Source organism: Zingiber officinale, chromosome 11B, assembly GCF_018446385.1.
Source record: "Zingiber officinale cultivar Zhangliang chromosome 11B, Zo_v1.1, whole genome shotgun sequence".
Taxonomy (NCBI): Eukaryota; Viridiplantae; Streptophyta; class Magnoliopsida; order Zingiberales; family Zingiberaceae; genus Zingiber; species Zingiber officinale.
Window position 1 is genome coordinate 718537 of NC_056007.1, and position 68042 is coordinate 786578.

Sequence of the window (68042 nt, forward strand, 5' to 3'; positions counted from 1 at the left end):
ATCAAGAGGACTCCGAAGTTGAGAGATGCTCAACTTCCGAAGAAGAAGAAATCCAAGAAGCCTCATCTTCAAAGGAATGCAATGAAGAGGGCAAGGAGAGGGCATACTCCTTGTTCCATGTACAAGATGAAGATGCAGAAGCCTCCACCTCTAGGATTGAGGGGGAGCAATTTTCGACGACACCGGATCAAGAAGAAGGAGAAGTCTCCACATCCGGGTCAAGAGAAGAAGAGGATGAAGAATCTTCCACCTCCACAAGTCAAGTCGAATTTATTGGAGGAGCATCATTATCAGATCAAGAGGAAGCCTCTACCTCTGGATCAAAAGGAGAAGATGTCATCCCTACACATGAAGGTATAAATGTTTCAAATAAAAATAAAAATCATATCATATATTTTGAGTATAGGGAACATGGGCATTACAAGAGCAAGTGTCCCAAGTTGGCTAAGAAGAAGGGCCAAGTTGTACTAAAGGGCAAGAAGAAGCCCAAGGAGACCGTCCCCACAACAAAGAAGAGCAAGGAGCACATTGTGTGTTTCTCTTGCAATCAAAAGGGACATTATAGGAGCCAATGTCCCAAGGGAAAGAAAGCGGTAAAGGCTCATGGAGGAAACACAACTCAAGGGGGAGCCTCCAAGGTAAAAAGGAAGGTATCATTTATTGAGCCTATTCCTTTGAATAATGGTAAAAAGCATGCTAGTTCTAATTTATATCATTTCAATGCTATTTACCATAAGAATAGAAAGCATGATAGCTTTAAGGAAAATCATGTAGCTTTACATGCTAAGACCACCACACCTAGGGTTAGGAAGGTAGGTAAAATGGTAGGCAATAACACTAAGGACCATAGTTATAAGCCTAAAAATAAAAATGCTCAAGGAATTAATGAAAAATCAAAAACTAAGGATTTAATGATAGAAAATCAAGTCTTGAGGTCAAGGCTTGATAAAATGGAAAAGACCCTAAAAAGGATGGAAAATATCCTAAAAGGGCAAAATGAGCAAAACCTAGGTCTAGGAGTACAACAAGGGTCATCCAATGGCCATAGAGGTTTGAGATACAAACTCAAGGCCAAGAAGGATGTAATTTCTTACCATAGGGTTCCATATAGCTATGGAACCGAGTCTATGTCTAAGGGTCAAGTCAAAAGTACAAGGGAAGTTATCCCTAGGAGTATTTTTGCAACTAAAGTGACTAAGACTTCTAAGAAGTTTAACAAAGTTACTAAAAAGGTCACAAGGGAAGAAATCCCTAGGGTTGACCTAGAAAAGGTGATCAAGGCTTCTAAGAAGCTTAACAAGGTCACTAGGAAGGTATCTAGGGAAGTTATCCCTAGTGAATACCTAGAGCATCCAAGGAGCACCAATAGGTTTTGGGTTCTTAGGAGCATTTTCTCTACCTCATAAATGGGTTAGAGAGTGTCAACTCCGATTAGAAGGGTAGTTAACCCAACTTTGATGAAGTTGACACTCTGAGAGCATTTTCAAGGTTATTATTAACCTTTGAAAATGATAAGGGGTACATGTTTACTCTTGGGAAGAGTAAAATGTGTCACATTTTGAGAAATTGGATAATATTCTAAGTGACACAAATAGGGAAAATCAAAAGAACTACCAAGTTGGGATTTTGGTATGTTCTTAGGAAATTAAAGGCAATATATGCCTTAACTTAAAGTTATTACTCTTTAAAAGAGAAATTTGTGCCAAAAATTGAGGAATATATTTAATTTAAATTGGTACAAATTGGAAAAAGGGAGAAAAATGTCAAAATTAGATTTTGACATTTCTTGGGACATTTTGGGCAATGTAGGATTTAAACTTTAATTTAGCTAAGGGTTAAGGATAGTTAGATAGATAATCTAGGTATTTCTTTTATGCTAATTTTTCATGCTTTATTTTCCCATCATATGTCATGACATCATATTTACTTTTGCATTCATAATTTATTATGAAAAATACAAAAATACCATGTCATGTCATACATACATCATATAGTTATAGGAAATTTTCTTTTGAAAATTATTTCTTTTTGATGTATGCCATAACATCATCATGCATTATTTTATTTCCTTGTAAATTAAGGACCAATGACATTCATTAACAAGTAACATCCTTGGTGGATGTTCATAACCTCAAAATGTCTAGATAGATATACATGATCCCTAGATTAGGGCAAAACCAAAACTTTACATCTCACACAAACTATAAGGTGACTTGTATATGTTTTTAGTACACATTAAATACAAGTGAGATGTTAGGATGATGAACAAAACTCAAGATGTTGATTTAGTGCATTCTTTTGAGTTTTAGGTTCATCAAAACACATAGTTATGTGTTTTCCAATCATTGGGAAAGCTAGTGTACAATTCATGTGCATCGAGCCCAAAGAACATGGTTGAAAATTGGTTTTGAAAATGATTTCAAATATGTTTTGGAAAACCTTGGTGAAGTCTATCTTTTGATAGTACTCATCATTGAAAAGTTAGACACAAACTAGAAGAAAACACTAAAGTTTTTACAAGTTTTCTAGTTTGTGTCAATCTTGGAAAATATGAAGTATTTTCTTAGAAAACTATTTTTTCATGATATTATATGTCCTAAATAATGTCTACAACGATTTTTATGATTTTTGGAATTTTGTAGATTTTTCTAGGGGTTTCTGAAATTGACTGAAATGGAATTTCAGCTTTTTCAGAGCTTCAATCGATCACCCGATCAATTGAAGGGTCTCAATCGATCGAGCGATCGATTGAGAGCACGCTTCTCGCAAACATAAGCTTCCTGGATCGATCCACCGATTGATCTAGCCCTCCTGAATCGATCAGTGGATCGATTCAAGAAGGTTCAATCGATTGGGACCCAACTCCAATCGATTGAGAATGCTGATTTTGGCTAGTAAAGCCTGATTTCAGCATTTTGGACCATCTTTAGTCTAGGTAACCATTCCTTATCCCTCAAAACATATTTTTATACATCTAGGGGGAGTTTTCATTATAGAAAACTAGGATGGATTGGTTAAGGAAGACTAAGTAGAGGTTTAGGTTAAGGTTTGGTTTCATTATCAAATTTATGAACTTCAAAACTTCTAAATTTGGGTTTCCTAAAGGTTTAGGGATTCCAAATCATTGTTGGTGCAATGACAGAAGTTACGTGCATGTCTTTAGGGGGAGTTACTATTTAAGGACATGAAAATTTAATTTTCATACACCTTGGAAGGTGGTTAACCTTCTTTCGTGAAAATACTCAAGGTTGGGCATTTGACTTCAATGGAGAGTGAATATCTTCATTGTTTAAGTGGTGCATGCTCATGGATGAGTATCTGAGAATAATGAAGGGTATGAGACCTTCATTATTGTGTTGTGAGCAACGAGTGAAGTTGTAAACAACGAAGGGTAACTCTTCAGGAGGAGAGTTTATTTTTTTTATGAGTGCCTAAAGATTGGGAATAAATTTGATGTGTGCCAATAGGGGGAGAATGAAGGGTTTAAGTTAGGTCTTCATTATCTAAGAGGGAGTTTGCCCTCTTAGGGAGAGAATGTAGGGTTTAACTTACGTCTTCATTACCTAGTGGCATGAAGAAGGTTGAGGCTATGAGATTAGCCTAACTTAAAGTAGGTATTATCAAACATCAAAAGGGAGGAGATTGTTGGTGCAATATTCCCCAGGCCAAGGTTGACCGTGTTGACTGAGCTTGAATTGAGTCAAGCTCGAGGTTTGATGTTGTGGTTTCGATGTTTGACAATACATGTAGTCAATACATGAAGATTGCAGGTGCAATTGTTCATGTGTGAAGGAGAGTCAAGTAGGTCAAGGTTGATTGGATACTTGACGGGAAAATCCTGGTGAGTGAAGCCAGGTGAAAGTCCTAGTGAGTGAAGCTAGGCAGAAGAGAAATCCTGGTGAGTGAAGCCAAGTGAAAGTCCTAGTGAGTGAAGCTAGGCAGAAGAGAAATCCTAGTGAGTGAAGCTAGGCAGAAGAGAAATCCTGGTGAGTGAAGCCAGGTGAAAGACCTAGTGAGTGAAGCTAGGCAGAAGAGAAATCCTGGTGAGTGAAGCCAGGTGAAAGACTTAGTGAGTGAAGCTAGACAGAAGGGAAGTCCTGGTGAGTGAAGCCAAGCAAGGAAAATCCAGATGGATCAAGGATGATCGGACATCTGGTGTTAGGAAGTCCAAGTAGGTCAAAGGGATTGACCGGATACTTGGCACAAGGAAAATCCAAATGGATCAAGGATGATCGAACATTTGGTGTTGGGAAGTCCAAGTAGGTCAAAGGGATTGACCGGATATTTGGCAAGGGGAAAATCCAGGTGGATCAAGGTTGATCGGACACCTGGTGAAGATAAGTCCAAGTGGGTCAAGGTTAACCGGACACTTGGTGAGCGAGTTCTAGCAGGTCAAGGGTGACCGGATGCTAGGCATGATGAACCAACAGGTCATAGATGACCGGATGTTGGTTTAGGGGGCTTTGGACTTGTTTTTGGGCAAAAACAAGAAGCTGGATCGATCAGCCGATCGATTGGCACATGCCCAATCGATCAACCGATCGATTGGGTGAGTCCCCGCGACAAGATTCCTCCCAATCGATCAGTGGATCGATTGGGGAGAAGTGTCGCGCGAACAGAACAGCTCTGGATCAATCGGCCGATCGATCCAGATCCCCCAATCGATCAGTGGATCGATTGGGAGGTGCGATTTCGCACGATAAAGGCTGGATCGATCAGCCGATCGATCCAGACAATTCCCAAGAGCACAGAGGCGCTCTGGATCAATCAACTGATCGATCCAAAGTCTCCCCGATAGATTGGGAGCAATCCAATCGATCGGGATTCGACCGTTGGCGTCGTATTTAGCTGCTGGCGAGCTGTTCTCTCGGTAGAACTTCCACGGCTTCGATTCTTCTCTTCACAGATCTTCACGGGTTTCTCCACAGAGTTCTCACCGCCAGTTCTTAAAGTTCTTGGAGGTTCTTCCAAGTCAAGAGGCGGATCTACAGCAAGAAGAAGAAATCTAGGGTTAGGGTTTTCTTGTGTAAAATTGTAAGCTTTTGCTTGTATTTTGTTCCCTTTCCCTTTCTTCTTGTAGTGTGAACTTGTAGGGCTTCTCCGCCTTTGGTAGTTACTATAAAGGAGTGTTTTATTAGTGGAGGGTGCGTGTGTGTGTGGATCCTTGGACTAGTCACCTCTTGTGAGGTGGATACCAAGTAAATCCTCGAGTTAACGTTGTTGTATTTGTGTTCTTGTATTTTCCGCTGCACATTATCGCAAGAAACAAGTAACGACGAGCACGAGATCGCGCCGAGCTATTCACCCCCCCTCTAGCTACATAATCGGTCCCAACATAGTCGACTGGTCCTAAGTGGAATTCGACCTTTATAAGTCAACGGCTTGATACCAGTCGACTGATGAAAATACCAGTCGACTAATCCACATTGGTTAAGCGAATAGAGACATTATGTTCGCTACCAGTCAACTGATGAAAATACCAGACGACTGCTATAGTAACTGCTATCGTAAAACCCTAAATCTAGGATTTTACCTTGAGTACAATCTCTCATGTACTCATCCTTGCCCGCATAACCTAGACTTAGCATTCTAGACTCCTCTATTAGCCTTGCGTCCCTCGGATGCCTCCCATCCTTTACGCCTTGCCTTCTGGGGCTTCCATCGACCTTGTCATTATTGTCGGGTCTTCCTTTGCCAAGAGGCCGTGCCTCCGGGACTTCATCCATTGCCAAGTTACACTTGGACTTATGTTGCCAAGACTATATGCTTGGATTTATACCACCAAGACTCACCCTTGGACTTTCCTTCTTTGCCAAGATCATACTTGAACTTTCTTCATTGTACCTGTATCTTGCACACTCATAATGCATATCAAATATAATAATAAACTTAACTTAAACTTTTACCCAAACATCAAAACTTAGGGCACCTAGATTGCTCTAACATTCGCCACTTTATTCTTACGCCATTTTTTCATCTCTAAGAGGTATGTTCCTACTCCCCTCAGTTTATTTAACCTCAAACAAAAGCCTCAAAAGACTCCGAGACAATATGTCCAATGATATACTCGTATGGGTCGGGAGATTCCTTTAGCAATTCCTGAAATATTAATGGGAGCTTTCGCACAAGGGCTTCAAGAGGGAGATGTCTTTCTTTCTCTCTTGAAAAAGCCTCCTTCTGATTATGATGCACTCTTGGTCTAGGCAGAAAAATATATAAATATAGAAGAAGCGTAACGTGCTAAACAAGAACAGAGGGAGGCTTGCCTTGAGATTGTTAATGAGCGACCACCGGAGCATCAAACTCATCTTATGGCGACGTTTATAGGATCCTCCCAGCTATCATCCTTATGCTTTACCTCTACGTCATTCTAAAAAAAGAGCTATGCAATTTTACGATGAGCACCAAGTTTTGAGGTGACCTATAAGGATGCAACGAGGGGCCCAAAGACAACCCTCCAACATCTTCTGTCACTTCCATCAAGAATACGAGCATACCACTCACAATTTCCGAGGACTAGAGCAAGAGCTGGAGAGTATCATTGAAGCCTACCCTTGTATAAGGAATATCTAACCTTTCTTGCTCCCCACTAACACATGTCACCTCCTCCTCCACCTGCAAGGCGGAACCATCCTATTACTCAACCTCTTGCCCCTATCTTGCCAAATCCTATATAAACCCCACCTCCCCGAGGAGCGACTACTACTCCAGAACCATATCCTGTTCATGGACAAATTAATATGATCTCCGAAGGAACTATCGATGGAGATACTAACCGATCACGCAAAAGACATAGCAAGGAGAAATGTCTAGCAATTTAAACTCTTGAAACAGAAACATGACCATGCATCCTGTCAATAGAAAACCAAACAAAGAGCATATTTCTGACAAAGAAAATAATTATGTTGAAAACATGATAAAGAGAGATGAAAATGCATAGAATATATGTAAAGAAAGCAAGTGAAGATGAGTTAAGCATGCATAAAAATATATATAATCTATGCACATCACACCCCCAGACTTGAACCTTTACTTATCCTAAAGTAAAATGCCGCAATCAAGATTCATGTGCTCATACAATGTATCATAGTCTCTAGTGCATCAATCCAACTCTATCAACTAGTTTCATTGGTGAGCATAATCATAGAGTAACTTAAACGTGGCCTAAACATAAATTCTCTTGCACAGTACAATAAGTGACCAAACTTTTCAAGTTTTAATCGTTAATCATAGTCAAGTCGTCATCTAAATGAATTCCTTGTGTTCCCAGTGATAGACCTGCCACACACTTTGTTCATATTTCTTAGTCTATCCAAGGTCTCAAAGGTGTGCTCGATATCAAGAGAAACATAGCATTTATTTCCCCAGCAGCCTAACTTGGTCTCAAAGGGGTAATTTGCTAGTTTTCACTTGTGAAATTATTTTTTATATCCCTTATTTCTATATATTTTTTTAAAGTAACTGCATTGTGCAACACTTGAATTTATCATTTTTTTGTGCTTTAGATGTAGCACTAACAAACGTAAGGATATTTTGATTTTTCCAAACAAAGTTACATAATATGAGCATAATCTAGTAACCAAGATATGGTCTAAGAAATCACCATGAAAATCCAAGTGCTAAATAAATTGGATGAATCATGACTATTTCAGAGTTATCTACCATTCAAGCTTAAGCAAAGTGAAAATAAGATCCTTAAGATCAGACCAACACTCAAATTTATCTCATTATATAAGTGATTGGATCATGGTACAAGGATAGTTCATCCCAAAGAGCTTTCATCTTGATATAGTAGATTGACACAGATTGGTGTCCTTATTGAAGTTCTGCAATTTCTTGATGGATTTCAAAAATTCGAGTATCGTTCCCTTGTGAGAATCTATCTTGTAAATCATTCTATATATCAATTATGGATTCTATATAGATAACACTACTTGTAATGTTAGAATCAACAGAGTTAAGAATCCATGAAAGTATTACGTGATTGTAGCGCTCCTATGTTTGAAATGTGTTATGGTCTTCTTTCGACCTCTTGATTGTCTTGTTGATGAAATCAATTTTGTTCTTCACGTTTAGAGTTATGCGCATCGCATGACTCCATTGCTCATAATTATTTTCTTCTAGTAGTTCGGAGACGAGAACCAGATCAGGGTGATCGGAATGATGCAAAGCGAGAGAATTCAATTGGTTGACTCCCTTCTCCTTCTTAGAGCTTTCTTTTCCCATTGTTGCAGTGGAAGTGTATTGTCTCCCGAACATTTATTGCTCTAATACCATGAAAAATATGTGGGAGGAAAACTTTGTTAATTCTGTATATCTTCATCAATAGTCAATTATAAGAATATATATAATCTTCTCAACTATGAAATTTACTTAAAATCTTTACAATTGATTACATAAAATAAGGAAAAGAAGGCCTAATTTGATATAAGTTAATTATATAAAAAACATATTTAATTAAATTGGTTGTGTCAATCAATTAATTTTTTTTTTAATATATCAATCAATTAGAATTCTTTGTGTGATAGTGCCCAAACGAACAGAGCATCATCAACGGCTCCTGTTTCGGCATCGGTTGCTGCTAGACTTCCATGCATATCCGAGAATCTCAAATACTATAGTGTCGAGTTTGATAGCCGTTTGAAAATTCAACTACGCCAGTACCTTGTTGGAGGACGAGTGGCTTGATGCAAATTACAGTGATGGGAACGTGCGCTGTAGCAAGGCACACTCTGAGCTCTTACGCAGGTATCATGGTGACGAAAGATGAATACATTTGCCCTCAGTGCCTCCGTCAATTCGTCCCAGGACTAATACAGAAGAGGTAAATCACGGACGACTACTAACCTTTGGAATAATGACTAGCACATAAGGGAGACATTTATCTCAGTTTTACCAAAATTCGAACCTCAAATTTTATGATGATAATATCTTATGCACTAATCACTAGACCGTCCAAAGGACGCTTATGCCTACATCAGCAATAACAGTGCGTGCATCGACTTTTCCAATGGCCCAGACCATCTTTTCAACTGTCCAAATGGATACCAACCCCATCCTTATACGTCTCCAACGGATGCCAAGGCCTATCTCTTCAAGAAAATTTATGGAAAACAATTGTCTATTTTTTTTTTTTTTCATTGCATCCAAATTAACCACGGTTGGAATTGATCATATACTACTTTTCTACTAGGAGTGGTTAAAAATCAATTCTTAGAGAGAGACAGTTCTATAACTTCTATCATAGAATTAGTCCATTGACATAATCAAAGCAAGCAAATTAAAAATGCAACAAGGTAGTTGTCAAGGAAAACGTGTTGAAAAATATTTGTTTTTTTCTTTGCTTCCAGATTAATCGTGCTCTGAAATAATCATACGAAACTATTCTACTTGGAGTAGTTGTCAAAGGCCAATTCTTATAGAGTTCTATAACTTCCATTATAAGATTAGTCCATTGACATAATCAAGCTAATAATGTACTAAGTTTTGCTAATAGAAAACATCAAAAGAAATCAGGTATTATATAAATGGAGTATTATATATATCACAGCCCCTTCTCCAACTCAACCAATCAATTAAATCAAAATGTATTCAAAACCTCTTCTTCCTTCCTTTCTCTGTTTCATCCTCGCTCTCAGCTCCTTTCAACATATCCAAGGCCAACCTTCAAGCAAGGTAACCATTTAATTATTTTAATCACATTTTAATGCTCCTTGTTAGCCCATAAACTCGATCATAAATATAAATTTTTATTTATATTTTGTTAAGCTTTATATTGTGTATCTTGGAGAGAGGAAACATGATGATCCAAATCATGTGACCGCATCCCACCATGACATGTTATCTTCCATTCTGGGCAGGTACATGCAATATATTTCATTTTTTAATTCTTCATGATCAATTTTTTAGTTAATGTAAGTTAACTGACTTAAATTTCAGCAAGGAAGAAGCTCTGAGTTCGATTGTTTATAGCTATAAACATGGCTTCTCAGGGTTTGCAGCCATGCTTACCGAATACCAAGCTGATCAAATCAGAGGTAATTACCTAATAAAGAAGGCTAACATCACTTGTGTTGTATATACTAAAAGATTGTTAAAAATATATGATCTGAAGCGATATATATATCTTTGCAATTTAGTGATAATTTTCATTATTTATGCCAAAATTTCTATCAGTTGAAGCTCCAATTTTTAGGTGTTTGTTAAGTTCTAGTATAATCTTTTTATAACATGATTAAATACTAGAAATGATTTCTTAGACTAACGCAATTGTTGATATTTGATATAGAATTGCCGGAAGTGATAAGTATAAAACCAAGCGGTAGTACGCCATTACTCACCACACGGAGTTGGGACTACCTTGGGGTTGGTTTAGGCAATGAACCCTTGGGACTTCTTCAAAGAGCCAACTTTGGTGAAGATGTCATAATTGGAGTAGTTGACTCAGGCAAATTATTATATGAACTCTAATAAAGTTTTTATATCTTTGTCATTAATTAATCTTGTGGTTATTTGATCTCACTACTTGATTTATGTGTATGTATGTATAGGCATTTGGCCTGAATCTAGGAGTTTTGATGATGGTGGTTATGGACCGATACCGTCTCGATGGAACGGGACATGTCAAGAAGGCCAAAACTTCACTATCAGCCATTGCAATCGCAAGATCATTGGCGCAAGATGGTACACTGGAGGAGTCGAAGATGTTGATCTCAGTGTAGACTACCAATCACCACGAGACTACCAAGGTCATGGCACACACACGGCTTCCACTGCGGCAGGCTCACTTGTGAGAAATGTGAGCTTTCATGGCCTTGGCAATGGCACAGTGCGAGGTGGGGCTCCTCGTGCTCGTTTGGCCATTTACAAGGCGTGCTGGGGAGACAGTATTAGTTGTCCTGAAGCCACTGTGCTTAAGGCGATAGATGATGCCATACACGATGGGGTGGATGTACTGTCACTTTCTATTGTTGGTCGATTTTTCTTGCCCTTTGCCACACTACATGCAGTGGCAAGGGGGATTACAGTGGTCTTCTCGACGGGCAATGATGGGCCTCTTCCTCAATCACTTAGCAATGATCTTCCATGGCTGATCTCAGTCGCAGCTAGCACGATTGACCGTTCCTTTCCTACTGAAGTTACTCTAGGAAACAATCAAACAATAGTGGTAAGATTTCATACTTTAACATTAATTAAACTATATATGATGTATGTTTGGTTGTTTGAGTTTTGTGTACACACAAATGTCTCTTGAATATTAATGCAGGGTCAGTCCTTGTACTATGGATTAGAAGATGAAGGATTCAAAGAGTTATTCTTTATTCCAAGGTAATCTCTTGGCTAGCGCATTCTGATTAAATTAGTTTTTTCATTGTGACAAACAATAGGACTTGTTCAGCTTTTATTTTAAGTACACTGACATGATCTGAGAATGTAATATGATGCAGTTGCTTTACAGACAGTCTAAATTCCACAAATATGGAAGGGAAAATAGTGGTATGTTTTGATTCAATAAATGCTCCTGGAGCTATTGCTTCTAGTGCTGTTGTTGCAATTCAAAACTTTCTCCAAGTAGTGGATAGCTTACGACAAGCAAATGCAAAGGGGGTTATATTTGCTCGATCCCCACTGGGCCTTTTACAATATTTTCGGAACTTCCTCTGCATCTTGGTAGACAATGATGTTCTTTGGCAAATAAACGCCTATGCCACGAGGTATGTATACTTTTCTTCATTCATAAAAAAAACACACAACGGTAAATTAGAGAAAATTCCCTAATCACAATTTTAACTTTGCATGCAGCCTTATGTCTAAAAAACTTTGTTCTCACTCCCTGTATATAAAGTTTCATTTGCTTCAACTCCCTCATGCAAATATATTACCTAATTGCCCTTCAAATTTTTTAGATACAAAAAGTCCAAAAATGAATATAATTGCTGTTAAATTCAGCACTTTAAACTAGAATCCAGTATATTTCTATCAAAATTCAATACTTTCAATAAGAATCCAGTATATTTCTATCAAAATTGACCTCTCATATTTTTTAGATATAAAAAATCTAAAAATAAGTATAATTCCTCTTAAATTCGGCACTTTAAACTAGATTTCAGTATATTTTCTATTAAATTGAAGATGACTTTTTTCCTACTTAATATAATTCCTTCTAAATTCAGCACAATTAAAAATAAATCTAGTATATTTTCTATTTAATTGATTATTATTTAAAAAAATCTAGTATATTTTTCATCTAATTAAAGTGAAAAAAGAGTCATGCTCAATTTGATAGAAAATATACTGAATTCTAATTTAATGTGCTGAATTTAAGAAAAATTATACTCATTTTTAGACTTCTTATACCTAAAAATATCAGAGGCAATTAGGTAAATTAGTGTCTATTATTTTTGACTAGGGAGTGGAAACAAAGATTTTGGTCAATGGGGATTGCATGCAAAGTTGAGCTTAAATTTGCATGCAGTCCCTAATCATAAATTCAATTTTACATGCAGTGCCTATTGATCAAAATCTTTGTTTCCACTCCCTAGTCAAAAATAATAGACACTAATTTACCTAATTGTCTTTGATATTTTCAGGTATAAGAAGTCTAAAAATGAGTATAATTTTTCTTAAATTCAGCACATTAAACTAGAATTCAGTATATTTTCTATCAAATTGATCATGACTCTTTTTTCACTTTAATTAGATGAAAAATATACTAGATTTTTTTAAAATAATAATCAATTAAATAGAAAATATACTAGATTTATTTTGAATTGTGCTGAATTTAGAAGGAATTATATTAAGTAGGAAAAAAGTCATCTTCAGTTTAATAGAAAATATACTGAAATATAGTTTAAAGTGCCAAATTTAAGTGGAATTATCTATTTAATTGATTATTATTTAAAAAAAATCTAGTATATTTTTCATCTAATTAAAGTGAAAAAAGAGTCATGCTCAATTTGATAGAAAATATACTGAATTCTAATTTAATGTGCTGAATTTAAGAAAAATTATACTTATTTTTAGACTTCTTATACCTAAAAATATCAGAGGCAATTCGGTAAATTAGTGTCTATTATTTTTGACTAGGGAGTGGAAACAAAGATTTGGGTCAATGGGGATTGCATGCAAAATTGAGCTTATGATTAGGGACTGCATGCAAATTTACTCACACAACTAATAGTGAGGTCATCCCAACTACTCTCGCCTTCAATAATTAACTATAAACACCTCCAACGTTGGTTACAATACAATGAAAGTTTCTATATTTATTTCTAACAATAAGTTAGGATTTGACAGTGATGCATCTCCGGTTGCCAAGGTGAGCCCGGCATACAATATTGTTGGTAGTAGAGTGATGTCAACTAGGGTTGCAGCTTTCTCCTCAAGAGGACCAAGTATACTATTCCCGGATCTGATAAAGGTATGTTCTTGAGTTCAAGATGAATAATTCTACCTAAATCTACTCATGACCATTGTTTTCGAAACTCATGTTGGTTAGTTTATCATTTATGCAGCCGGATATCACAGCCCCAGGAGTGAATATCTTAGCTGCTATGTTCGATAGCTACGCTTTTGATTCTGGAACTTCCATGTCTTGTCCTCATGTTTCTGGAATTGTTGCTCTTCTCAAAAACATCCATCCAAAATGGTCACCTGCTGCCATTAAGTCTGCTCTTGTAACAACTGGTAAATTAAGTAAATTTACCTTCATTCATCAAACTTAATTGTTGACACTAATAAACATATAATTTTGCAATGTTTGAAGCTTACACTACGGATGCATATGGCTTTCCTATTGAAGCTGACGGAATTCCTCGAAAACTTGCTGATCCTTTCGACTACGGTGGCGGTCATGTTGATCCCAACAAAGCTGTCGATCCTGGACTAGTTTACGATGTTGATCCAAATGATTACTTCAAGTTCTTCAACTGCACTAATGATGTATCGAGTTGTGACCTAGTGGATAATCGTCTGTACCACTTGAATCTACCGTCGGTCTCCATTTCTGATCTCAAAACTTCCGTGACAGTAAATAGGACTGTCACCAATGTGGGCGATACGAATTCTGTCTATCGAGCAATAGTGCAGTCTCCCCCAGGCGTTGATGTGATTGTGGAACCTTCCATGTTGGAGTTCAATGCCTCTAAGAATACACAAACCTTTGTGTTAACATTCAAGGCTCTTCGAGCAGTGCAAGGAGACTTCACTTTTGGAAGCTTAACATGGACGGACGGTGGGAATCACACAGTCCGAATCCCTATTGCAGTTCGAGTTATCATCCAAGACTACTTCTCCATCACCTCCTAATATGCAAGTATGATAAAAGATGTATACTCATTATACACCAGATTGAAAGTGCTTCAGTTCCCTATTCTCGGATTTATAAGAGATTCAGCAATAATTTGTATGTGTTTTTAGATGAATAAAATTGCTTTCTCGTTTATTGTTTTTCTTTCAATATACAATGTTGTGTTTCCATAGGAAAAAAAAGAGAGACGGTAATAGGGTTTAAACTTGTTGGTTAGCCATCTCTCATTGCACTAGTTCAGAATATCAAGATGAACTCTTACGATAAGGACGTTCCACCCAAATTATTTTACTATAATAAACTCAAATCTATTGTTAGATCTTTATCTATCCGTCTAAAAAATTTAGATTTGTCATTCAATTAGTCCAATGCAAGTATCCACACATACTCATATAATATTAGTTATAATTTTTATAAGAATATAAAAAAGTTATATAAAAATATAATTAAAAACAATAATAATAAGTAAAGTGATATAAATTTTATCATTAAGAAAAATACTAAGTGAATTATAATTTAAAAATTATTCAAAATATTACAAACTTTTTAAAACATATATACAATTTTTAAAATATCAAAAATAATTATTGATACAGAGGTAAAGGTTGACCCCCAAAATTGAGTCAAAGCAATGATGATCGCTGATGTTGTGGTTAAAGTCAAACACTCACACAACAAGAAAATTATCATTTAGCGATGGACTTAGAGACAGAAGTATATTTCCGTCTCTAATTAGAGACGGAAGTATATTTCCGTCTCTAATTAGAGACGGAAATATACTTCCGTCTCTAATTTCGTCGTTTTAAAATTTTAAATGAGTGAATCCGTAAAAATTAGCGACAGGAATAAATTATTCGACTCTAAATAGAGACGGATATTTTGATTCCGTCTCTAATTAGGGATGAAATATTTATTCCTTCGCTATTCAAACAGGGAATTAAGCCCCACCTAGGCGAATTAGAGACGGAACTATTAATTCCGTCTCTAACTAGCGACGGAACTATTAATTCCGTCGCTATGGTTGGGATTTAGGGCACGGGTTCTTCACTTCGGCCTCTCCATCTCCTGCATTTCCTCTCCTCCGGCGCTCGAATAGTTGTCGGCGCTGGACTCCGACTCGAGCTCCGTCTCCTGCATTTCTCTCCGTCTCCTCCGGTGTCCTCTCCTCCGGCGTCCTCTCCTCCGACGCTCGAACAGTTGTCGCTGCCAGACTCCGACTCGGCTCAACGCAGTCTTTTCGTCATCCTCGCCAACGAGCTTCTTCCTTGCATAGTGTGCTCCGTCGCTGGTGATTTCTCTTTTCTCCTCAATCTCTATTCCTTTCTTGACTTCCCCGTCCGGTCATCGAATCTCTGGCTGCTGTTCCAGTAGGAATAGTGGAAGCGCCACGACTTCCCCGTCCGGTCATCGAAGCTCAGCAGCATATCCCTTTCACAAAGCAGCATCACGTCGCTGGTGATTTCTTTTTTCTCCTCAATCTCTCTTTTCCTTTCTTGTTTATCCTCAAAACATAAAGGGGCTGGATCCCTTGTAAATCTTGAGTTAATAATATTATTTGCTTCCCCATTTGAGGCAATTTTATTACGATGAGTTTTTGGTAAGTCATTTTAATTATCATGATTTTATTATGTTTTTTATAATAATTTGTGAACATATTATTGCAGAAAAGATATACTTGGGAGACAGAGCACGAGGCAGAATTTTATGCTACCTGGAACGCAGCTTGTGCCAAACTATACAAAGACATGTTATACAAAGCAAGACAAAAGGGAATAAAACCATCCTATGTACCTGAGAACATTTGGGATGCATGGAGAGCCATCTGGGCTGCAGACAAATGGCAGGAAAATGCAATGATAGCTCGAGCCAATAGAAGGAGTGAGTTGGCTGGCCCTAGTACCGGAGCGACAAAACATACCGCTGGATCCCGATCGATCGTCGAGCATGCCTTAGACTTGGTGAGTTAGTAATTTTAAAATTCTATAAGAGTTTTGTACCTAGAACATACCACTAGAAATATTTACATCTTTTAATATTCAGGAACATGATCTACAGCGACCTCCTACTTGTTGGGAGATATTTACGAAGACACACAAGTCAAAAGATGGCAACTTTATAGATCGTCGATCGTCGGCATTAGATGTAAAAATCTACACTTGAATATATTTAACTATTAACAATGATTATCTATCATTTCAGTAAATATCTGATAATATTTTTTTATGCAAATAGGAAGAAATTGCGGCTAGGGTGGCACAGGCGTCTCAGCCTAGTTTAGAGGGAGGTGAGGAGCAGATTTTATCTACTGACCAGATAAATGAAATTTATTATGATGTGGTTGGTGGAAGGAAAAAGACCTCCACCCTCTATGGTCTTGGGGCCCAGGCGAGAGTTGTATATGATCAGGCGATGGCTCCTAGGGCCAGGGGTCGTCCCAGCACATCATCGAGTGCATCCGAATCATCTGCTAGAGTAGACGTCTTAGAGCAAGAAAACGCAGATTTGAAGACTCGTCTCTCAAACTTGGAGGCAGATTTTCGAGCAGAGCGACAATCCCGATTGGATCTTGAGAAAATTGGGCGGGATATGCAAGCCTTCTTGGATCAAATGAGTGCAACGCCACATCGTTTTGCCTCTCAGGAGACTCAAGACCCTAATAATCCCCTGATCCGTAGATTGCCATAGGTATCTTGATGTTTAACTTTTTAATTTTTTTTTGTTCACAAATGAAACTATGTCTAACATTGTATTATATCTTTTCAGGAACATTGATATCTATATGACACCATCATCATATATCCAAACTAGCACCCAAGTATGTAAAATAAATTCATAATATTAAATTTAATATGTTACACATAATTGTGTATTAGTTTATTCTTTGTTTTATTATTAATCTATCGTATTAACATTTTTGCAGGATTGATTACTACTCGCTAGCTTAGGATTGGATTTTCTTTGCTAGAAGGTGTTGTATTATGTTTTTTAATTTCAGATGTTGTAGTACTATACAATCAGGTGTTTATGGTTAGAGATGTTTGGATAATTATCTTTGTTTTTTAATTGGATATTTAGTTTTAGTTTTGTGCTTGGATTATTATTATTGGAGATGTTGTAAGAATGTAGTGTGCTTGGATTGGATACTTGGTTTGATATTTGCATTCATATATTATTTTGTATTATCATTGTCTAATTGTGTATGTATTGTGTTATTTGGAAACCATCGTATGTGATGGTCTAGATTGATATGAAATGTAAACAATGATAATTGTAGAAATCAAATTGTGCTGCTGGAATTTCCAGGTATTAGAGACGGAATATTAAAATTCCGTCTCTAATTAGAGACGGAAATTTAATATTCCGTCTCTAATTTCACTTTGGAATTTACTGTTATAACGATACCTTACGACGGAATTATAATTTTCCGTCGCTGAGTGACTTGAATTTGTCTGAAATGACGATAACTTGCGACGGAACATAACAAATCCGTCTCTAATTAGAGACGGAGCATAAAAAATCCGTCTCTAATTAGAGACGGAATATTAAACATCCGTCTCTAATTAGAGACGGAATTTTAATATTCCGTCTCTAATTAGAGACGGACCATTAAACTTCCGTCTCTAATTAGAGACTGAATTTTAATATTTCGTCTCTAATTAGAGACAAAAACTAGAGATCAGATTCTATGGTTAGCGACTGATGATTAAATTCTCGTCGCTATATTTTAGAGACAGAATATATATTCCGTCTCTAATTAGCGACGGAATTTAAAAATCCGTCTCTAAATACGGTCAGCGACAAAACTCGTGTCGACGCAGTTATTCAGTCGCTAATCTAGTTTAGCGACGGAAAATTCCGTCTCTAATGCTGATTTTTTTTGTAGTGTCAAGATCGTTGGGTCGGGTGGGCTACGAAATCGCGGGTCGTGTATAGCCGAGTTGGCCTCTAGGGTTGGCCGGACGTGAAAGGGCGACCGGATCATCCGAACAATCGCCCTTCGCAACTTGCAACTGAGGACCACAGTCAAATACTAAGCTACCCTGCCCACCACCTAACCGATCGGGCCTTAGATCCGATCAGCCATAATGTAATGTGCCTCTTCAACAATAGTAAGGTTGAGCGAAAAACAATCCAACAGCTCCATTCGATAGAGCCGAGCTGGTAGCCTCCCGGCCAAGCGGTTCCCGATCGACCTACTACAGGACCCACATACCTGTTTCACCATACTCTTCTAGAAGTTTGTGCCACCAACAGTAGAGAATGTCCAGCAAGTAAATCGTACTTTAGAAGCTTCTCACCCGTCACGTCAAAATTTACGTGCTCGCTTAAGAAAAGGTGTTAGGGACACTTTTTGACTTATCTTTTCGTAGGACGCTTTAGAAAATGTGCATATGCCTTGGGATGCATGCACAGACGCTACAGTGATATTATAAAAAGGGGTCTCCATCCACAGGCGGAGATATGTCATGCTTCATTATTCTACATGCCCTTCATTATTGTTCACTGCTACTCTTTTTCTCTGCCGAACCGGATACTGACTTGAGAGTCGGAAAGCTAACACCGAAAATCCCTTCCCTGGCCCGGCACTAATGCTCTTGGTTTTGCAGGACCACGCGAAGTCTTCTTCCGGTCAAACTAGAGCAATGTTCCCCACAAACTATCTTTTTCGCTTTCAGAAAGGATCATATTTGACGTCGTTTGTGGGAACCACTCCTGCATTTAAGATGTAAAGATGGAAGACATGAGACGACTCACTACTATAATGTTAACCCAAGAAGAGCTAGAGATGTTAATAAATGCTCGAGCAGAAAAATGGCGCATCAGCAGCAGGAGCAAGTAGCCGACTGCCGAGCACCAAACGACCCAGCTGCATCGCTCGGCCACAGGCCAGCTAGTTGATCAAAGAACTAGAGCGGATGACCCTGCTGGCTGCAAGCCGAACCAACAACCGACCGTCACCTTCCAGCAAGCATCGAACGTGCCAATCCGGTATCACAGGGCATTGTTCTGCATGCCCTCAGAGGAGTATGGCTGAGCCGAAAGAGCACAGGGATCATCTTCTGAGGACGCACCCGTTCGGGATGGGCGAAAAGGCAAGGCACCCTAATTGGACAACTCTCCCGAGCAAATCAACTGGCAATTCTCCCAAGAAATTCTTGGCGATCAGTTGTCACCATACTTCAGACCTCAAATGATCGAAGAGTATACAAGGGCGACTGACCCCAAGGACAACATAGTCATGCTCTACCAATACACTGATGGAGTCAAATGCAGAGTGTTCCTCATCATGCTCTCTGATTGGCACAGAGGTGGTTTAAGCGCTTGCCGATTGGCTCGATCCATAGTTTCAAAGACTTCCGAGTGGCTTTTGTCCAACTCTTTGCTAGCAGTAGCCGCTGCCAAAAGACAAACGTGAACTTGTTCGTGATCAAACAAGGACCTAAGGAAGCATTATGGGTATATATCAAGAGATTTAATCAAGTGGCCATGGACGTCTCATCAGCCACTTAGGAAATCTTGATAAGTGCCTTCTCACAGGGTCTTACAGATAATGACTTCTTTTGCTCACTTATCAAGAAGCCTCCGAGAGACTTTGATCATTTGCTCAAACGAGTTGTAAAATACCGAAAGAAGGGCGAATAACCATAAGGGAATTTTTTCAAAATTTTTAAAAATTTTCTAGGAATTTTTCGGAGGTCATATGGTGTAGGTTACAGGGATAAATATTGGGTCACGTAAAGCCTGTTTAGGCTACCCCATTTAAACGAGGAAAAGATTAAATTTTCTTTTTTTTTTCTTATTTCTTTTTATTTCCTAGGTCCGTTTCCTCTACCGTGCCCAATCCTCTTCTTCCCCTAAGCCCGACGCCGACCGACTGCCCCCTCCGCTTCCCCAACCGACGTGCCGCCCTTCCTCGTGTCGTTTCTTCTTCCTCCCCTGTGAACAAAAGTCATGACCAAGGGGAAGTCGGGCACTTCTTCTCCTGACCTCCACTGTTCTCCTCGCCTCTGCCCCGATTTTCCACTCTTCTGATCTCTACGTGCCGACGCCGACCCTCGACCGTCGTGCCCTAATTCCCTGTCGCCTTCTCCACCCGACGGCGCCGACACCTGCAAACACGTCGATCCCTCTGCCCTTGCGTCGGCAGCCGGCCGCCTCCCTTGTGCCCTAGTTTTGATTCAGAGCCATCGGATCGAGGCGGTGCCACCCGATCGTCGGAGTGGAGGGCGTTCAAGACTCCGGGGGAAAACTAGCCACGACCGAAACCCTCTTCTCTCAAATCTTCCCGACTCTGTGCCCTAGTGCTGTCGGTTCTTCTCTCTCTCTCTCTGGTTGACGGCGATAGGATCTGGGAGGTAAGTGTTCTACACCTAATTGATGAGCGGGTATCCATCTCGCTGTATAGTTTTAATTTGGATGTTGTGGATTCAGGTCATCTCTGGCGTTGACAGGGGATAACTGCTTTTGCCATATCCGTTATCAGCACCGGTGATTTAAGAGAAGAGGTAACAGAAGCTATTTGTTGATAGATTGTAACAGTGAATAGATTTCTAGGTTGATTACCTTATCTCCTTTTTACTCTGGGTAGTGGGGAGGTGTCCAACAAGAGCTGTAGTTTTTCCTGGTATGTCCAGCAGCTCACCTTGTTTCTAGCACAAACACGCTCCTTGGCGATGGATCAACAACGGCTATGAAGTGAGGTAAGGGTAGCTAGCTAATTGATCTATGTTGTCGATCGTGGTTTAAATTGGAAGTTGTAATTAGTTGATCATGTGTAAATTGATTAGATTTAGAATTAATCTAATGGAATGATTAGGGTTAAGGCAATTAACCCTAGTTAACCATTGGATTTATTTTCGGTAGGTAAATGGTTATGTTGATTAGGGTTTTCCCTAAATTAGTTTTGGAAATTTTATTTATCTATTTAATTCTTATGAATTTTAGCTAAATAAAAGTATATATTGATCGATGCAGGACTCTAATTCGAGACGAGCGTCTCGACGTTGGATTTGGCTTGATTGGATCTTCTATTTGAGGCGGGTACCTTGACTTATCTCTTTTGATATGTCATGTTGATATGCGTAGTAGGTTATAGCCTTTAGTAATAATTATATTTATTTTTTGTTTTCGTATGTCACTACAGGATACCTGTTGCAAGCTTTTATCTGTTCTGCATTTATGTTTTATACCATCTTGTTTATTGCCATGACTATTTATGCTCATAGAGGTAGTGACATACCATGCCTTATGATACATTAGACTAGTCATTTACCATATCTGATATATGTACCTAGTTCTGATTATTTCATGTTCAGTGTCCTGCACCATCTCGCATGATTGCATGCTGAGCGATCGGCAGCTCCATTATTGTTGAGCACATCGCCAGTTACATGGATATGCACACACAACCACTCACGGGTTAGTGATATTTCAGGCAGGGTGTGTGGCAGTTTAGCTCTATTAGGCTACGTTGGTCTACTCTTGGGTAGTGTGACGTAGCGTAGTACCCGGCAGGGATCCCTCCTCTGGACTGTCTCAAGTAGATGAGAGCATTGAGCTCCCCCACTTATGATTTGGGGTAGGAGGATAGGTGTACTTCGACAGCATCCTGTCTACTCGGTCACTCATCAAGAGCAGTGACGGCAGAGTGCACAGTTGTCATAGTCCTACCCACTCGGTCTCAACATCGTGTGTGAGATGGCTGACTGGCGTCAGGAGTGACCATGTCATTTGCATCATATGCATGATTGCATTTATTGTTTATGTTTGCTGTACTTTATTTGTTGATATTGAATGGATACATATAATTGACATGCATATAGGGACATGTTATTTTTGGTCTGACGGCCTTATTATCCTGATAGGAGGTCCTGGTGAATATAGCTTCTCCCTTTACTTTCAATTTTGCATTGTTCATTATTTCAGGAGATTGTACACATATTTATTACTGTTAGTTAGAGTTTACTATGCATGTCAACTTGGTATCCGTTGAGTGTTGGACTCACCCCGTTGATATTATCTATTTTAGGTTGAGGTCGTCGGGAGGTTCCAGTCGCTAGTCCCCACTTCGCGTCGCGTCGATTTTTCTAATCTTTAGTCTTTTGGTTCCTTGTTGCATTTCATATATATGTGTGATGTATGACTTGTACTCGAGGTTTTTATCGAGTTTTGGTCTACTACTTATATTTTCGCTGCGATGGTTTCTCATTTTCGCTGCGATGGTTTCTCTGTTGTTTTTGGTGTTTTCCGTTGTAGTAGTGGAGTAGGTTGTTTTGATATAAACTGCGTGATTGTGTCAGCCAGAGGCTAAGATTATATAAACTGCGTGGGTGTTTGTTAGTATTGTTATATTTATTGTTCCGGCCGTGTTGGTCGTATATGAGTTGGTTGTAGTATAGTTTCATATTGTTACTCGTACAGGGGGGATGCTGTCAAAATTTCTTCTGGCAAGGACTACTTGGGGCGTGACATGAGTGACTAGGGATGTAAACGAGCCGAACCAAGATGAACAGTATTAGGCTCGAGCTCGGCTTGTTTAGTTAGATTCGAGCTCGGCTCGAGCTCGGCTTGTTTTGGAATTATCAAGCTCGCGAACAATTCGAGTTCGACTCGTTATTAGCTCAATTATCATAGTTAACGAGCCTAATTTGTTAAGTGAGCTCGGGCTCATTTTAGAGCTCATTTTTTTTGGCTCGTTTTAAAGCTCGTTTTAAGGTTTGTTTTAGAACTCATTTTTTGACTCGTTTTAGACCTCGTTTTTTGGCTCAATTGAAGGCTCGTTTTTTGGCTCGTGAGTCTACAAATGAACATGTTCGCGAGCTCACGAGCCGAATATCCTTAAGCTCGAGCTCGGCTCGATAAAACTGTCAAGCTCGAAATTGAGCTCGAGCTCGGCTCGATAAGATAAACGAATGAACTCGAACGAGCTTTTTATCGAACCGAACTCCGAATAACTCGTGAACCGTTTGACTCATTTACATCCCTACGAGTGACAAAGTATATTAACATCAAAGATGAGGCCCAATCAACCCAGAAAAAGGAAGTGATTCACGAGCTGACGTCCGTCCAAGAGCACCGAACAACCCACAACTAGGAGCCACCAAAATGGTACTGAGCGGGTGCAACATAGTAACAACAAGAACCCGAACTCATGCAGTCCAGCATGTGAAGGCCGAGCGGGCAAAATTCATCGAGCCCTAACCATGGATCCCGCTCTTCTACTCTTATCACCGCTCGACAACCCACAATACAAAGGATTGTTATTATCTCAACCCAAAGCTATGCTGTCATCGATTGCCCTCTCCCGATCACCACCATTTCCTCTGATCAAACAACAGCATGATCAAAGACACGCACCTACCAAGCAGCACAAACCGCAACCCTAGTAAAGAGACAATCAGAGGTTAGCCCCAGTGTTCGCCGAGCGGCCACACCTATTAGCTCGAGAGGAAGAAAATCATGGCAATGCTGCTCGGGGTGACATTGGCATGATTACAAGAGGCCCGACCGACGGTGATTCTGATCGGGCTTGGAAGTCGCATGTCAGGTGGTTAGAGATCCACGCGGTCGGATGCAGTAAAGAAAAAGTACAGGGAACATAAATCAATTTTAGTCCTCGAGATTTGGAGGGAGTAGAAGCCCGTCACGATGATGCCTTGATCATCAAGGCAATAATTGCTAACTACAACATTTACCGCACTTTCGTCGATATAGGCAGCTCGGTGAATATTATATTAAAAAATACGTTTGACCAACTACAGATCGATCAACACGAGCTTCAGCCAATGACAACTTCGATATATGGCTTCACTGGTAATGAGGTGTTGTCGATCAGCCAGGCTCGGTTGGTCATACCACTCAAAGAAGAGTCACTCATGAGGATGAGGATGACAAACTTCATTGTAGTGGATGCTCCGTTCTCTTATAATGTATATTGGACCAACCGATGCTTAACAAGTTTTGAGCGGTCATCTCCATGTTTTGTCAAAAGATCAAGTTTCCTGTGGACAACTCGGTCGACGAAGTTAAAGGCGACCAACTCGCGGCCTGCGGATGCTACGTGTAGATAGTGAAGACTGAGTCACGAACCGCTCGGAAACCCCAGCGTCTAAAAGTCAATACAATTTGTAAGGCTCCCCCGACTTTGGTCTATGAAGAAAAAGAAGACGTGAAAATACATCCTAGCCGATCGAAGGCTACTACCTTTATTGCGGCCGATCTGAGCATAGAAAAGAAGGCCGAACTAGTTGCCTATATAAGGCAAAAGTTTGATGTGTTCGTATAGGCAACTCATGAGCTCCTGGGTATCACGCCAATAATAGCACGACATGAGTTACACGTCCGACCGAACACTAGGCTAGTGAAGTAGAAGAAAAGAGATTTCAGCTCGGAATAAAATTAGATTATCCGAGCGGAAGTAGTGAAGCTGTTGGAGGTAGGGCATATCAGGGAGGTACAAATTCCGAGTTGGCTTGCCAACGTTGTGTTGGTATCCAAGCCAGGGAACAAGTGGCGAGTCTGCGTCAACTTTAGGGGTTTAAATGAGGTATGCCCAAAAGACTACTACCCTTTGTCGCGCATTGATCAAATGGTTGACTCCATGGTGAGCTGCGAGTTGATATGCATGCTTGATACATATCAGGGCTTCCATCAAGTTCCACTTGCCAAAGAAGATCAAGAAAAGGTCAGCTTTATCAAGGTAGACGAAACCTTATGCTACAACATCATGTCATTCAGGCTGAAGAATGTTAGGGTCACCTACCAAAGATTGATAAACAAGGTATTCTAATAGCAAATCGGTAGAAATATGGAGGTATACATCGACAACATATCAATAAAATCTCTCTGAGCTGTTGACCTATGTACAGATATAGAAGAGACGTGTCGGACCCTAAGGAACTAGGAAATCAAGCTCAACCCTAGCAAGTGCTTATTCGGAGCCAGGAGTGGACGCTTTTTCGGTTACATCGTAACCGAGCAGGGGATTGAAACTAATCTGGGCAAAGTGAAAGCACTACAAGATATGCCCTCCTCAAAACTTGAAGGAAGCTCAGTGGTTGACCGGACATATTACAGCCTTGTCAAGATTTATCTCCAAGTCGTTCGATCAGTGTAAAATACCGAAAAAAGGGCGAGTAATGATAAGGAAATTTTTCAGAATTTTTAAAAAAATTTCAAGAATTTTTTGGAGCTCGTATGACGAGTTTACGAGGATAAATATTGGGCTCCGAGAAAGTCTGTTTAAGCTACCCCTTTAAGCGAGGAAATGTTTGATTTTTCTCTTTATTTTCCTTTTCTTTTTCTTTCTCCCCGACGTCGTTCCTCATACCGAGCCTCCTCTCACACTGATCCTTGCCGTAACCGCACTGACGATTTCTTCTTCCCGCGTACCAAAGCCTCGACAGAAGGGAAGCCAAGCATCTCTTCCTCTTCTCTACCAATCTCTGCCCTAGCTGTCTCCATCGCCGCACACCGCCACCCCTCTTCGATCTCTTCTGTGCTACCACTGACCACCCCAGCCGCCGATTTCTTCCTCTTCGTTTCTTCGATCTCTGCCCTAGCCGTCTCCAGCTATAGCCACCGGCCGACCCAGAGCCTTAGTCGGTCGCATAGTGCCATTGCCACTGTTGGTGCCCGTATCGCCAAATCTAACCATCCAGCATCGCTGCCACGTTCGCGACACATGTTCAGTCCTCGATCCGCACTGGCATACACTTCCGACGCCTATCCAATATTCAATCTATGTCGGTGTACGATTTCGACACTGATCCGGTGCTCGAGCCACCGCTGATTTGGCCTTTGGGCCACTGCTATTGCACTCTGCCTCCATGATCTGTGTTCTGCCCTATGTGCTGTGTTCCGGCCATCGAGCTGCTGTGTTTCGCTCTTCGCACCACTATTATGATTGTGAGCTGTTGATATTATAAAACAGTCTGTGAGCTGTTATTATGATCCAACCTTTGTGCCACTAATGTATTATGGCTACGTGTCACCATCCAGATTCATGTCGCATTCAACTCCGTGACGTCACCATCGGACCCAGCTCCTCATTCTGCTCACATTTATCCACTCTTTCGGGTCACGACGACTCGATCAGCATTACGACTAGCTCATTGGTCTACTAGAGGGCATCCTCCTGGGTCAGGGTACGTCATCATACTTACTGTCTATTCATTTTATTATATAACTATTATCATGCTCTTTACATATTCATGGGATCCGTCTCGAGTATCGGAGTGTCAGGGATTGGGGAAACCCGAGCCCTGTTTATAGGTAGCATTGACCGGAGCCTTTATGACGACTCGGTCAACATAAGAGACACCTCAGCATATCCTCCTCCTCCGGGACATGAAGATGTGGTCAAGATTCCAGCCACATCACAGGCAATTTCGTCTTCTCAGATTCCCGACAGGATCAATTTACGTAATTACTTTAGCAAAATCTTAGATTTTTGCGATGACTTTCAAATTCATTGCATATTTTACAACGAAAATTTATGTTGGTCACAAATTTGTCAACGATTTTAGAATTCATCGCATTTGCAACGAATTCCAAATTCGTTGTGAAATTTGCAATGAATTTATAATTGGTTGCAAATTTTGCGACGAATTTAGATTTCGTAGTAAATATGCAACGAATTTAGATTTTGTCTCAAATATGCGATAAAATTTTATTTCGTTACTAATTGACAATGAATTTTGCGACCAAAGTGTTTTTATTGCTAACATGCGACGAAAATTGTTTGTTGCTAATTTCGTTGTTGTTGCATATTGGCAACAAAAATTATTCGTTGCAAAGATTCATCACTAAATCAATATTTTTTTTTAGTGAATTAGAATTCCTCCACCATCTGAGAATAATTTGAGAGAATCCTTATCAAGAGCTATAGCAGATGTGAAATTAAGGTTATTGATCTGGGAAGCATTTGCTTTGAGTCAGACAACTTACCTGTATATGTGTAGTCTGGTTCTTATAGAGCCCTTGAAGTTATCGTAGGTCTCCCTTTTGGTTAAGTTGCAATGCGATATCGTCAGTCTTGTTAGTAGCTGTAAACGCAAAGAGTAACATGAGGGGTTGCAGTCATATGGACCAGAAGCAATGCGGTAAGATTAGCTAGACCAATTCAAGACGACGACAACAACAATGAGCAGTCAACAAAGTTGATTGGGTCCACAGTAATGCGACTAATCATTAGGACATTCATAAGGATATTAAAATTTTAAATAAGTAAATATTTATGAAAGGACATATACAAGATTTAATCGATGGCCATTTGTACATTTATGAAATATTAAATGTTTACTTCGTGAATTGATTTAAATATTTATAAGTACTTGTGAATTTTTAATGTTCCAACTTTTGAAAGATTGTTGGTGTAATTATTTCTAGGTTAAGGTTGATCAGTTGACTAAACTTGAGCATATTCAAACTTGAATTTTGATGTTTGAACAATATATTATGAATAATATGTTTGGACAAGATGCTGTGGGATATATGTGAGAGAAGTCAAGTAGGTCATGAAGGACTGGTAGTTGATTGATATAGGGTTAAGTAATGGTAAAGTCCTAACTAGAGTTAGGTAAGGGTAAAGTTCTAACTCGAGTGTTAGGAAAAAGAAAGTCAAAGTGGATCAAGGAGGACTGCACGTTAACAAAGGAAAGTCCAAGTAGGTCAAGGAGGATCGCACGTTGACAAGGAAAGTCCAAATAGATCAAGGAGGATAGCACGTTGGTAAGGAAAGTCCTAACAGCGGTTAGACAAGCAAGTCGAAGTAGATCAAGGAGGACTGCACTTAGTGATCAGAAGTCCAACGGGAAGTTAACAAAGTCCAAGTGAGTCAAAAGGTTACCGGACAATTGGTAGAGAAGGCCCAGAAGGTCATGGTTGATCGAAGATTGGACAAGGGAACCCTAGACTTGGGTTAAGCAAATTAATATTGGGCAATCGATTAAGTGATCGATTGAGAGCTACGTTAGTTGATTGATTGAGCTCATTTCTGTGCAACACACTCATGGTGAATTGAGCAAGTAATTGATTGACCCTAAAGTCAATCGATTAGAAGCATTTCTTGGCAACAAATAGTGGTTTTCCCAATCAAAGCTTGCGATGCACAGTGAGCTTTTAAATCGATTAGGTGATCAATTGAGCTGCGCCAATCAATCAGGTGATTGATTGGGCATGTTTTTGTCGCGACAAACATAGGACTTCTAAATCGATTGGCTAATCAATTAAAGCCCCATAATCGATTAGCTAATCGATTGGGAGAAGACCGTTGCCAGGTTTGACGGCTGGATTTGCTCAGCTCTGATGTGACAATCGATTGGGGATAAGATCAATCGATTGGAAACCCTAGACCGCAAGGCATAAAGGCATTTGTGAAGATTCAAACGTAAGACTTCTTCTCTACACTCTCCACCAGTTCTTGGAAGATTCAAGGCGAAGTGCTACTGCATTTCCGAGTCTACAAGAGACAATTCCAAGCAACAAGAAAGCGCACAAAGCAAGATTCAAGTAACGTTGTGTATTCATTGTATTAACTTTCATTTCTAGTTGTATTTGTGTGTTCTTGTGAGAACAAGTGTACGAGACTTCTCCACTTCCGAATTGTTTCTAAAAAGGAGTGACTTCATAGTAGATGAGATCACGAGGAGAGTGAATCTTAAATTAGTCATCTTAAAAAGATGAATATCAAGTAAATTTAAGACTATTAGCATTATGAAATCTTCGCTTCAATTATCCACTACAAATCATTATAAAAAAAAATAATTGACGTTAATCACCCCTCTAACTCGTTGGAGTGTCTAACACACCAGATTTAAATGGATCGGATATCCACAAATGCTCAATTATTGAGCACCAACTATTGATGATTAATATTTAACGTATATATCCACATGAAACGTATATATTAAAAGGATGAGTTGAGATTTTTTTTGTTGTTGTTGTATTTTATATATTCGGTGTAGGACGCTACGTTGACTTGGGGTCTACGTATCACATTGGTGAGACGATTTATTGGGTGGCATCCATACTCATGTGATCCTATCCGCAACCTGAATGAGTCAGATAGAGAAATCGAAATGATATAACTAGAATGTTAATCGAATTGCTATGGGCCGAAAGAGAGGAAATATGATAAGCTATGTGTTATATTAATTAAGTCATCGAAAAAGTCTCTGGTCAACGTTAATTATAGTTAGCGACTGGATTGCTCCGGTCCTTAATATCCCAATGTTCGAGGTAAGTCTCAATGATGGCAAAAGGTGAATACGCTCACCCCCAGCGCCCCCGTCAATCCGTCTCAGGGCTAATACGGAGAAGGTAAATCACGAGCGACTACTAGCCTTTGGAATAGTGATCGAAGCAAGTCTCAAAAAATATATAAGCAGCTGAGTAAATAGTAAAATAATGAAGTGCTTGGAGAATAAGTATGGAAAACGTACCCTAGCCCAGGGGTGCCTTCTGGTAGATGGTGAGCTAGTCATGACGCTGATCGAGTTGTCATGACTCGGAAGAATAGATGAATGTGAGTCGGATAAGAAGCTGTATATGATGGCATGAAACCGGACCCAGTATGGATCCGAAAGGCGACACACAGGCCAAAATATGATAGCGGTAAGCAGACCAAAATATGACAACAACATGTAGGTCGGAATATGATAGTGGCACGTAGGCCGGAATGTGACAACAGCACGCATGATGGAATGTGACATTAGCATACAGGTCGGGACCAGCTATGGCTCAATGACCAGACCACGGCTCACAGGCGAAAACAAGACAATGACGCGAAGGTCGAAACAGATACACAACATGGAGCCAGAACAAGTGACACAGTCGAAACGGAACAGGTGGTATAGAGCCTGAACAGAATAGGGACGACGGGCTGGTCTAAGAACCAAGCGGCGGCTACTCGGAAGACAACAGCTATCGAGGCGGCAATGGCAACCACTGGAGGCAGCTCGGAGGATGACGACGGTGGCCATGAGGATTGCGACGGTCGATTGAGGAGGCACTCGGCGGCGACAAAAGCACTGGAGAAGGCCTAGGGTGGCCAGCGAAAGCCACTGGAGGTAACACTGAAGGCGGCGGCGACAGTGCTGGAAGGGTTGTGAGGTTGGCGATGGCATGCATGAGAGGCTGCCTGCGATGGCCGGTGCTGGAGGTTATGTAAGCGAAGATGGCATCAGAGGCAGCGTGGGGAGATAGGAGAGGCGGCGGTCAATTGAGGAGGCTGTGCTCGTTGGTGTAGGGGTGAAGCAAGAGAAAGGAGGCATGGCTGCTATCGCTGGTGTCGGGGCGTCGTGTGGAGAGAAGTTGACATCAGAGGGAAAGAGAGGTGGCCATCCTGAGAGGGGACGCCAGAGGCGGTGGCGTGCGTGTTTGGCGATTAAGGCGATGCTGACATGTGAGATGGCGTCCACTACAAGAAAACAGGGCTTTAGAGATGAAAAAAATTTATCTCTGAAAATCATTTTTCCGTCTCTAAAGAAAGTTTGAGACGGAATATTCCATCTCAAAAATCCGTTAGTGAAAGCCCCCGTAGCTAATTTTGAAACGGAAATATTTCGTTTCTAATTTTAGAAACGGATGAAAAAACTGTTTATAAATCTATTTTCAAATTAACAAAATAAAATTAATTTCAAATGTAAATTCTGTCTCTAATTTTGTTTTAAATTTGTTATTAATCTTGTTTATAACTCAGTTTACAATTCTATTTATAAATCCGTATATAATTTTATTTTAAATTTATCATTAAATATTATTATATTATATTTTTATTTTTTTCATCAATATATTTAATAATTCTTCATTTCAAATAAATTAAAAATTATTAAAAAGAAATAACTTCTAATTCCAAATGTATTATACAATTAACATTAAAATAAATAAATAGTTACATTATCCAAACAAATTTGACCAATAATCAAACTATAAAGACTAAATTTTCCTAGATATAAATGATTTGTACATTCCATTTCTTGAATCATTTCTGAATCATCTCCTTGAGATTTTCTTCCCTCTGCCTGTAATAACAAGTTTTTTTTTTTCTTTTCAATATTTTGTTCCTCCATCCTCGAGCTAATAGCATCCATGCATTCAATTTCTTCTTTTTGCTCTCCCTGTCTTCGAATTTCATGAGATAAATTGCTTCTCTTGTACAGATTAATGAACCAACCAATTTTGTTAAGAAAATCTAACAAATCAAAATATGAAACGAGTAAGTCTTACAATATCAGAATTTTTAATACAAAATAAATTAAAATTGTACAAAAGTCATAATCAGTATCAATGATCACCCACTAATTAGTCCATAGTTGTCAATGCTAAAGAATTAACAAGGGAGTTTGGATTTTGGATTCTAAGACTAAGATTTGAAATAGCAAAACAAGTATAAAATCAAACCTAATGAATAAAATACAATGTAAGAATTGAGAGCTAAGTCTAACCTAACTACAATTGTAGAAAATAAAAGTCAACATGAAGTAATTAACGAAACTAAGCATGGAATAAAACCTAGAGCATTAAAGAAACCTAATCTAACTTAACCTAATTGAATTTAAATGAAGACATAAAACTTAACAATTGAAAGAGCAATACAAAGCAAGACTTAAGTAAACTAAGATGTATCAGATTGAACCTAACTATTGAAAGAGACATTTCACCGAACACACGACATGCAGGAATTAGAACCTAACTACGGAACATTTTATCAAACAAGTTGGGTGCATGAAACAATTAAAGTCAAGTGCGTGCAATCTAATTAAGGGAGATCAAGTTTGATATAAGCATTCAATGAGAAACATAACACACATCCAACATGATAAAAGAAACAACCCAATAAATCTGATCAGGTTCAGATTATTACCCTTATCAGCAGGTTGTGGCTCTTCCGACGATGGTAAATCTGTCCAACAACCCTCACCGCCTCAGAACTCACTGATACACAACATTGGCACAAATCCAAGCACAAATGGGGTCACCGCAGCAATGGATCTGCAATCCAGAAGATGTCAATCTGTTGATAAGTTGTGACGGCTGTCAAACAGGGAATAGGAATAGAGATGACAACATCTCATACCTCCTTGTGGCTGACCAGATGGCCACGGCACAATTGAAGGGGGCAACGCGTGGTAACCCCTTGCAACTGCTGATACGCGGAAGAACAACCCTACTCTCCTGTGTACTCAGCTCTCCGACGGTGGCAGATGGAAGAGGAAGGAGTGGCAGCCGGTGAAAGAGATGGCGGCGACGCTAGCCACCCAAATTGCAGGTATTGTGGTATGATGCGATGACGCCAGCTGCATCTAGGGCAGAGATGCAAGGGGAAAATGTAGAAGAGGATCGGTCCGCCTGATAGCCCAGAGAGCTTGGTGTTGGTGAGGCTCGCGGACAGAAGGACTGCTGCCGGCGGTGCTCTCATGACAATCGGCGCGGTGAGGACCTCCGCGACGAGGAGAGGATGGCAGAGGAGGGAAGATGACGCGGAAGAAGAGAAAGGGGTGCCGGTTGGAGAAGATGAGGAGAAGAAGAAGAGCAGAGAGTAAACGGCGCGAGAGAGGAGGAATAATCGGGGCAGCGACGAGATAAGGTGAGGAAGGGTTCGGCGATTAGGGAGGAGTAGGGCACGGTGAGGAGTTATAACCAAAATTGATTAATTAAATTAGAAAATTAGGTTTATTTTAATTAAAGCCTAAGTAATTTCTTTTATCAACTCTTACTAAATTGGATATTCCAAATATGTATTTCTCAAGCCCACAAATACATTCCCTCTAATTACGCCTTACGAGTTCCTAAAAAAAAATCTTAAAAATTTTAAAAAATTCTGTTAAGATTATTCTCCAATTAAATCTTATTATTTAATTATTATTATTATTATTTTATTACCGTAATTTACAATAAAAGTGCACAATTATTAATAAAAATCAATAAAAATAACAAGAATTCAGGGACTATAGGATGGACGACCTCACGGTCGCATGAGGGGGCTAATTGAAAAGGTCACGAATCTTGTGACCTTGAGAAGCAACTGTAGACAACCTCAAGTGGTTGCGACCGACCTCACAACTACGGCCGACCAGGGGCGGATCTAGGCGAGGGCTGGAGGGGGTTGAAGCCCTCGCCAAGATTTGCCGGAGAAAGAGCTAAAGAGGAGTCACGAGAAGTTCTGCGTCCGGCCGTGGCGTGAGAAGCCGACAACCACTGGACAAAAAAATGAAGCAGCGACGTTTTCATGTTGTTTTTCTTTTTTTTTTTAATAAAATTTAAAGGCCTTTGCAGCCCAAGCCCAAATGCCCAATAGGTCATGTGCTTTTTTGCCATCAGTTGACTCAGTTCGTCAATTGCACTTTCTCCCTCTTCGCGATCGCGAATCTCAACTCCACCTAAGCAGTCGGCGACTCGACGCTTCGTTCCACCGTCCGTGGTCTGCCGTTAGCATTCTGTCGTCCTATGTCAGCGGTCCACCGCCCACCAGTCCGACACCCGCTGGTCTGCCGCCCGCTGCTCCGCCTAGCGGCGTCCGCTGACTGCAACAGCCAGCAGCTGCCCTACCGCCCACTAGGTTCACGGTCTGCCGCCTCCCTCTATGGTTTTTCTCTACTTTTATCTTGTTTTCTTGTGTAGTGTTGAATGTTGATTCCGCCGTCTGCCGGTCCGCCGCGGCACCGTCGACCAGTCTGCCGCCCACGACCCCAGCACGCCTGTCTGCCGCGGCGTCGCCCATCCACTGCAGCAGGCCAACAGCTGCAAGCCGTTGTTGATTTGATTAATGTTTTTTAACTTCCTGAAATCCAAAAAATAATACCCTGTTGTATGTTGAAAGTGAGAACTATTGTGATTTGATCCTAACAATTATTTAGATTAAGATTAAACCTTGTTAATTTCATTGCAGGACTCTATGCATTTTGTCCGGGATCATAAGGTTGTTATTTGGCTCTTCCAGCAAGTACAAGTAAAGGATATGTCTAACTCTTGATTTACAACACAGTTGGGCTCAAGTCATTCACATAATTCAAGGTTAATTTTTTTTACCTTTCTTATTTTTTTTTACTTTTTTATTTCAATTTAAATTAAGGATTTTAGGGTTTAAATTAATTGTGATTTGTGAATATTAATTTAGTTACATCATATACATGACTTTATTTTTAATTATTTATTTATGTAGATTATGGAGAGGTTTTTTAAACCTAAACGTTTTCGTGAGGGTTCTTCCAATGATCCTAATATTAATGAAGTTGTGGAAATTCAATCTCATGTGGAATTAGATTTAAATGATATTGTTAGTGGTCCTGGATTACGAAAATCAATTGAAGAGTTTGATATTTCTATTCGAGATCAAGTCCGAAGAGAGTACTTGACTAGGGGGCCCTGCCAACCAATTGGGCATATGTATCCAAAAAGATCTTTTGGTAATCAAGAAAGGAGTTTCCAAGATAGTTGGTATAAAATATATACATGGTTAGAATATAGCATATCAAAAGATGCGGCGTTTTGCTTATGGTGTTATCTTTTTAAACCATCAAATAAAGGAGGTCGATATAAAGAGGATGCCTTTGTAAAAACATGATTTATTAATTGGAAAAATGCTTTAGAAAGATTTAATTTGCATAATGGTGCCGTAGATAGTTGTCACAATCATGCTAGAGTACAAGTTGAATCTTTTCAAGATCAAAGACATAGTGTTTCAAATATATTACGAGCACATGAGCGAGATATAGAGGTTTCTTATCGCACCCGTTAACAGCAATGTTGGATGTTACGCGATTTCTTTTGAAGCAAGGACTGTCTTTCCGTGGACATGATGAGTCAAGTAATTCTTTAAATAGAGGAAACTTTCTTGAATTGCTTCAATGGTACAGTCAACGGAATGAGGAAGTTTCAAAGGTTGTTAATCAAAATGCTCCCGGAAACAATCAAATGATTTCTCCAGCAATTCAAAAGGACCTTACGCGTGCTTGTGCCTCTGAGATCACACTTTCCATAATCGAAGATATTGGAAACAATGTTTTCTCCTTAATGGTTGATGAATCTCGAGATATTTCAGTGAAGGAGCAAATGGGAGTTGTTTTGAGATATGTGAACAAAAGAGGACAGGAGATTGAACGATTCCTTGCAATTGTACATGTATCCGACACTAGCTCTCGTTCTTTGAAGGATGTTATCGATGCTTTATTTGCGAAACATGGATTATCATTATCTAGACTGAGAGGTCAAGGATATGATGGAGCTTCAAATATGCGGGGTTAATTCAATGGGTTGAAATCTCTCATTTTGCAAGAATATCCATATGCAAGTTATATTCATTGTTTTTCTCACCAATTACAGTTAGTTATTATTGCTGTTGCCAAGAGTAATCTCAATGCGAGTGATTTTTTTAACTATGTCACTATGATTGTTAACACAACGGGAGCATTATGTAAAAGGAGAGATCAACTTAGGCAAATTGAACATGATAGGATTGTTGCAATGTTGGAGGGTGGAGACATTAGTACAGGCAGTGGCAAAAATCAAGAAACTAATTTAGTAAGGCCAGGAGACACTCGTTGGGGATCACACTACTTGACATTGGGTCGTCTATTATCTATGTGGCCTTCAGTGATTCAAGTGTTGGAGAATATTTGTGATGATTCTAGTTCTTTTGATAGTAGAGGGGTTGCCAAAAGTTTGATTCAGAAAATGAAGAATTATGAGTTTGTTTTCATGTTGCACTTGATGAAGATGATATTGGGAATGACAAATGAGTTGTCACTTGTGTTACAACAAAAGGATAAAAATATTGTCCAAGCCATAAGTTTGATTGAGAGTGTGAAAGATCAATTTCAAATATTTAGGGAAGACGGATGGCATACAATTATAGATAAAGTCAACATCTTTTGTGAGTTGAATGAGATCCAGTGTCAGTGTCGGAGATGAAAGACAATTGTATGATTGGTGGTCGTAGTAGACGTAGAAGGCAAGTCATCACCAATTTGCATTATTATCGTGTGGAGATTTTCTATCACGTATTATTTATAAAAAAAAATTATTATTATTATATTCATCAATCATAGTTTTTTTACTTATTAATTATTTTGTTTTTGAATTACAATGTTAGGTTGTTGATTCAGTTATACAAGAGATGAATACTCGTTTTTAGAAGTTGGCACAAATTGCTTAGTTGTATAGCATGTCTTCATCCAAAGAATTCTTTTTCTGAATTCAATGTTCAGAAACTCTTTCGACTTTGTGATTTATATCTTGAGGACTTCTCAACAAATGATTGTATAGTTATTGAACAACAACTTCAGAATTTCATTCATAATATACGACAGGATCCAAATTTTTTTGGAATTGAAGATTTGGGAAGTTTTGCTCAGAAAATTATTGAAACTCAAAAAAATCAAGCTTATCCATTGGTTTATCGTCTGATTGAGATGACATTAGTTTTATCAGTTGCGACCGCTTCTGTTGAAAGAGTATTTTCTGCGATGAAGACGATAAAGACTGATTTACGTAACAGAATGGGAGACGAGTGGATGAATGACAGTCTATTCGTATACATTGAGAAAGATATCTTTCCAAAAATTGAAAATGAGCAAATATTGCAGCGTTTTCAAAAGATGAAAAGCCGCAGGATGCAGTTACCTCCTCTTTCTTATTCAACGACCACCTAATATGTCACCAAATGTTAACCAATACTTCAATAAGCAATAGTCTAATTGCAATTTATTAATTTAGTATTTTATCTTTTTGTGATGTCAAATTGAACTTTTTGTTATTAAATATATTTTTCATGTTACAAAAGATATTCTGTTAGCCCTCGTTAAAATTTCTCTCTGGATCCGCCCCTGCGGCCGACCTCGCAGCTGTGAACGACCTTGCAGCCGTATGAGATGGCCACCAAGCACGAGAAAAAAAAAATCAAAGGAGGGGGAAAAAGAATTCGTACCTGATAAAGCCAAAGCCAAAGCCAAATTAGGACGAGGAGAAAGGGTTAGAAAATCTAATTCATATCTATTTTTGTTTATAAAAAGTTATAAGTAATTCCATATTAAATTTGGTTTAAATTCTTTCTTAAAGTTTTTTCATATATTATATTTTGTCAAAGCGAACATATTTACAATTTCATGTCTCTGATTTATATAAATATAAAAACAGAATTTATTTTCGTTTAAAATTTTCATTAAATATTTAAACGATCACAAATTCCGTTTATAATCCATATTTATTTTTTAAATAAAATTTATACATAGCTTCGTATCAAAATTTGTTTTAAATTTCTTTTCAAATATTATATTTCATTAAAGTTAAACAAATTAATTATTATATAATAAATCTCTATCTGATTTATATAAATCTGAAACAGATTTTATTTTCGTTTTAAAAATTCGTTTCTGAAGCCCTGTTTTTTTATAGTGGTCACCTTGCGTGAGGTGACGATGGCGGCGGAGAAAACACGAAGAAGCCCCTCTTTGGATAGTGTCTCCTCTCCCCTCTTAAACCCTAAATAATGATTTGATCAAAATGCCCCTCCTCTTCTTCTTAATTCTTCTAGAGTCCTTAAGATACATCCCCATTATCATGGAACCTCCCCATGAACTCTTTTGTTGTCACATCCATACCACGTACCTTAAAAGTAAAAAAAAATCTCATACATCTCTCTACCATAAAAAAAAAACCTCTAAACAACTCCTTTATATAGATTCCAAAATTTTTATTATATACCTCATCTCTTCTTCATATTTTAGATTATATATATAATTAAATACAAATTTTTTATAATATTCTCTCCATCATATTTCTCATCATTTTTGTTTTTAATATTTTAATTTCTTTAAACCTAACTCCCTGTGTTTTTAATATTTTAATTTCTTTAAACATAACTCCCTGTTCACATAGCCTGAAATCGAAGGAACTCCCTCCTACAGTTGTGGCATTCAGTTTACTGTGAGAGCTCCTATTAAAGCTGTCATTACTTAAAAAGCGATCTACAATTCTAGCCTGGGCAAAGGCGACACATAAGAGGGGAAGAGGGGACTAGCTTGGGAGCTCAAGCTAACCCCCTTCTTATAAAGATATAGAGAAATGATATGCAGCTCGAAACTGCATCTCGAATTTGCGCCGCGAACGATGTGGCATCCTGCGTGGACAGTGACGGGTCAAAGTCAACATTTGGTTTTTTTTTTCTCTCCGCGCTCGTTCTTTGGTTTTTTTTTCACGCCCCGCTCGTTTCTTTTCTCGCCCGGCTCGCGCTTTCTCTCCCCCTCCTGCCCTAATTGGTTTTCTCCTCTCCCCGCTCCCTGCCGTCGCTCTTTCCCTCCGCTCGCTGCTCTCGGCCCTCCTGCCCTAGCATTTTCTCTCCGCCTCCTTGCCGTCGCTCTTTCCCTCTGCTCTCTGCTCTCGACGCTCCGCCTCTTGCCGTCGCATTTTCTCTCCGGCTCCGTGCCCTAAATCTCTCGCCGCTCGGCGGAAAACTCGACCCCGCCCTAAATCTGCCCTGAATCAGGTATGAGGTGTTTTCCTTAGCTGATTTTTGTCCAAATCGACTCGATTTTCTGCTATTCCGACCTTCCTGTTGTTTAGCTGCTCGGCTCTCCTTGTGTGTTTTTTGTTGTTGTTGTTGTATGTCATTGCAGAGCTATGCTGACATTAGGGATTGTTCTATACATTCAAAATTCATTGTGATGAAGATTCTTGCTTTGTACGTTAATTTGTTTGCCTGTGTATCATGGAGATAACCAGCCATTAGTTTTTCCTTGTGTGACAATAACATTAGTGCTTCCTAAGCTCATAAGCTATCTGCCATGATATGACTATTACAATGGATCCGGTTGATATTTGCTATTTGGATTTTGTTTTTTGTTTTAGAGTTTTGTGTGTTTGGTTTATTAATTTTTTAAAATAAAACATGATATCAGCACAGCTCTGTACGCTGACAAACATCTCTTATAACTTTTGTGTTTGGATGTATATTTTCTTTCTTTTATGGAATTCCTTACTTTTCATTTGGATACTTAACTTTTTGGATCTGTTTTCTATTTTTTAAACAAATAAATGTAGTTGAATACTTACCTGCCTTCCATTTTTGAATAAATGTAGGCGAAAAATAATCATGGATCAAGGAAAAAGTGATTCAAATGAGGTAAACGATAACAACGACCATGTGAGCACAGATCTATCTCCATCTAGTTTAAATGAAGTCATGATTCCTAAGATTGGCATGACTTTTATATCTGAAGATGAAGTTCGTAATTTTTATAAATTATATGCTCAGAATGTTGGTTTTGGTATTTCCAAATTAGGTGGTAAAAAGGGAGATGATGGAAAGCAAAAATATTTTTGTTTTGGATGTGCCAAAAGTGGTAAAACAGTATCTCAAGCCAAAAAAGCTTTGTACCCTAGACCTTCTATTAAGACAAATTGCAAAGCTAAGATTAATGTTGTTATTCGGAATGATGATAACTTTGTGATAAATAGTGTATCTCTTGAACATAATCACGTCTTGAGCCCAGGAAAGTCACGGCATTTTAGATGTAATAAATTATTGGATTCAACTACAAAGAGGAAACTTGAATTAAATGATCAAGCAGGAATTACTTTAAGTAAAAGTTTTCATTCATTGGTAGTTGAGGCTGGAGGCTATGAGAATTTGACATTTGATGAGAGAAAGTGTAGGAATTATATTTCAGAAGCTAGAAGGTTGAGGTTAGGGGATGGAGATGCTGAAGTCTTGAGTAATTATTTTTGTCGCATGCAAAGTCGGAACTCTAACTTCTTTTATGTGCTTGATTTAGATGAAGAGTCTCGAATAAGAAATGTTTTTTGGGCAGATGCAAGATGTAGGGCTGCATATCATTATTTTTCTGATGTTGTGACTTTTGATACAACTTATTTGACTAATAGTTATGATATGCCATTTGCTCCTTTTGTTGGGGTGAATCATCATGGTCAATCCATTTTGCTTGGATGTGGATTATTATCAAGTGAAGATTCAGAAACATTCATATGGTTGTTCAAATCTTGGCTGACATGTATGCTTGGGCGTGCTCCAAAGGCCATAATCACAGACCAGTGTCGTTCCATGGCAATTGCTATTGAAAAGATATTTCCGGATTCTCATCATCGTTTGTGTCTTTGGCATATAATGAAAAAATTACCAGCAAAATTTGGTGGGCATGCTCAATATAAGCTGATAAAGAAACAATTGAAGAATATTGTTTACAACTCACTTAGTATTGATGAATGTGATGAGAATTGGATGAAAATGATTGAGATTTTTAATTTAGAGAACAATGACTGGTTGAAATCTTTGTATGAACAGCGGAATAGATGGATACCTGTGTATGTCAAAGATAAGTTTTGGGCAGGTATGTCTACATCCCAAAGGAGTGAAAGTATGAATGCTTTTTTTGATGAATATGTTCATTCGAAAACTTCTTTGAAGCAATTTGTTGAACAGTTTGATAATGCTCTGAAGAAGAAGATTGAAAAAGAAAAAAATTTGGATTTTGGTTCTTTTAATTCTATGATACCAGTAATTTCTGGTTATCCTATTGAAAGACAATTTCAAAGTTTCTACACTAACAACTTATTTAAGTTGTTCCAAGATGAGATAAGAGGGTTGATGTTTTGCAATACCTCACTAGTGAGGCAAGAAGGGGTTGCTTTTATATTTGAAGTGGTAGAAACATTGTTGGGAAAAAATGGAGACCCTATAAGAGATGCTTCCTTCAGGGTAGATTATACTGAGTTAGATTGTCAAGTTAAGTGTCTATGCCATCTTTTTGAGTTTCGGGGAATTTTATGTAGGCATGTGATCTCTGTGTTGATACGAATGAAGGTGATTGAGGTTCCTATGAATTATATTATGGATCGATGGCGCAAAGATATTAAGCGTGGTTATCAAAGTGTCACTAACATTTATGATGAATATGTTTGTGATGGAGAAAGACATCGGTATAATATTCTCACTCCATTGATACAAGAGGTTCAACATCTTGGGGCAAATAATGACGACGGTTGTTCTGTTTTGGTGGAAATCTTGAAAGATGCGAAGGAAAAATTGATTGCTATTCAAATAGATCATTCAAGAGTGGACCATTTGAAAGAAGCATCTACATCGAGTTCAAAAACAATACACTCTCCATTAAAAGTAAGATCTCGAGGTCGTCCACCCACAAAGAGGAAACAATCTAAGATTGAACAAATTATGAAGAAATCAGTTGCAAAGGCCAGAAAAAAGGTATGATTTATTATGTTTTAAGCGATAGAGGATTATTGTTTGATACCTATGAGATAACTTTTGCTTTATATAGATATTTATAGCCAAATATCTCTATTTATTATTTATAGGGCTCTTTGTTGAATACAATGTTAGGTCATTCATTCTGTGACAACCAGCCAATCAACAACATAATGATGACGACAACAACCAGCCATTCAATTCTTTCTGTTCTCAAAAACCAGGAGCTAGTGACCAGAGAGGTACATCTGGCCAAACATCAGTGTCAAAACACATTATTTAATGTCAGTTTCAATAACTAATCAGCATTCTAATTGTCATCATGCAGATTGATATTCTGTGATGCAACACAGAACACAAGATTCTTGCATGTTCAGGCTTTTGGCGTGGTTTGTCAGGGGCTAAGAAGGCAGTCTATATGATGCTTGTTTCTTGTGTTTCTAAGCTTGTTGAATTCTGTGTGATGGTTAATTGTAGCTATGCATGTCATTTTGTAGTTGAACTGATGACAAATCTGTATCTGTGTTTTCAAAGAAGTGTCATGAAACTCGTATAGGAAATGCACCTTATGAACAAGCTAGTCCTCAAGGGGGACTAAGCTAAGCATCTGTTCTCTTTTTTTTTTACTTCCTGTGCAAATCTCATCAACTTATCTAAATATTTCCAGACTGATTCTATACTTAAGTGCCTGATTGTGGTAGTTTAGACAAGTTTTCATGTCCATAGTATTTAATATGCTCAATTTCTTTTCAGGATCCCATAGCACAGGATGCTTGGAAAAGGAAGTTTTCATCAAACGCATTTATATGGCAGGTATGTGTGTTATATTCTAATTTTTTTATGGCGATTTCTCAAGTTTAGCTGGTTTAGCTCTCTAATCTAAATATTTTTTGTATCAAACATGGGTTTGGCTTGATTTGAATTCTCAAGTTTAGCTAGTTTTTTATCGCACCCATATTTTATGTTCGAATCCTTTTCCAAGCATGCAAAAATTAAGATAGCAGTTTGATATGACAGCATTTGGTAGTGTACCTGCAAAAATCTGCAGTTATTGCTATTGTATTCTGATGCCTTAGCATCTTTAGGGTTTTTACTATACCAATTTGTATTTCTACTTGATAGTATATCTTACATTAGCCTCTGTAAAATTATCATCTTTTGGACCTGTTTTGTAGATTGTCATAATTTGAGAGGTGTAAAACAAATAGGACAGGGTTATTTTCATCTTATCATTCTTCCTTCGCCTTAGAAATTGCTTCCAAATAAGTTGGGGGTCTACTACGTTCACTCTCCCTCCTATTCGTTGACCTTTAGATTGTATTTAGTATTTTTTTGCTTTATCATTGATTATGCTTTTGTTGGTTTCGTAAGAATTGATCTACCAACAGATTTCTGTGCTTATAAGTCATTCATGTTCTGCAGCTTCTTACATCCTCAATTCGGGCAAAACCTTTGCAAATTAACTATGATAAACGAGACCCCAAATCAGTCTTCAGCTGGTTAGATAGATGGACCACTATCAGTTTCTCAGTGCCTACAGCCAAATCGAAACGGAGAATTAATTTGAAAGGCCAAAACAAACGAGCTGTGGAAATTGAATCAGGAAAATCAAGGCGCGTGCAAAATAATTCTGCTTCAAATACTGCAACTGGTCAATCAACAAATACCAACAATGAACCTGAAAAGGCAAAGAGGAATCTGAAAAAGGCAAACAGTTCCCCAGTGCGCAATAAAACTAAAGAAGATATGAATGTGAAATATTAAATCAATTCTGAATTCTGATGGTATTGTAGCTTTCAAGTATGTTTCTCAAAAATAAATGTCATCAGTCATCACTGAAGACAATTCTGAAAACTATCGAAATATATCATTCAGTGGTTGTGTAGCTTTCAAGTATGTTGAAGTGGGTGCTGGTACCATCATCACGTTTCCTTTACAACATTTGCAAGCATCTAACTGTCAGTCCAACCCATTTGGTTACATCCAAATTGTACGTATATGTAACGACCCGCCTCCTATTAAACAAGGTGTTTACAACTGATAACCTCCTATTAAACAAGGTGTTTACAACTGATAATAAACAAGGTGTTTACAACTGATAATAAACTTCGGATCGATCCACAGACCGAACCGATCTACTGATACTGGCACGGTAGGAACCTCCGGATCATTCAACCGACCGATCCATAAACTACACCCGCAATCCTGTACGCTGCTGGATCGGTCTACCGACCGATCCAGCTGGTCCCTGATCGGTCAGTGAGACCGATCAGTGGCTTACTGATCGGTCTGTTGACCGATCAGTGAGCGTGTGTGCTCTCTGTTCGCACCATTGTTTCTGTATGGGGCTTGATCGGTCTACCGACCGATCCAGGAGTACACTGATCGGTCGGTAGACCGATCCAGTGACTCACTGATCGGTCGGCAGACCGATCAGTAAGCTTCGTATTCCTCTGTTCGCATCTGGATCGGTCGGCTGACCGATCCATAACAGACGCGAACTCTCTGTTCGCGCATGGATCGGTCAGCTGACCGATCCAGGCGTACAACCCACACCCTGATCGGTCTGTAGACCGATCTGGGTTCTGATTTCACCCTGAAACTCTGATTTCAGCACTCTGGCGTGCCAAAACTTCACACAACAATTCTAATATCAAAATCAGAAATTAGAGGCTGTTCCGGTTCATCGCTGGAAAGTAATTTTATAGAATTATGCAAAAACCCAGTAATACGGGATGCTTGTCTACTAATCCGTGAAATTTGTTGAAGTTAATTAGAATTTGAAGTTAATTTAAATTTAATCAGAAAGCAACCAATTTAAAAAGGTTAAAACGGATTCTCTCTTTTTGGCCCTGTAGTAAGTTTTCTTCCTTGGCAACAAACAAGAAGCCCAATTTAAACTTTCCATTCAAATATCTGCATAGTGGTATGTCTCACTTTTGCTTGAATACCAGATTGAATTCTACATAGAGATCATTAAAGATGTTTTTTTCCCTTTGTTTTATAATGGGAAAATGCTGGGAGAACAGAGTTTGAGCACTCTAGCGAAAAGATTGATCGCTTTGGTTAGTATAAACGCAACTAAATCTGAACATATTATGTTGTGAAAAGAAAAAGTGCCTTAGCTTTCATAAAGTAACAACCAAGTTGATTTGTTGTATGTTATATTCAACTAAATAAGTCCGGAAAGAAGAACAAAGCAGAATACATCATTACAAATTATCAAACCATTATATAACATGTTCTGCATTATCCATCTTAACTAAAAACAAATTATCCTATCACATTACATCACCAACATTACTCCACTAATTAACAAGACCGAACTAACAAAGTAATAAGGTATACAGCCAAAAGAGTTAAATTCACTATAACTAATATCCAGACCACTGATGGTACATTCCAATTTCCTAAATTATGCCCACGAGAAGCAATGTATTCACTTCCTAACCTTGACTCTATTCTTCCTAACCTTCCATGACATATGTCACTTCTGTCTTCATTAGACAAAGTATCGCCTACCACCCACTTTTGCCAGCCATGTTGCGCACATCCATAATACCTCCTTCCGGGATTTTTGCTCGATCTAGAAACACATACCAATGTTCTTCGTCCGCAATCTCTACATGGTACATGTTCAAATTTTGCGTCGTCAATGGAGCTGTAACTTGATGATGCCATCTTTTAACAACCTATTATGCAAACAAGAATTATTTAGATTCATTTATTTTGTAATGCTCATAGATTGTATGCTAAATCAATGGAAAAAATAGGAAATAATCTATTTTATGTTATTGTATAAATCAACAATAAGTACTACATAAATTATCTCATTTTGATAATAACCACTAAGTAAAACAAAACCTTATTGCCTCCATCAGGTTTTCCTTGTGATGGAGAATCTTGCTCTGTACATTCATTAGCATGCAGTCTCAGAACCTAATTTACAAGATACGAAAATATTGACTGAATTAACTATGAAGGAAAATACTTATTTGACTAAATGTTGTAGGGCCATATGATTTCAACTCTCATTTGCTATAGCTCTCAAGGCCTATGCATAAGCCTCTGGCATTACATATTGGATGGCATGCCAATTCACAGGCTATCATTGGTGTCTATCTACAAAACTCCCCTAGTCTCGGATCAAGACATCCAATCCCTCTATCTCAGACAGAAGCATCCTGCAAGAAACTCCCTATCTTGGACAAGGGTTCATCAACAAAATTTCCTTGGTCTCGAATCAAGGTGTCTAATTCCTCGGTCTCAAACAAAGGTGTCCTTCAAGCAAATCCCTATCTCAGGCAGACATCCATCAACAAACTTCTTTTGGTCTCGGACCAAGGCGTCCAATCCCTCTGTCTCGGACAAGTATGTCCTTCAAGAAAATCCCTATCTTGGATAGGTGTCCATTGGCATATCTCTCCCAACTAAGACTTAATCGAAGATTTAGGGATCGTCGTCACCGCCGAGCAAGAATCTACAGCAGGAAGGTCCGAATAGCAGAAAATCGAGTCGATTTGGACAAAAATAAGCTAAGGAAAACACCTCATACCTGATTCAGGGCAGATTTAGGGCGGGGTCGAGTTTTCCGCCGAGCGGCGAGAGATTTAGGGTACGGAGCCGGAGAGAAAATGCGACGGCAAGAGGCGGAGCGTCGAGAGCAGAGAGCAGAGGGAAAGAGCGACGGCAAGGAGGCGGAGAGAAAATGCTAGGGCAGGAGGGCCGAGAGCAGCGAGCGGAGGGAAAGAGCGACGGCAGGGAGCGGGGAGAGGAGAAAACCAATTAGGGCAGGAGGGGGAGAGAAAGCGCGAGCCGGGCGAGAAAAGAAACGAGCGGGGCGTGAAAAAAAAACCAAAGAACGAGCGCGGAGAGAAAAAAAAAACCAAATGTTGACTTTGACCCGTCACTGTCCACGCAGGATGCCACATCGTTCGCGGCGCAAATTCGAGATGCAGTTTCGAGCTGCATATCATTTCTCAAAGATATATTACCTAATCCAAATATCTAAAGTCTATTATGAATTTTCTAACTATTCCAATACGTTCTCTTCTCTATATTCAAGACTTCAAATTTAGTCCAAATTTTAAAAGTTCAAATATTTTCTAACTAATCCAAATGTTAAATTCATAATAGATAAGTTTGGTGAGAAATCTCGTAGAGTAAAATATAATATTAGTGAATTTAATTTATTATATCTCACGTGCCTTATATAATTATTCTCTTTATACTCTTTTTAATCCGTTTTTATTTTTTAAATTATTTACTCATATTTTATTACTACTATTTTAGAAGGGTCAACTAGTTGAATTATTATAATCTTGTTGTAGTGTACGAGTGGGTTTGAAATAAGAGAGTATGAATAAGCAATGAGATGCAATTGATTGTGATTGTAACAGAATTGATTGTGATTGTAACAGTGAAGTCATCGATGGCACGTAGAGAGAATTCCACGAGATATAAATTGGAGAACCAAAATGCTGGCACTGCTTGTCCAACTCTGATTGTAATGGCACCAATAAGTATCTATCTATGCATGAATAATGAGGATGGTAAAATATAAAGGTGGTCATGGATGGAATTGATTTGATTATTAGAGTAAAAAAATTATCCGATCTTACTAAATCAGATAATATAATATCATGATCTATATCTGACTCTATATCCGACAATTTTTATGTATCAAATATCCGATGAGTTGTTAGTTGTTTAGATATCCGACCCTATATCTAATGAAATATAAAATATAAATATAAATACAATAAAAAAATTAAAATATTTTAAAATGATAATAGATATTACTCATTACACGTTGTAGCTGTTATCCAACCCTATATCTACGTTGACTTGGACTTATCTACGTATCATATCGGTGAGTCAATTTATTGGGCCCCTAATTGAAGCCGTCGCGATCTACAGTTGTAACCTATGGCAAAGAAGAAGTGCAGTCTCCATGAGACAATTAAATTGCGAGATTAAGAAATGAGGGTGATTAGTTGATTGATCAATTGAGATGCTCGGTCAGGAATAGAGATTGATGAATATATATTACTTAATAATTTACATTGCACTTTTCTTCACATCATAATTAATCAATTTTAATTAATTATAAATTGAGTATTATATATATCACTGTCCCTTCTCCTCCAACTTAACCAATTAATTAAATCAAAATGTATTCACAACCTCTTCTCCCTTCCTTTCTCTGTTTCCTCCTCGCTCTCAGCTCCTTTCAACATATCCAAGGCCAACCTTCAAGCAAGGTAACCATTTAATTATTTTAATTCTCCTTGTTAATTAGCCCATAAACTCATTAATATAAAATTTTATTTTTAATTTATTTTTTTAAGCTTTATATTGTGTATCTTGGAGAGAGGAAACATGATGATCCAAATCATGTGACTGCATCCCACCATGACATGTTATCTTCCATTCTCGGCAGGTACATGCAAAATATTTTAATTTTTTAAATTCTTCATGATCAATTTTTTAGTTAATTGACTTAAATTTCAGCAAGGAAGAAGCTCTGAGTTCGATTGTTTATAGCTACAAACATGGCTTCTCAGGGTTTGCAGCCATGCTTACTGAATACCAAGCTGCACGAATCAGAGGTAATTACCTAATTATAAAGGCTAATATCGAATAGATGATGACTTCTTATTCGTTTGAGGCTGTTCTAACATCACTTGTGTTGTATTGCGACTACTAAAAGATTGCTATAAATATATGCTTAATTGGATCTGTTGGTCAAGATCATTGCATCTAGGAAGCGATCGATATCTAATCTCTCGTGTACCTTCATATATATGGTGGATCTTCATGTATTATGATAGAAGCAATATAATTATATATTTGTAGTTTAGTGATAATTTTCATTATCTTTTCTAAAAATTGATGAAGCTCCAATTTTTTGTTAAGTTCTAGTATAAACTTTTTATAACATGATTAAATACTAGAAATGATTTATAAGACTAACGCAAGTTAATATTTCATATAGAATTGCCGGAAGTGAGGAGTATACAGCCAAGTGGTACTGCGTCATTGCTCACCACACGGAGTTGGGACTACCTTGGGGTTGGTTTAGGCAATGACCCCTTGGGACTTCTTCAAAGAGCCAACTTTGGTGAAGATGTCATAATTGGAGTAGTTGACACAGGCAAATTATTATATGAATTCTAATTAAGTTTTTATATCTTTGTCATTAATTAATCTTGTGGTTATTTGATCTTACTACTTGATTTATGTGTATGTATGTATAGGCATTTGGCCTGAATCTAGGAGTTTTGATGATGTTGGTTATGGACCGATACCGTCTCGATGGAATGGGACATGTCAAGAAGGCCAAAGCTTCAATATCAGCCATTGCAATCTCAAGATCATTGGTGCAAGATGGTATAATGAAAGCATCACAGCTCTTAATCTCAGTGTAGATGACTACCAATCACCACGAGACTATCAAGGTCATGGCACACACACGGCTTCCACTGCGGCAGGCTCAGTTGTGAGAAATGTGAGCTTTCATGGCCTTGGCGAAGGCACAGTGCGAGGTGGGGCTCCTCGTGCTCGTTTGGCCATTTACAAGGCATGTTGGGAAGGCAACGGTTGTCCTGATGCCGATGTGCTCAAGGCTGTAGATGATGCCGTATACGATGGGGTGGATGTTTTGTCACTGTCTATTGGTGGTCGATTTTACTTGAACTTTGCCACACTACATGCGGTGGCAAGGGGGATCACAGTGGTCTTCTCGACGGGCAATGATGGGCCTCTTCCTCAATCACTTAGCAATGATCTTCCATGGCTGATCACAGTCGCAGCTAGCGCGATTGACCGTTCCTTTCCTACTCAAGTTACTCTAGGAAACAATCAAACAATAGTGGTAAGATTTCATACTTCAACATTAATTAAACTATATATGATGTATGTTTGGTTGTTTGAGTTTTGTGTACACACAAATGTCTCTTGAATATTAATGCAGGGTCAGTCCTTGTACTATGGATTAGAAGATGAAGGATTCAAAGAGTTATTCTTTATTCCAAGGTAATCTCTTGGCTAGCGCATTCTGATTAAATTAGTTTTTTCATTGTGACAAACAATAGGACTTGTTCAGCTTTTATTTTAAGTACACTGACATGATCTGAGAATGTAATATGATGCAGTTGCTTTACAGACAGTCTAAATTCCACAAATATGGAAGGGAAAATAGTGGTATGTTTTGATTCAATAAATGCTCCTGGAGCTATTGCTTCTAGTGCTGGTCTTGCAATTCGAAACTTTCGCCAAATAGTGTATCGCTTGCAACAAGCAAATGCAAAGGGGGTTATATTTGCTCGATCCCCATTGGGCCTTTTACAAGATTTTCGGAACTTCCTCTGCATCTTGGTAGACAATGATGTTCTTTGGCAAATAAACACCTATGCCACGAGGTTTGTATACTTTTCTTCATTCATAAAAAAACACACAACGGTAAATTAGAGAAAAATCCTTAATCACAACTTTAACTTTGCATGCAGTCCCTATGTCTAAAAAACTTTGTTCTCACTCTCTGTATGTAAAGTTTCATTTGCTTCAACTCCCTCATGTAACTATCATTACCTAATTGCCCTTCAGATGTTTTAGATACAAAAAGTCCAAAAATGAGTATAATTGCTCTTAAATTCAATACTTTAAATTAGAATCTAATATATTTCTATCAAAATTGAACATTTTAAATAAGAATCCAGTATATTTCTATCAAAATTGACCCCTCATATTTTTTAGGTATAAAAATCTAAAAATAAATATAATTCCTCTTAAATTTGACACTTTAAACTAGAATTTAGTATATTTTCTATTAAATTGAATATGACTTTTTTCCTACTTAATATAATTCCTTCTAAATTCAACACAATTCAAAATAAATCAAGTATATTTTCTATTTAATTGATTATTATTTTAAAAAAATTTAGTATATTTTTCATCTAATTAAAGTGAAAAAAGAGTCATGATCAATTTGATAGAAAATATACTGAATTCTAATTTAATGTGCTGAATTTAAAAAAAATTATACTCATTTTTAAACTTCTTATACCTAGAAATATCAGAGGTAATTAGGTAAATTAGTGTCTATTATTTTTGACTAGGGAGTGGAAACAAAGATTTTGGTGGATTACATGCAAAGTTGAGTTTATGATTAGGAACTACATGCAAATTTACCCACACAACTAATAGTGAGGTCATCCCAACTACTCCCGCCTTCAATAATTAACTATAAACACCTCCAACGTTGGTTACAATACAATGAAAGTTTCTATATGCATTTCTAACAATAAGTTAGGATTTGACAGTGATGCATCTCCGGTTGCCAAGGTGAGGCCGGCATACAATATTGTTGGTAGTAGAGTGATGTCAACTAGGATTGCAGCTTTCTCCTCAAGAGGACCAAGTTTACGATTCCCAGATCTGATAAAGGTATGTTCTTGAGTTCAACATGAATAATTCTACCTATATCTACTCATGACCATTGTTTTCGAAACTCAGATATGGTCATGAATGATTTACGATATATTATTATGATTATGGTTAAACACCTAAACTCTATCATTTCTGCAGCCGGATATCACAGCCCCAGGAGTGAATATCTTAGCCGCTATGTTCGACAGCTACGCTTTCGATTCTGGGACTTCCATGTCTTGTCCTCATGTTTCTGGAATTGTTGCTCTTCTCAAAAACATCCATCCAAAATGGTCACCTGCTGCCATTAAGTCTGCTCTTGTAACAACTGGTAAATTAAGTTAATTTATGATCAAACTTAATTGTTGACACTAATAAACATATAATTTTGCAATGTTTGAAGCTTACACTACGGATGCATATGGCTTTCCTATTGAAGCTGACGGAATTCCTCGAAAACTTGCTGATCCTTTCGACTACGGTGGCGGTCATGTTGATCCCAACAAAGCTGTTGATCCTGGACTAGTTTATGATGTTGATCCAAATGATTACTTCAAGTTCTTCAACTGTACTAATGATGTATCGAGTTGTGGCCTAGTGGATAGTCGTCTGTACCACTTGAATCTACCGTCGGTCTCCATTTCCGATCTCAAAACTTCCGTGACAGTAAATAGGACTGTCACCAATGTGGGCGATACGAATTCTGTCTATCGAGCAGTAGTGCAGTCTCCCCCGGGCGTTGATATGATTGTGGAACCTTCCATGTTGGAGTTCAATGGCTCTAAGAATACACAAACCTTTGTGTTAACATTCAAGGCTCTTCGAGCAGTGCAAGGAGACTTCACTTTTGGAAGCTTAACATGGACGGACGGTGGGAATCACACAGTCCGAATCCCTATTGCAGTTCGAGTTATCATCCAAGACTACTTCTCCATCACCTCCTAATATGCAAGTATGATAAAAGATATATATACACCAGATTGAAAGTGCTTCAGTTCCCTATTCTCGGATTTATAATTTTTAGATGATAAAATTGCTTTCTCATTTATTGTTTTTCTTTCAATATACAATGTTGTGTTTCCATAGGAAAAAACAAAAAGAGACGGTAATAGGATTTGAACTTGTTGGTTAGCCATCTCTCATTGCACTACTTCAGAATATCAAGATGAACTCTTACTATAAGGACGTTCCACCCAAATTATTTTACTATAATAAACTCAAATCTATTGTTAGATCTTTATCTATCCGTCTAACAAATTTAGATTTGTCATTCAATCATGCCAATGCAAGTATCTACACATACTCATATAATATTAGTTATAATTTTTATAAGAATATAAAAAAGTTATAAAAAAATATAATTAAAAACAATAATAATAAGTAAAGTGATATAAATTTTATCATTAAGAAAAATATATACTAATTGAATTATAATTTTAAAATTATTCAAAATATTATAAGCTTTTTAAAACATATATACAATTTAAAAAAATATCAAAAATAATTATTGATACAGAGGTAAAGGTTGACCCCCAAAACTGAGTCAAAGCAATGAAGACAGTTGATATAGTGGTTAAAGTCAAACACTCAAGATTGTTAGGTCGGGTGGACGATGAAACCATGGGTCATGTACAACTAAGTTGGCCTCCAGGGTCGGTCGGACGTGAAAGGTCGACCGGATCATCCGAACAGTCGCCCTTCGCAACTTGCAACCGAGGACCACAGTCAAATACTAAGCTACCCTGCCCACCACCTGACTGATCGGGCCTTAGATTCGATCAGACATAATGTGCCTCTTCAACAATAGTAAGGCTGAGCGAAGAACAATCCGACAGCTCCATTCGGTACAACCGAGCTGGTGGCCTCCCGGCCAAGCGGTTCTCGATCGGCATACTGCAGGACCCACATATCCGTTTCACCGTACTCTTTTAGAACTTTGTGCCGCCAATAGTAGAGAATGTTCATCAAGTAAATCGTACTTCAGAAGCTTCTCACCTGTCATGTCAGAGATTTGTGTGATCGTTTAAGAAAAGGTGTCAGAGACACTTTTTGACTTGTCTTTTCCTAGGACGCTTTAGAAAACATTCATATGCCTTGTGATGCATGCACAGGCACTATAGTGACATTATAAAAAGCGGTCTTCATCCACAGGCGGAGGTATGTCATGCTTCATTATTCTACACGTCATTCATTATTGTTCACCACTACTCTTTTTCTCTAGCGATCCGGATACTGACTTGAGCGTCGGAGAGCCAACGTCAGAAATCTCTTCCCTGGCCTGACACTAACGCTCTTGGTTTTGCAGGACCGTGTGAAGTCTTCCAGTCAACACCAGAGCCATGCTCCCCACAAGCCATCTTTTTCGCTTTCAGAAAGGATCATATTTAGCGTTGTCTGTGGGAACTACACCTACATTTGAGACGTAAAGATGGAAGACGTGAGATGACTCACTACTATAATGTTAACCCAAGAAGAGCTAGAGATGTTAATAAATGCTCGAGCTGCAAAATGGCGCATCAACAGCAGGAGCAAGTAGCCGACTGCCAAGTACCAAATGACCCAGCTGCATCGCTTAGTGACAGGCCAGCTAGCTGATCAAAGAACTAGAGCGGATGACCCTGCTGGCCGCAAGCCAAACCAACAGCCGACCGTCGCCTTCCAGCAAGCACCGAACGTGCCAATCCTGTATCACAGGGCATTGTTCCGCAAGCCCTCATAGGAGTATGGTCGAGTCGAAAGAGCACAAGGATCATCTTCTGAGGACACACCCGTTCAGGATGGGCAACAAGGCAAGGCACCTCGATTGGACAACTCTCTTGAGCGGATCAACTAGCAATTCTCCCCAAGAAATTCTCGACGATCAGTTGTCACCATACTTCAGACCTCAGATGATCGGAGAGTATATAGAGGTGACTGACCCCGAGGATAACATAGCTACCCTCTACCAATACACCGATGGAGTTAAATGCAAAGTGTTCCTCATCTTGCTATCTGGATCAGCGTAGAGGTGGTTTAAGCACTTGCCGATCGGCTCAATCCGTAGTTTCAAAGACTTCCAAGTAGCTTTTCTCCAACACTTTGCTAGCAGTAGCTGCTACCAAAAGACAAACGTGAACTTGTTCGCGATCAAACAAGGACCTAAGGAAGCATTACAGACCTACATCAAGAGATTTAATCAAGTGGTCATGGACATCCCATCAGCCACTTAGGAAATCTTGATAAGTGCCTTCTCACAGGGTCTTACAGATAATGACTTCTTTTGCTCACTTATCAAGAAGCCTCTGAGAGACTTTGATCATTTTCTGGAATGGGCGACAAAGTATAATAACGTCAAAGATGAGGCCCAGTCAACCCAGAAAAAGGAAGTGATTCCCGAGCTGATGGTCGTCCCAGAGCGCCGAACAACCCACAACTAGCAGCCACCAAAATGGTTCTGAGCAGGCGCAACATAGCAACAACTGGAACCTCGAACCCATGCAGTCCAGCATGTGAAGGCTGAGCGGGCAAAATTCATCGAGCCCCAACCATGGATCCCGCTCTTCTGCTCTTATCATCGCTTGGCAACCCACAATACAAAGGATTGTTATCATCTCAACCCGAAGTCGTGCCGACCGACTCCTCAAAGAAGTCGTCGTCGATTGCCCGCTCCCGATCGCTACCATTTCCGCTGATCAGATAGACAGGACGATCAAAGACACGCACCTACAAAGCAGCACAAACCGTAACCCTAGTAAAGAGACTATCAGAGGCATGCCCGAGTGTTCGCTGAGCGACCACACCTATTAGCCAGAGAGGAAGAAAATCATGGCAATGCCGCTTGGGGTGATATTTGCATGATTACAAGAGGCCCAACCGATGGTGATTCCGATCGGGCTTGGAAGTCACATGCCAGGTGGCTAGAAATCCATGCAGTCGGGTGCAGCAAAGAAAAAGCACAGGGACCATAAATTAATTTTGGTCCTCAAGATTTGGAAGGAGTAGAAGTCCGCCACAATGACGTCTTGATCATCAAGGCAATAATTGCTAATTACAACATTCACCGTACTTTTGTCAATATAGGCAGCTCAGTGAATATTATATTCAAAAAGACGTTTGATTAACTACAGATCGATCAGAGCGAGCTTCAGCCAATGACAACTCCGCTATATGACTTCACTAGTAATGAGGTGTTGCAGATCGGCCAAGCTCGGTTGGCCATATCACTCAGAGAAGAGCCGCTCATGAGGATGAGGATGACAAACTTCATTGTAGTGGACTCTCAGTTCGCTTTTAATGTATATTGGGCCGACCGGCGCTGGACTAGTTTTGAGTGGTTATCTCCATGTGTTGTCAAAAAGATCATGTTTCCTGTGGATAACTCGGTCGACGAAGTTAAAGGCGACCAACTCGTGGCCTATCGATGCTACGTGGAGATAGTGAAGACTGAGTCACGAGCCGCTTGGAAATCCCAGCATCTGAAAGTCAACACAATTTGGAAGGCTCCCTCGACTTTGGTCTATGAAGAAAAAGAAGATGTGTAAATACATCCCAACCGATCGGAGGCTACTACCTTTATTGCGGTCAATCTTAGAATAGAAAAGAAGGTCGAACTGGTTGCCTATATAAGGCAAAACTTTGATGTGTTCCCATAGGAAACTCATGAGCTCCTAGGTATCTGGCCAACAATAGCGCGGCATGAGTTACACGTCCGACCGAATGCTAGGCTAGTGAAGCAGAAGAAAAGGGATTTCAGATCAGAATAAAATCAGATTATTCGAGTAGAAGTGGAGAAGTTGCTAGAGGCAGGGCATATCAGGGAGGTACAATTTCCGAGTTGACTTGCTAACATTGTGTTGGTATCCAAGCCAGGGAACAAGTGGCGAGTCTACGTCAACTTTAGGGGTTTAAACAAGGTCTTCCCAAAAGACTATTACCCTTTGTCGTGCGTCGATTAGATGGTTGACTCCATGGTGAGCTACAAGTTGATATGCATGCTTGATGTATATCAGGGCTACCATCAAGTTTTGCTCGCCAAAGAAGATCAAGAAAAGGTCAGCTTCATCAAGACAGATGAAACCTTCTACTACAACATCATGTCGTTCGGGCTAAAGAATGCTAGGGACACCTACCAAAGATTGATAGATAAGGTATTCTGACAGTAGATCGACAGAAATATGGAGGTATACGTCGACAACATATTAATAAAATCTCTTTGAGTTGTTGACCTATGTGTAGATATAGAAGAGACGTGTCGGACCTTGAGGAACTACGGAATCAAGCTCAACCCCAGTAAGTGCTTATTCGGAGCCAGGAGTGGACACTTTCTCGGTTACATCGTAACCGAGCGGGGGATTGAAGCTAATCCAGGCAATGTGAAAGCACTACAAGATATGCCCCCCCCCCCCCCTCACAACTTGAAGGAAGCTCAGCGGCTAACTGGACGAATTACCACCTTGTCAAGATTCATCTCCAAGTCATCCGATCAAAGCTTGCCATTTTTCAAGATTTTGCGCCGAGCCACCAAAGTCCAATGGGACGCTATGTGCCATAAAGGCATTGGAGGAGCTGAAAGTTTATTTATCTTCTTTACCTGTACTTACAAAACCTATCATCGACAAGCCGCTCTGGATCTACTTGTCTTCCACAGAGTGAGTCGTCAGGTTGATAATGGTGCGACAGGATGACCTTGAACAACATCTGGTGTATTTCCTAAGCTATTTATTAAAAGATGTTGAGTGCTGCTACACCTGTCTCGAGAAGTTGGCTTATGCATTAGTTCTGGCCGATTGGAGGTTACGCCCTCTCTCACACCCAATAATTGTGTTAATTAATAGCATGTTAGGGAGAGTCCTCCTCAACCCAAAAGTGTCCGAACGACTAATCAAGTGGATTACGGAGCTGAGTAAATTTGACATACAGTACCAACCCAGATCGGTGATAAAGGTGCAAGCCTTAGCCAATTTTGTGACCGAAATACAGAACTCTGAGCTAGAGGAAACATGAAAAGTATATGTGGATGGATCATCCACTCGGCAAGACAGTTGAGTGGGAATACTTTTGATATACCCACGTGAAGATAGGATGCAACTATCCGTTCAGCTAGACTACTAGGTCACAAATAATGAGGTAGAGTACGAGGCTCTAATCGCCGGTCTGCTAGAAGCCAGGCACGTGGAAGCCACACGGGGTCTTATCCACTCGGATTGCCAATTGGCAGCCCAATAACTTTCAGGTACCCTCAAACTAAATAATGCCAGACTGAAATTATACGCCGAGGCTTTTGAAAAATTAAAGGCAGGATTCCAAGAGGTGATAGTGAAAAGGATCCCCCGGGTGGATAACCAATATTCATGTGAGCTGGCTAAACTAGCAAGTTCTTTAAGCCCAATAGCGCTGGACAGGCCGATCGAGTAGGTGATATTGATAGATCATATTGAGAGATCGGCTGGAATAAGGTACAAGTGACTAGAGGACACCTCTGATCGAGTTCCTCCGATTGGGTAACACGCCGGCCGACCGGGAATATGCTCGGTTGAGAAAAAAAGAGAGTCAAGTGGTTTACATTAATAAGTGATCACTTATACAAGAGAGCTTTCTCCAGGCCATTGCTCAATGCATCGGATCAAAAGACGTTCAATACATTCTGGAAGAAGTGCATCAAGGTTCTTGTAGTAGTCATCCAAGCGATCGATCACTAGCTCAGAAAATCTTATTATCTGGATATTTTTGGCCCACCTTGCAAGCCGATACCGCTCGGGCAGTAGCAACCTGCTTATCATATCATAAACACCAAAACATACTGCACTGACCTTTAGAAGAGCTGAAGATATCCATTGTCTCTTGTCCATTCAACTAATGGGACATGGATATAGTCGGACCTTTCCCCTTGACAACCAGTCAGAGGAAGTTTCTCCTCGTAGCTGTAGACTATTTTTCCAAATGGATGGAGGTTGAACCTCTTGCTAAGATAACAGAGCAGATGGTTATCAAATTTTTATGGCAAAATATTGTGTGTCGTTTCGACATTCCTCACAAGCTCATCTCTGACAATGGAAGGCAATTCCAAGGACGAAGACTTAGAGATTAGTGTACTGGCTATGACATTCTATAGGCCTTCACTTCAGTAGCTTACTCCCAGACAATGGTTAGGCGGAGGTCACCAACAGGGAAATCATCAGAGGACTCATAGCTCAGCTCGACCATCTCGAAGGAAGTTGGTTTGATGAACTTTCAAATGTACTATGGGTGTACCACACCACTTCTCAAGAAGCCACTGGCATAACTCCGTTCCACTTAGTATATAGAGGAGAAGTAGTAGTGTCGTTGAAATAGGCGTGGAGTTTGATCGGAGGCTACTATATGATAAAGAAAATTCCGAACGACATCTTATGGAGCTGGAATTAATAGAAGAAATCAGAAATAAAGCAGTCGCTCAGCTAATGACATACCCGCAGAGAATGAAGCAAAATTATAACAGAAGGGTTATTCTAAGATCTTTTTAGGTCGGCGATCTGGTATGGAAAAGAGTCAAGCCGATCTATGATGCCAGCAAGCTGGAGGCCCCATGGGGAGGACCATATAAAGTAATACAAAAGCTCAACTCAAGGCCTTACTACCTGCAAGATGAAAATGGTAGGAATCTAAATTGGCCATGGAGCATAAACTATCAACAACCCTATCGAGCCGGATAGTAAGTTTGCAATTGAATTTATGTAAATTGTAAAAATATTTGTTCTATAAATGTAGGAAGATTTAAATGAAAAATCGCTAAGTGTCCCAAACTCTCGCGCCGCTTGGTCGAGTTATAAGTAAGCAAAACTCACGCCCTAAGTGTCCCAGACTCTCAAGCAGCCAGCCGAGTTATAAGTGAGCATGCTCTCACGCCTCCAAACTCTCGTACTGTTCGGTCGAGTTATAAGTGAGCAAAGTCCTGACGCTAAGTGTCCCAGACTCCCGAGTTGCCAGCCAGGTTATAAGTGCGCATGTTCTCATGCCTCTAGATCCTCGCGCCGCTTGGCCGAGTTATAAGTGAGCAAAATCCTCATGCTAAATGTTCCAGACTATCGAGCAGCCAGCCAAGTTATAAGTGAGCATACTTTCACGCCTCCAGACTCTCATGCCGCTCGACCGAGTTATAAGTAAGCATGCTCTCACGCCTCCAAGCCGAGTTATAAGTGAGCATGCTCTCACGTCTCCAGACTCTCGCGCCGCTCGATCGAGTTATAAGTGAGTAATGCCCTTGCCCTAAGTGTCCCAGACTCTCGTGCCACTCGGTCGGGTTATAAGTGGGCAGGCTCTCATGATATTAGACTCCTGTGCCAATCGATTAAGCATTGAGCAAGCTTAGCTATTGAGCTCCGCATCGCTCAAGTAAACCGGAAAAGCTAAGTCTCAAATAATAAGAGTAAGCTATAAGATAGCAAACCTCAAGAATATAGAACTTTAAAGCACAGAACGGGCATGCATCAAATTAAACTTAGAAAATTTTTACAAGGACTACTTAGTGGATACAATACATTGTTTGCAAAATTATAAGAAAATTATGCCAGATCAACAACTACGTCGTTAGAAAGCATCTCTACAATCTTCTCCCTCTTGATGAACGCTGCTTGGACCTCCGCCGAAAGATAGCCACCCTCCGCAGTTATTGAAGGATCTCATTGATGCCATAGCTGAATACATTGAGGATCCAATCGGTTGGTATCTGATTGAAACCCTCCGAATGGAGATACTCAACTCTGAAGGCTTTTAACCGGGCGGGCTCATCTTCTTGGAACTTAGTCAATTGGGCCTTGGATGCCTCCAGCACAGCCTTTAATGTTTGTAGCTCATCGTCATTCTCAGTGAATAGTTGTTGATGTTCACCGAGATGGAGATCATGACTCGCCTGCTCCGTCGTATGAGCAACCTGTTCAATTATCAAAGCGGCTTCTGCCTCTTTGAGCTTTTTGGTCAAGACCCAGGATTCTTTGTTCTTAATATCTATGTTTTCAATGGCCTGAAGTTTCCTAGCATTTGCTGATTTGATCTTGGACTCAAAGTTGTCAGCTTGCTTGGTCATCCGATCAAGCTGCAAGGCTTGGTCATGATTCTTGTTCTTCTCTATTGACAGCGCCCATTCAAAACCTAAGAGCTTTTCGGTGCTCATCTCTAGATCCTTCTTCAACTGAACCACCTCGACGATTAGTCGATCGACCAAGGCTTGTGAAGCACTCGACTCCTCGACCGGAACTTGCAGTTTCCTGTTCTCATGCTTCAGATGGGCTAGCCTTTGGCATAAAGCCATGCCTTCCACCCAAAACTATAAAAATAGCAAAGGTTAGTTGCCACCTATCGGGAAACACAGATGCAGACAGGTTGGATAAACTTATGCCAGTGGTTTTCTGACTAAAGCTGTTAGCAAGCTTGTTGGGTGGAATGACCGCCACCCTGGCCCTATCATCCGCCCAAGTTTGGGCTAAGGGACCTTGTATTCTTAATTTGTGTTCAGGGGAGCGTTGTTCGGCATCATCGGGGTGACGCCAGCCATCAGTCGGTAGCTTGATGATGGTTGTTATGTGTCGATGACCGCTCAGCCCCATGGACTCGGAAGTTGATTTGCTCTTGGACTTGGAGAGGGGAGTTGAGTGAATTCTGGAGAGCAGGGCTTCAGGGTCGATCGACGGGGGTTGTAGGAAGAAGATTGGCTGAGCAGGTATAGCATCGGCCAGTAGTTTGAACATAGAGGGCATCCGATCGGAAGAGGGAGGAGTCAGTAGACTAGCTGCCTTCTCAGGAACTGTAGAGGAGGAACTTTCACCCAGCTTGGATGGGGGTCTAGGAGCCACCATGGCAGTAGAGGCTTGCGGATCTGAAGTCACCGAGTGGGAAGAAGTCTCCGGTCAGGGCATTTAGCGGCGCTGGATGAGCGGCTCGTCAGAGGTAGTCGACTCGAAAGGAACTACTACTGGGACCATGGAAGGCTATGCGGGAGGAAGCTCACCTATGGTAGCAGCGGCGTCATTTCCCATCGCTCGACTCGCCTCTGCATCGTCGGTCTGCTCTTCAGATGGACCGACCGATAAAACCCCGTGGCTTCTAGTTTGACAGCTCCTCAGGCATTGACTTCCACATCAATTAGTTTACTGGAGCCGCTGAGCAACACCCTAAACATGAATTAAGCAGTAAAAAATAAAAAGAAATCAGTTAGATTCAGAAATGACAGAAGAAAAAAGAGCTTACCAAAAGGGTTAGATAGCCAGGCTCGGATGAGACTCAGCCCGAACATATACAAGATGTCCTCCAGCAGTAGCTTGTGTATGTGTTATTTCAGACCAGCCAGCTGTGCTACTGCTTCGAGGTAGATTGACTCCCAGCGGTATCTTCCCAGTGCCGGGAGGGGCCTCGGTGGGTCCATATGCTAGCCGGTCGTGAAAGTAAGCCGATCGGGAAGTCGGACGTAAAAGTAGTATGACTTCCAACCCTTACTAGTTGTGGGCATCTTCTCAAAATAAATGGCACCTAATCGGGCTTTATAGAGAAAGGTGCCTAGCTCAAATAGTTTGGGATAACAAAAATAATGGAAAACGTAGGGCAAAAGAGGAATTCCCTACACATGAAATAGTACCACGACCCTGCTCAGTAACCTAAAGGAATTATGCACCAACTATGACAGCGAGATATGAAAATATATGCAAACGTCAGGAAAAAAAATGGTTAAATGGGAAAACGCAGACCGACAAGCAATTGGTCCTTAAAGAAAGGAAGAAAGTCATCTGGAGGTGTATGGGGTTAGTCATATGTAGAGGGGATGGCAATTTTGTGGTCGTCGAGAATGTGGTAAGTCATTTTCACTTGGTCTACTTGGTCACCATTAAATTCCAACTTGGTGGAGGTATACCATAGCCTGGGGATAGTCGGAAGAGGAGAAGGAGAGCGCGCCATCAGAAATCGAAGGAGAGAGGACTTACTGGAGAAGGATCGCCGGCGATGAACAGAGCAAGAAGCAAAGGAGATGAAGATGAAGATGAATATGATATGGCGAAGGAACGAACGGAGGGTTTAAAAACCCTGTTGACAGTTGCCCCGAGCTGTTTGATCAAGGGCTTGAGAAAAGTAAGGCTTAATCTGGGCTGTTGAATTTGGAAAGGCAGTTGTCATATCGAATCCCAACAGTCGCCTATCACATCAAATCGCCAGCGACAGAGGATCACGACACATGACATTCGATCACAAGTGACATTAATGAGGTATGGAAATAATTGACAGTCATATGATTAAAAAGCATGTTGGGTGTGCTTTGCATTAATGGCAACGAGTTTGAGCGATTTCTGATAAATCATGGTGATGTCAGCAGCAATTAAAAGACAATGGGCATAAGTGGCCGCTTGGGAAAGAGATCAAGGAAAAGTTAACAAACGGCTAAGTGTTGCCCATGTCGTATCAAAGTGATATCAATCTCGGAGTCTCCCGACTGGGAAGAAGTCAATTCCTTGAAGAGCCGCAAGAGTAGTGATTGGACTAGCCAAGCGGCGACTCGGATAGCAAGACGCCCGATTGGGAAGATGAGTTGTAAAAAAACACTAAGTGTCCAGTCAGTTGGACTTGCAGCATTCTTTGATTAGACTTGAGGGGAAGATTTGTGATACGAAGGTAAACGTGGACCCCACCACCTCCCCCCAAACTAGGTCAAAGCAATGAAGACTGCTGACGTGGTGGTGAAAGTCAAACACTCAAGGTCGTCGGGTCGGGTGGACTACAGGGCCGTGTATGGTCGAGCTGGCCTCCAGGGTCTGTTGGACTTAAAAGGCCGATCGAATCATCCAAACAATCGCCCTTCACAACTTGCAGCTGAGGACCACAGTCAAATACTAAGCCACCCGACCCACCACATGGCCGATCAAGCCTTACGTCTGATCGGGCATAATGTGTCTCTCCGACAAAAGTAAGGCTGAGAGAAGAATAGTCCAACAGCTCCATTCAATACGGCCGAGCTGGTGGCGTCCCGGCCAAGTGGCTCCCGATCGGCCTACAACGAGACCCACATACACATTTCACTGTACTCTTTTAGAAGTTTGTGCCACTGACAACAGAGAATGTTCAGCAGGTAAATTGTACTTTAGAAGCTTATCGCCTGTCACGTCAGAGATTTGCGTGCTTACTTAAGGAAATGTATCAGAGATATTTTTTTACTTATCTTTTCCTAGGACGCTTTGAAAAACTTGTATATGCCTTGGGATGCATGCACGGGCGCTACAGTTGCACTATAAAAGAGGGTCTTCATCCACAGGCGGAGGTATGCGATGCTTCATTATTCTACACGCCCTTCATTACTGTTCAATGATACTAATTTTCTCTATCAAATCAGATACTGATTTGAGTGTCGGAGGGTCGACACCAAGGACTCTTTCCTTGTCCGACACTAATGTTCTTGGTTTTATGAAATTACACAAAGTCTTCTTCTAATCAACATCAACGCTACATTCCCTGTAAATCATCTTTTTCATTTCATAGAATCAGTTATCTAAAATTTTAGTCAAAATTTGTATATGCTAATTTTTTTTACTTAAATTTTATATCTTAAAATTTAGAAGGAAACTATTCTTATAAAGTGCTCAAATTATGATTAGTATTTTGGACCAAAATTATTATATGATCATTTTATACTTAAAATTTGAATATAGATATTAAATATAAAAATATATTTTATAAGGATCATTCATATACTATCACCAAACACTACAAAAATACATACCAACTTAAGGATCATTCATATACTATTTTTTAACTTAAAAATTGAATTTAAATAGATAAATATTCTCTAAGAGATGATCAGAAGGCAGGGACGAATTTATATGGGCTTGGGGGGCCACGGCCCCCCTCCAATATCCATGTAAATCTCCTTAGTATTAATAGTATATGGTAAAAAGAAAATCATCAATAATGATAACAATGTAATATATGTAGTGTTGGATGATTACATGAAGCAGGAGAGTAGATTAGTTTACATTGGAAAGGAGTCTCCCAATTTAATTTTGTCCTAGTGTTAATAGTGGCAAAAGGCAAAGTGCTCACGCTCATCAATTCATCCCAAAACTAACATGGAGAAGGTAAATCATAATAATTGAGGAACTTAGTGGATAGGGGTGAACTATTTTAAGGTGCAGAGATGTACACTCTGCCAGCCTCGGGTTTTGATCCCATAAACTCAAGAGGTAATCTACCCTCCACTAACCAACCTAGCTAAGCCCGTGAGGGGGCGTCCTGGTGTTAATAGTTGCAAAAGGTGAAATCGTCACCTTAGCGGCCCCTGGGTCCGGCCCCACAAATATCCAGAGAGGGTAAATCACGGTTAAGCTGGGCAGGAAGGGTGACTGGGGGTCGAGTGGAATTTAAAGCGCAGCAGACCGAGGTTTTACGCCCGTGTGCAACTGGCGACCCTCGACCCCTGAACCTCCGTTGCAAGCGTCAGACACCCTTCCAGCTGATCCAATCCGTGGGGGCACGTCTTGGTGTTAATAGTGTGACATTGGAAGTAGGAGAAAGAGAGAGAGGGGGAGTTGGGGTAGCTGATCATATGAGATTGTCCTTACCACATGTAGAAAATGTTGCTCCCTGAGTTAGTTACCATATAATAGATTTATAGAAATTGATAAGAGTCGATTCCTGATGAAGTCGGGAAAATATCCTCCCATGTGGTGGCCTCTCAATTTACTGATTTACCTCTTTACAAACGGTTGTGGGGTAAGTCGTATGGGATGTCCGGGGTCAGCATATGGCCTTTCTACAGAAATACATATAGAAAATATTAGTGTTACATCAACAAACCATTAATCTATCTATCTATCTATCTATCTTTAACACTAAGAAAAATAATGTTTTGTATTTAATGGCTTATTATCGACCAAAATTTTTTATCGCAAATTTTTTGGTCGCTAATGCATTTAGCCATGAAATTAAATTTTCATCGCTAATTTAAATTTCGTGACTAAATTTAACGACAAAAATTTAATTTCATCACTATATTTTCTATGGATTTAAAATGTTACTCTCTAACTTAGTGAAAGAATTAAATTGTTGTTGCTAAATTTAACTAAATTGCCCCTAGTCCACATGTAAATCCACTTTTGGCAGTGTCCATTGAATTCTATGTCTCTGGTATCTGGTACCACCTTGACTACATCATCAGTAGGGATGTAAACGAGCCGAACCGAGCCGAACAGTATCAGGCTCGAGCTCGGCTCGTTTAAGTTATATTCGGGCTCGAGCTCGGCTCGAGCTCGAATCGAGCTTTTATCACAAGGCTCGAGCTCGGCTCGTTTTAGAATTATCAGGCTCACGAACAGTTCGAGCTCGACTCGTTATTAGCTCGATTATCAAAGTTAACGAGCCTAACTCGTTAAGCGAGCTCGGACTCGTTTAGAGCTCGTTTTAGAGCTCGTTTTTTGGCTCATTTTAAGGCTCGTTTTAAAGCTCATTTTTTTGGCTCGTTTTAGAGCTCGTTTTTTTGGCTCGTTTAAGGCTCATTTTAAGGCTCGATTTAAGGCTCGTTTTTTTTTGACTCGCGAGCCTGTAAACGAACATGTTCGCGAGCTCACGAGCCGAATATCCTTAAGCTCGAGCTCGGCTCGATAAAACTGTCGAGCTCGAAATCGAGCTCGAGCTCGGCTCGATAAGATAAACGAACGAACTCGAACGAGCTTTTTACCGAATCGAGCTCCGAATAGCTCGCGAACCGTTTGATTCATTTACATCCCTAATCATCAGCTTTGTTTGCTTGCTTGTCGGCATTTTCCGCCTCCTCTTCCATCATCCAAGACACACAATCTTTGAATATAACATATAATAATTATTTTTATTATTTAGTATGTGGTCCCTAAATCTAAATTCCTGGATGTGCCATGTTAGAAGACAACCATCCTTTCAAATTTTAACTCAAAATTCATATATTAGTTTATAAAAATTCATAATAAAATATATATCACCTTGATCTCTATAATTCTATAAAAATAATATTTTATAAATAATTTTTAATATATATATATATATAGCATTAATTTTAGAGCATTTATAATAAAATATTGTGAAAGGAAGGACAATTTTTTCTTTTAAAAAATATTTCTTAGAGCTTCTTTAATTTTTTTACAAAAAAAAAAACAAATGGATAGCTAACAAAATGAAATGAAATATAAGCAAATTCTAATTGTTCAGTGGAAAGGAAATTGAATTTAGCAATTATCCATCCATTAATTTTCGTTTTTGGTAACTTATCATCCAAGGGAAGAATTATTGAAAATCAGCATCAAAATCTTTAAAATGGTGTGTCTCAAGGATACTCATATATTTATATAATAGTGTAATATTATTTATTTTGGATCTAAATTTTTATGATTTTATTATTGAACTCTACCCAAAAGATATTGAAATTATTTCAATAAAGATATCCTACATCCTTTTAACTTTATGATTTTTTCCAAATCTTTTTAATGTGGGACTTTGATTGAACCCTAATAATTCTCCCCTCAAACGAAGGACCACAATTACTCTCATGGTCCGGGCCTCCCTGCAAGCATCTAATCACCCTGATTTGTTCCGGACCTCCCCGCAAGCAGCTAGATCCGGTCACTCTTGACCTGCTTTAGGCCTATTTGCGAGCATCCGATCACCCTGACTCACTCCAGGTCATCTCCGCATGCATTCGGTCACCTTAACTCGTTTCGGGCTTTCTTCGTAAGCATCCGGTCATCCTGACCTACTTCAGGACTCTCCGCGAGCATCCGCTTCCAATCACTCTTGACCTACTTTGGACCTCCGTGCGAGCATCCGGTCACCGTGACCTGCTTCGGGCCTCCCCCTGAGCATCCAGTCACCCTGACCTACTCACATCACTACAAATATCTTGTCACTCTGACCTACTCCGAGCCTCACACAAGTATCCAGTCACTCATGACCAACACCGGACCTACCCTCAAATTCGTTCAAGGCCACCCCACATTGCATCTGGTCAGGATCATGGCTCTGATATCATTTGTTGTGCCTGAAGGATGCCGACATATCTCCATAATGATATGATATTATCCACTTTGGACCTAATCGCTCATGATTTTACTCTTGAGCTCTATCCAAAAGGTCTCATGATTTTACTCTTGGGCTTAATCTTATGATCTTTTCTAAATTTTTTCAATATAGAACTTTGATTAAACCCAACACAAAGCCTTCCATGGATCTTCTAAGTGCACTAATTTTTCTTTGTTTGGAAACTTACTATAAAAGGAAATGAAATCTTGCAATCAAAGCTAACTTCCATCTTTTCCCTACGGCGAGAGATGTGTTTAAACTTTAAATCTGAATGGTAGGTTAAATCGAGAAATTAAATCCCATCGTCAAATTGATTCATAGCGAATAATAAGACACTTCAAGTGAACTAGATTTTTGGGTGAATCAACTCGAAAACGTAAAAAATACATTCACTTGTGATTTTAAAACATAAGCTACATGTTTGATACGATATGGTAACGTAACTCATGTGTTTGACCTTAATAATTGGTTGTAATTAGTCGAGTAATGACATTTTTAAATTCGAATAAGTCCCCTTTTGAATCTTGCTAAAATATTGTTTAAAAAATTCTAAAAATAATGTTACTTTCGAGTACCAGATTTATTTAAATATTAATTAATAAAAAAATTGAACCGAATCAGTACAAAGAGAAAGATTATACACTAAATAATAACATTAAGAAGCAACACTATAAAGGAACTAGCTGAAAATTTTTACAAAGGCTTCCTAAACTCTATTTTTCTCATATATATATTTTGCCTTCATTTTTTATTTTTCTTCATACAAAAAAAAAATCTATCTTCTTGATTAATCAGTTTTCCGTAATTTCTATTTATATACCAATTCTCCCATTTAAAAGTTCATTCGAGATCTTTCTCTCCTCGTGCCTTTTCCTTTGAGAAGACACAGAGAGAGAGTTTGAGCAGGTTTTCTTCTCTGTTTTTTTTTCTTTTTTTTTTAATCATAAATTTCACGAGATTGATTGATTGATTAATTACGGCTTTAGATTTTGTTGTAGGTTGAAGAAGAATGGATCGTCTTCCTCCTTCGCACCTCGCTTGTGTTTGCAA

General features: G+C 39.4%; 2 protein-coding genes and 1 pseudogene across 2 annotated transcripts; all 3 read left to right on the top strand.

Annotated features, from left to right (window-relative positions):
• The first annotated feature begins 9585 nt into the window (after positions 1–9585).
• Positions 9586–14320, top strand: LOC122035249 (annotated as a pseudogene).
• A 25078-nt stretch (positions 14321–39398) lies between these two features.
• Positions 39399–46539, top strand: LOC122035251 (protein FAR1-RELATED SEQUENCE 6-like). The gene is made up of 8 exons (XM_042594667.1): positions 39399–41528; positions 41639–41770; positions 42282–42341; positions 42951–43235; positions 43322–43328; positions 43415–43518; positions 44483–44593; positions 46450–46539. The coding sequence occupies exons 1-8, from the start codon at positions 39399–39401 to the stop codon at positions 46537–46539; spliced, it is 2919 nt and encodes a 972-aa protein (XP_042450601.1).
• A 1157-nt stretch (positions 46540–47696) lies between these two features.
• On the top strand, positions 47697–51960 carry LOC122033426 (subtilisin-like protease SBT3.10). Its single transcript, XM_042592444.1, has 10 exons — positions 47697–47791; positions 47879–47970; positions 48042–48139; positions 48526–48684; positions 48788–49404; positions 49504–49565; positions 49685–49951; positions 50852–50975; positions 51117–51288; positions 51361–51960. The coding sequence occupies exons 1-10, from the start codon at positions 47702–47704 to the stop codon at positions 51900–51902; spliced, it is 2223 nt and encodes a 740-aa protein (XP_042448378.1). The 5' UTR covers positions 47697–47701; the 3' UTR covers positions 51903–51960.
• Positions 51961–68042: the final 16082 nt, after the last annotated feature.

What these genes read in the sequence shown, in the direction of transcription:
- LOC122033426 (XM_042592444.1), top strand. Translation starts at nt 47,702, where the DNA reads ATGTATTCACAACCTCTTCTCCCTTCCTTTCTCTGTTTCCTCCTCGCT. An exon ending in AATTGGAGTAGTTGACACAG is followed by an intron (nt 48,685 to 48,787) that starts GCAAATTATTAT and finishes ATGTATGTATAG; the next exon opens with GCATTTGGCCTGAATCTAGG. An exon ending in ATAAACACCTATGCCACGAG is followed by an intron (nt 49,952 to 50,851) that starts GTTTGTATACTT and finishes AGGATTTGACAG; the next exon opens with TGATGCATCTCCGGTTGCCA.
- LOC122035251 (XM_042594667.1), top strand. Translation starts at nt 39,399, where the DNA reads ATGGATCAAGGAAAAAGTGATTCAAATGAGGTAAACGATAACAACGAC. An exon ending in TTGCAAAGGCCAGAAAAAAG is followed by an intron (nt 41,529 to 41,638) that starts GTATGATTTATT and finishes TATTATTTATAG; the next exon opens with GGCTCTTTGTTGAATACAAT. An exon ending in CAAACGCATTTATATGGCAG is followed by an intron (nt 42,342 to 42,950) that starts GTATGTGTGTTA and finishes CATGTTCTGCAG; the next exon opens with CTTCTTACATCCTCAATTCG.